Below are 60,619 nucleotides of genomic sequence, written 5' to 3' on the forward strand. Positions count from 1 at the left end.
AGGCCCCTCCTCCAAATACCATCATGTTGGGGGTTAGATTTAACATACGACTTTTGGAAGGACACAAACATTCAGTCTGTAACATTCTGATACTAAAACCAGACAAAAACATGATAATAAAAGAAAACTAGAGACCAGTATCCCTTATGAACATAAATGCAAAGTCCTTAATATAATCTTATCAAATTTAAACCAAGAATATATAAAAATGATAATGCATCTTGATAAAGCGAGGTTTATCCCAGGAATGCAAGATTGATTTAACATTAAAAAAAATCAACGAATGTAACTCACTGTAGTAATAGACTTAAAAAAAGAAAAACTCTATGATCATCTCAGTAGATGTAGAAAAAGCATTTGACAAACTTCGGCATCTACAATGTCCATCATAAAATGTCTCAGCAAATTAAGAACAAGAGGGAACTCCTTCAAATTGAAAAGGCTCCGTTTGGTCAAGGGCACGAGGTGAGTGTAGGAAGTCCCAGGCCAGGAACTGGGGAAATGGGTTCTGTGCAGATGGTGTGAGCTGCCTGAGTCTGCCCCAGGACTGGTACCAGTTGGGGGGTGTGTGCAGCTCGGGCAGGCCAGGGGCTGGCTCTGTTTGAGGCAGATATAGGTACTAGGTGATCTAAGCACAGCGATGAGAGACCCACAGGAGTCTGAATGTATCAGAATTGCTGGCAGGTTTTTGAGGCAGGGGTAAGGCAAATTACAGGTTGCAAGACCCCCAGGTCTGCAGAAGCAGAGCTAGACCACATGGTGTCCTACCTCCCAATCTCCCTGCTCCATCCTAGGTGCCCCTTGTTAGCTACGAGGGCAGTGCTGTCTGAGAAATAGCAGCAGGGGTGGGGCTGGTGGCCCTTGGACATCTACTGGGTCCTACGATGGCCAAGAAATTCTTGTGGGAGCATGGGGAATGTCAGCACCATGGGGGAACACCCAGGCTCCAGATGTCTCAGGCATGGGTGGGTTATGATATTAGGTCTGCCCAGTATGTCCTGCGAGTCTTGCTGTCTGAGCTGCCATGAGCTGTCCCAGGGCTTTGTGGCCTTTTCGTGGGGAGCTCCAGGCCACTATCCTTTCCAGATTGCCCTGACTCAGCTCAAGCCCTAGGGTCCCACTTGAAAGACAGTGTGCATAGCTTGGGAGGAATGGACTTTCCCTAAGGGATGAGGGGCTGCAGGGAAAAGAGTAAAGGGCTGTGGACCAGCAGCGCCCCTCCCTCCTGCTGCCTGTGGATGCTAATAGGGCTGTTTTTTGCATGCTCCCAGGTGTTCCTGAAGTGAGCACCTTTGCTGACACAGGTGACTGGGTATCCCTGTCTTTTCCTGACTGTGACCCCTAAGCTGCCTTCTACCTCTCCTTTCACATGGTTCCTACCACGATCACTTCTCTTCTGCCTCTTAGACCTCTCGCTCTCTTTTCAGTCCAGGAGGGAGGAGAAGAAGCTGGGACCTGGGGGTGGAAGAGGCCAAAGTCTCAGTGCCTCAAAGTCCAGGGCAGTGGGACGAGTCAGGCACACACAGTGGCCAGATTGTCTGCATTCTAATCCCGACTCCACAATTTACTAGCTTTGTGAACTTGGGCAAGTTACTTAACCACTCTGTGCCTTGATTTCCTTATCTGTAAGATAGGGGATAATAATAGCACCTATCTCTAGAACATTACTGGGAAGAGTAAATGAGTTAATAATATATGCAAAGAGCTTAGGACAGTGTCTGGCACCAAATTAGCACTCAGTGCTGGCTCTATCTGGCTGAATTCTAACCCCAGCCCCTTCCCGCCCCACACCACCCCTTTCTGTCCCCTCTCCCCTCCACCAGCCCAAGGCCCACAGGAGACAGAGCAGCAAAGAAAGGCCAGAAAGTGCGGCCAGAAGGGTTAGGGTAGCGATCAGGCTGAATCTCCAGCAGCAGAACTGGAAGTGACAAACTGGTTTTGAGTCTGGAGTCTTCTGGAATCTAAAGAAGCAGGGGTCAGCATCCTGACGTCACAGCTGTGGTCATCCTTTTTCACCCCCTTTGCTACTAGAGGTTCCCATTTGCACTCACAGAGGAGGAGGAGCCTAAAACAAAGCCTCTGATTGGTTGCTTTCATTTTAGTCTCTTTAATTTTCAATCTGACAGGGAAGGGGAGGGAATAAGTATTTAAAATTCACAGAAATATTTGAATATGTTAGAGAATAAGGGAGGAAAGAGGGAACAGGGGAGGGTGTCAAGGTCTGGGATGGTTTGGAAAGTCCTGGGGGTTGAGGGTAGGGACTGAGCTGTATTACCTTTTGGGCCCGAAACTGGCTGATATGTAGTGGCTGTTACCTTTAAGACAAGACAAAGGGAGATGCCGCACGCAGACAAACCTTTTAATGATGTGGTCTTGGTGAAATCTATTCAGAGAGGGGGGCCCTGGGGAGGTACTTCCCTGGACCATAGCCCCTCATGCTTGGGCTGCCATCCCCCTTCTCCTTCCTGGTGTGGGTGGCTGAGGACCTGTAGCACCCTCATTCCCTTTAGGGCTCTGTAAGGCCGCTGCTCAGGGTCCGTTCTTCTCTTGTGCTGAGGCCTGGAGTGGGACCATCTGCTTCTGCCGCTCTTGCTGCTGTCGCTTCGGTTTCCCTCTCCTCCTGGGGAGCAGGAGATTGGTGACCTAGGTAAGCAGCCTCCAGGCCAGGGCTGAGAACTGGGGGCTCCCAGGGCCTCTCCACTTAGCTGTGCCCAGCTGCCAACTCTCTGCCACAAACATCTACCCCTCCCTGAAGCTGGGAGCCCAGGAAGGATGCTAGGAGACTCAGCCACCTGGGGAAACAGGGACAAAGAGCCCTGGCCTGGAAAAGGTGGCGTGGGTTTGAGTCTCAGTGCCACCCCAATCTGGATGTGTGACCTGGGGTAAGTCCTTGCTTCTCTCTGGGTGGGGGCCCACCTGTTTTCTATGTCCTGCACTGTGTCCGGCAGTGGTTGGCCCATGGTCTCCGGCAGGAGGAAAACGACAGCGCTGGCAGCCACAGGGACGGTGCCGTAGATAAAGAGAGGCATGGTGGGGTAGAGCTCGGAGGTCATGCTCACCAGTGGGCTCACAATGCTGCCCACTCGGGCCATCGTGCTGCCTACTCCCAGGCCTGTCTGCCTGCGGGGGCCATAGAGGGTAGATATTGTAAGTGTTCTGGCATGAATGCTGAAGTACTCAGGTGCCCTTTGGTGCCTCCTCTGTTCCCCATTTGATTAGTGAGCCAATTTAGCATTTGTTTGAGAGATTAAAAGAAAAAAACAAAAACAGGTTGGGAAGGTCCCGGCCATTGAATCAGGAGATTGATTTTGCTGCTGCCCTTAACTTGCTGTGCAATCTTGGGCAAGTCCCTTTTCTGTTCTGGGCCTAAGTTCCCTTAGCAGTCAGATCAGACAGTTGAGGGAGGCCAACTGTTCTCAGATCACCTGGGGGATTTTGGAGTTACAGTTGCCCCAGCCCCACACAGACCTATTAGATTAGAATCCCCAGGGGAACGGACCTGGAAACTGCAAGTTAAGTAAGAATAGGTTCAGAACATTCTCTATGAGAGCAGAGGTTAAAAACATTGATTCGGGAGACAAACTGCTTGGATTCAAATCCAAGATTTTTCACTTACAAGCTGTGTGACCTTGGGCATGTCACTTAACTTCTCTGAGGTTCAGTTTCTTCATGCGTAAAGTGAAAATAATCGTAATACCTACCTGATAGTCTTGTTATGTGGATTGAATGAGTTGATAATTGTAAAAAGTTTAAGACAGCGCCTGGCACATAATGAGTACCTTATACATTTGTTCTTTCCCCTGAAATCCCATGAGAGCTGCCACAGTAACCATGAACCCTCAGGGTTCTCACTCCAAATAGCTTAGGGAAGCCTGACATTTCATTGACATCTTGGGTGGATTTTGCATCCCATTCTTAAAATAGACATGAGTTTCTTGTTTCAAAATTCAAAAATACTCCCTCCACCCCATCTTGGCCCTTGGACAAACTGTGCTATGTTTATCCATACCTGGCATACCATCAAGTATGGCTTCTTTCATAGGAAAGTACTTCCACATTTGGGGTCTTTGGTTTCAGATATACCTCTTGGTTTATAGATGGAACTTAAGTTTGGTGTCAGATTCTAACTTGTACTTTGAAGATCAAGGTGGGGGTCTTCAATTCATTGCCTCTGAGATATGTCTTCTTCTACCCTGTCCCAGTTGGTGGCTCCTTCTGAGCTCTTCTTCTAGGGTCAGGTAAGGTCTTAGTGGGCAGTCACACCTACGTTAGCCAGGCCACCAGCTATGTATCGAGGGGCTGCTATGTGCCTTGCACTGATGGGTACTGGGAGGGGGCGTTGGGCTGGTCATGCTGGACCATGCTCTGGGGTCTGACCTGAGTGCAGAGGAATGCTTTGCCCCAACATCCCCCATTAGGCTGCCACTCACCGGATCATCGTGGGGTACAGCTCCCCAGTATACAGGAAGATACAATTGAAGGAGGAAGCCAGGCAGCCCTTCCCCAGCACAGCAAGGGAGGTTCGGACAATGGACTGGTCTAGAGAGAAAGGAGGGGTGTCAGCAGGATCTTGGGAGTGGGGGCTGGGAGGAATTGGCCCCCCTCCTTCTGAGAAGGTGGGTCATGTCTGGGGATGAGGCCATGGATGAAGGACCAACGGACTTGTGAGTGCTCACCCCGGGGCATCACAGCATTGACCAGGATACAGATGCCTGCAAAGAGGAGTGAGGCCATCTGGGCAGGCCGGCGCCCCAGGAAGTTGATGACTAGGAAGCTGACGAGCTTGGCAGGCAGGTCCACAGCTCCGAAGATCACCTGGATGAGGTAGATGCTGACCCCAAAGCCCTGCAGGTCCATGACCAGCCCGTAGTAGGCAAAGCTAGTGGCAAACCTAGTGGGGAGGGATGAGGGGTGTGGGGTTTGTTAGGAAGGCTTACATGTGGCTGCTCATTCAAAATAGAGTGAGCTGCACTGAGCACCCTGCTTAAGGAACTGGAATCTGCCTCAGCTAATCCTTCGTCTAACATTTAGTATCCAGTTTAAATGGTGAGGAAGTCTTGCCGCATCCCAAATTTTCAGTCTTCTGATAACAAGTGTCCTAGTGTTTTAGGAACTTTTCACTTGGTTGCTATGTAGGATTCACATAGTTTTGGTCTTAATCATATCTACTGAAACTGGACTGAGGGAGGACAGACAGGTGGATAGCCAAGCCATATCTTTAGGGCCAAGGCTTTGGGAGTGGCAATAGCCTCCCAGGACCTGTCCATGGTGCTGGGATAGGTATTGTGCTTCTGAAAGTGTCAAAGCCCACAAAATGAAGCTCAGGTTACTGGATAGAACCTACAGCCTCGAGTAAATCCCAAGTTGGGAGCAAATAATTCATTGGTGGGGTTGTTCCTTTTGACCACGCCTTTCTTAACTGTCATGGGATTGCTATGGGATGGGATCAGGAGGGTAGCACATGAGAAGGATAATGGAGAATGTTGCCACGGGAAAGGAAGATTATTGACTGAAATCAGCCTTAGCCAATATGTGCGTTCAGAGATGAGCTTTCGGCATGTTAGTGCCTGCCCCTGCGCTGTTGGCAGGTTCCACAAGGCCAGTAAAGTCTCCGAATGGTTTCAAGCCAGACTGGTATCTGCCTTCATGATGGAATTCTATTGACTCTGGGGGCCACCAATCCTGAGGAAGTGTTTCTGTATTGGAATAGAGTTGATAAAAGGTGAAGAAAATGGAGGGGAGTTCGATGCCCAGTTTGAGGACAAGAACTGAACGGAGGCTGGAGGTCGGCTGCTTCTTCAAGACTCCCCCTGCTGGAGGATTTTTGCCCCTCATGGTAGGCCAGCTGACTTTCCCTCCCTCTCAGGCTTTCCCCACCCATTGCATCCCCTCTCTCCAGCCAGCTGTTTGTCTCTTGGTCTGTCTGACTGGGCCTACCACAGCATGGAGAGGCAGAGGAAGAGGCGGCGAAGGGTGGGGCAGCGGAGCAGCTCCATGGCTGAGGCCTGGACTTTGCCCATGGTCAGCTCCTTCTGCAGACTGGCCCGGAGCACCTGCCAGGATGGGCAGGGTTCAGGGCCTGGACTCCCCCAGGAGCTCTTCTCAGCCTAGCCCTTTACTTAGGGAAGCCCACTGGGTCCTGGGACCTGAGTTCAGGGTTTCGGGCTGGAGCCCTGGGGGGTGTCATGAGAGATGTTGGGGGGGTCTCACCTCCATATTTAGCTTGGCCCCCTCTTCCTGCTTCCCATTGATCCGGGCCACTTTCTGGAGGGCCCTCAGAGTGAGGTCTAGCCTCCCGGAGGAGGCATACCAGCGGGCCGATTCGATGAAGAACCTGGGAGCGGGGGTGGGGGTGAGTGTGGGTATGGCTTCAGTACCAGTCAGCTGGGCTGGGGGCAGGGGGTGGGCTTGCCAGGGGCCTGTAGTGGGATTTTATTTAAGCCCCCTGCACAGGGACTTTGTCAACTCCCTTTCTCTAGGACCGCAAAGCAGTGCCCAACTTGGTGACGACTCATTCTCCCAGGAACTCAGCTCTTGGGTACTACTGGGTAAAGGGAGCGGTACAGGCAGGCTGGAGACCTGGGGGAAGCCAGAGAATTGGACTCCCTGGAGCAAATCCTTCCCCTCACAGCCTCAGTTTCCCCATCTATCAGACTCAGGCACTGGTCTGGGTTTGACATTTGGGCTTTGACCTTCTCTGATTCTGTGGGGTGGGAGTTTCATGAGATCTGAAGGATGTCTTGTCCCTCGCAGCCCTCTGGGCTCCTGTGGCACCCTCGCCCACACCCCACGTACCAGGAGTAAATGAAGAAGGCGAAAAAAGGCACAGAGACCAGCAACTGCAGTTGGCGCCAGTGGGGCACAGCGTAGGCCACGCCAGCCAGGAGGAACTGGCCCAGACTGTAGGCATAGCCAATCAGGGTGCCCACATGGGCCCGCGTGTGGATGGGCATCCACTCCACATCTGGAAAGAGGGTTAGAACAGAGAGGTGCAACTTCCTGGGCTGCCAGGTCTCCATCCAAACCTTGGTGTGTCCCAAGGCTCAGTGGAAGATACAGCAAATGAGGTTGGGTACCACGACAGGGGAAGCGGAAGCCTCAGGGGTGGGGAGGTGGGTTCAGAATCCCCAGGATTATCCCTCTACTCCCCGGCTGTGTTTTGCTCTTCTGAACTACAGTCCTGGCTAGGGTGCCCTTTGCCTTCAGAGTGTCTCTGATCACTCAGTCCATCCTCAACAGCAGCCATTCCTCGGGCCTTCCTCAGCCTGGGCCCATTCCAGCCTCAGTGGCCAGAGCAGCCTGGAGGAGGCCGCGGCTTTCCTCCATCCTGGAGAGTCAAGGTGGGAGGGAGAGCACCTCTCTGCTGCGGTCTGAAGAGGCCCAGCTCCGTCCCTGGTGGGCTCCTGGGGCAGCGGCCTGGAAATAGATTGGGCTTGGGGCTGGATTCTCTAGGTGTCTTGCCAGGGCCCTCGCCTAGTCCTGGTTAATTCCTTTAGTTCAGAGAATCTTAAATCCTTGATTCCCTTCAGGGCTTGAAGGATGACCTTGGGTATGTCCTTTCCCTTCTCCCCAGCCTCAGGTTTCTCATCTGAGAAACACGGGGAGGGGGCGACCTATCAGGACGGAGCACAGTGACGGCTCCCGGACAGGCCATGTGCAGTCCATAAATGGGTTTGCTCTACAACATGCTGGCTTGCCCTATGTTCAGAACATCAGAATTCATTGCCGCCATTACAAACTTGGGCTATTTCACAATAATAAAAAAGAGAGGGGAGGATGTGCCAGCCCTGAGACCCCCAGGCTGGACCAGCTGAGTGGCTGGGGCCCCTCTGGATGGGTGTGACACTGCTGCAGACACAGTCCTCCCCACTCCCTAATGCATCTTGTACCCAGTATGCTCTAGTCATTTATAGGAACCACCTGTACCTCACTGTGGAGTTTGCAAGCCCAGATCTAAATGAGGGCCCAAGATGGTGTGAGTCTAAGAAAAAAGCTGTATGTTGGCAGGCAGGGCAGACGGCGCTCAGGACGGGGGCGGGGAGAGGAGTGAGTGGAGGCCCTGCCCTGCCCTCCAGCAGCCCTCACTCAGCGTCATGCAGTTGAGGATGATGCCGGCTATCGACATGCCCGAGAGAAGACGGAAGGCACAGTAGATGGGAAAGCTGGGAGCGAAGGCCGCACAGACCCCTGTCACAGCTATCTGCAGGTAGTTCAAGATCAGCACCTTCCTGCGGCCCAGCCTGTGGGGGAGAGAAGATGTGCAGGAGGGGTCCTGAGGACTACGGGCTGGGCAGGCAGAGGACTGCTTGCCCTGGCTGAGGTCCTGGGATGGAGGTCTTTTGAGGACCTGTGAAGTAGGTCCTCAAAGCAGCCTCAGTTAGGAAAGCCCACCTCCCACCTACACCCTTGGAGCCCAGCCAAGGAGCCCCCAATCCCAGCACTGACCTGTCTGCCAGGTGCCCGAACACTATGGCTCCGAGAAGCACCCCCACCATGTACAAGGACTGAGCCAGTTGGCGTAAGACCCTGCGAGAGCACACGAGGTCCCACTGTGCGGAGAGGGGGCAAGGGTCAGGCAGAGGTGAGCCTGAGCTGCAGGGCAGCCCTTCCCCTCCCTCAGGCGGGCCCTCTGAGGGCTGTCATGCTCTTCCCCTGAGACTTCTTTTTGCTCTTTGTCTCTCTGAGACCAGGAGCTGAGAGACTGTTCTTGGCCCTGCAACTCCCACATTCACATTTCCTACAAAGGACCCCGTCTTGAACACTTTCTCTGTCTTCTTATATGGCCTCTGGAGAATTTGAGACTGTGTGTGTGTGTGTGTGTGTGTGTGTTTCAGAGGGGAAGGCACAATCTGGATGGCACAGGGAGGGGGCCCCAGGTATCCTCACCTCAGTCACGATGGTGGAAGGGAAGGTGCTGTTGTCGTAGATCCAGCCATTGGTACAGGGCTCTGTGGCCCCCACGCCATCGGTCTCTGTGCCATTGGGAAAGGGCGGTCCCTGTTGGGGGGAGGTGAACTGGAGGCAGGACTCGGGCTGACCTTGTCTGTCCCGAGGCAGCCAGGCCTCTCCCTCCGTGCTGAGGTTGGCGTCGGCAGGTGGGCGGCAGTGGTGGGTGGGGATGGCGGCCGTGAAGTTCTGCAGGGTGTTGTGGGAGGCCATCAGGAGCATGGGGAGGAGCAGCAGAGTGACCTGGATCTGCTGGAAGCGGCCGATGCCCCCCAGCTGCTGCAGGAGGTCATTGAAGGCCATGGGGCCAGGCCCGGCTGAGTGGCTGGGAGCTGAGGACTTCTAGTCTGAAGGCCTTCGTCTGTGTGTGTGTGTCTGTTTGCCGTCCTTTGCTGGAGGAGAGGGGCTGCTGTTGCTTCCTCAGCTGAGTTGCTCCTAGAGCTGAATCTGAGCTGGCCCTCTAGGGGGGACAGCAGCCTGGCCAGGTTGCCCCTCCTTCCTTCTCTCTCTCCTTGTTCTATCCCTCTCTTTCCTTTGCAGCCTCTTCTCACTTGGTGGGGTCTCAGCTTTCAGGGCCTGCTGTAGTCCTGACCCCTATGTGGGCACGGTTTAATCCTTGGTCTGGAGGGAATGAGTTAAAGTGTGACTTGGTATCAGAATGATTAACCCTCCAAGCATACGTGTGCCAGTAGAATTTCTCCAAATGGGTATAAAGGGCAGGAGAGGATGACTGAGGTGGGGGTAGTGGGAGAGGATGGACCGGGGGGACCCATCTGGGCATCTGTGGGGAGGAGAGGACAGCGTGGGACCTTGTCTTCCTTTTAATGAGAAGACTGTGTTGTGGGAAGTGTGTTGGCCTCTTGAGGGGCTTCTGTCCTTTTTAGCAGACAGGATCCTAACAGTCTGTCTTTGGGAAGCTTGCCAGAGAAAACATAGGACACCCAGTTAATTTATCAGACTAACAAATAAAAAAAATTTTTTTTAGTGTAAGTATGTCCTTAAAATTACATGGGATACACTTATACTAAAAAATTATTTATTGATCTGAAATTAAAATTTAACTGGGCATTCTGTATTCTTATTTGCTAAAATTGGCAACCTTCCTCGGTCTTCTGAGGACAGCTCACATCTTGTAAGACCATAGTTTGTTTAACTGGAAGAAACAATAGAGGTCAGAGGCTGCTTTTCAAGGAGTGGGAACTAAGACCAACATCGTACATGATGTAGATGGATTCTGTCAGTGTCTCAGCTTCCACCATCTAACTTATCCTGATTCAAATCTGCCGCCCTCCCCTTTTTGCAATGAACATGAACTTATTTTACTTCTCGCCACAACTGTAAATCACTTGACATTGCTTATGATCAGGGCAGTGCTGAGCTGTGATTGGGTGAGTATCTATGGGCTCTGATTGGTTGGATCATGGGTTGGGTGTATGCCAAGAGAGCAGGTCACAGCCTCTGCTTTTCACTTGCATATTATATAAAACATGGACTCTGGAGTCAGCTTACTTGGATTTAAATCTTCATTCCACATTTACTGGCTGTGTGCCAGGGGCAGGTTGCTAAACTCCTCTGTATCTCAGTGTTTTGTTTGCAGTATTGGGGGGGAATAGTCGTGTTGGACTCATTGAGTTGTTGGAGGGTTAAATGAGCGAATATAGGTAAAGATCTTAAAGCAGCCCCTGTGCCATAGCTCAGTGATTACAAGCCGTTTCTATCATTGGTTTTGGTAAAAAGATAAGAATATCATATTGACTTTAGAGAGAAAATATGCCCAGGCACATCTTATCCTAAGAAGAGTGATTCTCCACTGGGGGTGACTTTGCCTTGCAGGGAACATTTGGCAGTGTCTGGAGACACTTTTGGTTGTTACCACTGCGGGTGGTGGTGCTACTGGCTTCTGGTGGGTACAGTCCAGGGGTGCTGCTGACATCCTACAGTGCACAGGACAGCCCCCCCCAACCAAGAATTTTCTGGATCCAAAATGTCAATAGTGCCAAGGTTGAGAAACCTCACTCTAAAAGATATCTCAGACTTATTTCGTACAGTGACCAATCTTGCTCGGCAAAGGATATTCCAGTCATGCAGGCAACTCTTAACGAAAATATTTCTAAAATTCTCGTTCAAGTGGGCACACTCTTTGCAAGGTGAGGAAGAGAACTCCTCTTCCACGTTCTGCTTGAGTACACAGAATAGCCTGGGCTCCAAAGTGCTGCCACTCTTTCCTTGCCCAGGCCTACCCCTGAAGGGCCCAATCAGGACCCAGTCTTCTTGTGTCTAGTCTAACGTTCTTTACCATGTTTCTAACTCGATGGCTGGGCCACCACTTGCCCTTTGTGATATGTTTTCACTTGGGGTCTCTGACTGTCTCTCTCTGCAGTCTGGTTCCTACTGACTGACTCTCCATCCCTCTTCATCGGATGTATTGGCGTATGTCTGAACATGGTGGCTAGTTTTACAGGAGATACCCCAGGCCCTGTACAAATTAGCTGATACAAAGGGCCATGAGGGCAAGGAGAAATTCTCAATTCTTCTGATGGGCACAATTTTCATCTTGTGGAGGCGAAGCAGTTTGATTTCTGACTTCTCTTGGAAGGAGTCAAGATGCCCGGTTGTCGAGCAGTTTACACAAATTACACTTTTGTGTATTAAGTTGGGAGGGTGTTTATTGCCTATCGAGGCCCTGGGATGCATGAGGTCCTAGACTGGCTCAGACCTATTCTGTCTAATTTCAAAGCCAACCTCTCACGGTTGCTCTAGAGGTGTGGACTGCCCAGTTAAAGAAGTCTTAGAGACCATCCGGTCTCATATGTCCAGAAGAGAAGAAGGGAGGCCCAGACAAGGATGTGGCTCAGCCTGGTCTCCCTTCTCCCACCCATTGTTGGTTCTGGGCTGGGACGCAGTGGGCGGCCAGATGCCTGAAAACATGCTCCACGCCAAAGTATATAAGAGCTTTGTGGCCTGGGGTTGTGAGGACAGCTGGACAAACACCTTGGGGCTCTGAGGCCAGTCTCCTGCCAGGACTTGGTACCCTCATGGGGGAGTGGGCGGAGTGCTGAGGGCAGCGGTGGAGGTGGTGGGTCCCTCCTTCTCTGAGCTTGTGCCCAACCCTGCCTTGGAGAAGAGTGCCCTCCCTAGTGCCTGACCAGATTCTGGCCAGGTTGAGTCTGGACAAGGGTCAATTGGAGACTCCAGGGACTGAGTTGTGGTTGGTTCCTGGCATCATCTGGTTAGCACGGGAATTCCTCAGCAGCCTCCCAGCTCTTGGAGAGTTTCTGGATGGAAATGGTCGTATGGCAAATGATTTGCAGAGCCAGGAACTATCCTCTAGGGACAAACGGGTCAAATCTAGGGACTTCTGATTGGCCAAGAGACACAGAACCACAGGCAATCAGAGATTAATGCCATCATACAGGTAAAAATGTCTCATTATGAAGGTAAGGAGACTGAGGCTCAGAGTAGGCAAGGGATTTGTCCATGGTCACATAGCAAGCAATTCTAGAACATAGCCCTTTTGATTCCATCTCTCTTTCTACCATGCTAGCAGCTATCACATAGCCCAGATTTTCTGAGACACCTGGGTTTTGCATAATTTTATTCTGTTAAATAAATGGTGTTTAAGGATTGTGACTACACGTGATTTTTATTTTTATTATTTTGACACTTTTCAAATAACTAAGTAACAGACCAGAGATAACAGTCTTGCTCAGATCACGTTCCCTAAATATGAATTTGAAAAGATTGACCTGGAGAGAAGTCTGACAGACTCTGAGTGGCTGTCAGGCCCATAGCAAGATTCTGAGCAAGGAGCCAAACTATGAGCCTGGCTACCCCAGCCAATGGATGGTGCAGAAATTAGAAGTTCATCCAAAGACTGCCACTTAAAGGCTAGACATAAGGCCAGTAACCAATGAGGTGGCTCAGCGTGAGGCCTAATTGGCAAGTCACCGAGCCATTCGGAGGCCCTGCCCAGGCACAGAGAGATGGGAGTGGGAGAAGCAGGAAGAGCTGGAGTGGGAGAGGAATAAGGTGAGCTGGAGAGAGGATGGGGTCCAGAACGGGGTTTGGGAATGACCAGAAGAATGAGCCGTGTGAAGGGTCAGTACATCCTGACTGGCCTCCCAGTTCACCAGAAGCCCTTATCACGTGACTGGGAAGTGCTTTTCTGGGCACCTTCCCTTCCCTTCCCTTCCTTTGTGTCTTTGCAATAAATACTCTGGAACAGCACATCCTGGGAGCTACCTGAATAGTGGACAGCAGAAAGGTGAGGTAGAGTACGGTGGCTAGTGTTCTTCACGGAGCCCAATTCTTCTCCCTCCAGGTTGAAATCCCGTCAGGCCAAGGGAGCCCTTGGGGCCCATGGACAGCTGACTCTAAGCCAAGTGCAGTGGGAATGGGATGGGGACAAGTCAAATGCTGGGCATGGAAGGAGGGCAGGGGTCAGAGAAGGTCGGTGCAGTCTAAGAACTGAAAGAAGTGGGATGAGGCTGGATTTCAGGGTACAAGGTAGAGGGTGCTGAAAACTGAAGCCGTTGAAGCAGGCTGGGGCCTGAGCACGACAGGCCTTGTAACAGTTTCAACTTCATCCCAATGGGAAGTCACTGACAGGTTGAAGCGGGGGTACAATATGATCTCTTTCATGTTTATTAAGCTTTCTCTTAATTATCTAAATATAGGTTTGAGAGTAGTTAGCGCTGTGGCTGATAATCGAAGCCCTGGGGTGTGTCTGAGTTGCCAAGGACGGTAGCCACCAGCCACTACTGAACACTGTTCACCTGAAATGAGACACGCCGTTAGGATAAAATACACACCATATTTTGAAAACTTAGTATGAACTAAAGGCTATAAAATTTCTCATTGATACCTTTTATATTGATTACATGTGGACATGGTAATATATGGATACACAGGGTTCAATAAAATTTATTATTATATATGATATTAAAATAATTTTACCTTTAAAAAATAGCTACTAGGCATTTTTAAACTGCATAGGTGGCTTGCATCATATTTCCATTGGACAGTGCTGGAAAGGTTATTAGGGGAAGAGGTCCTAGGAGCGAGTTCTGAGGAAGGTCAGCGTTTAAGAGATGATAGAAGAAGAGGAGCTGATTTTGGAATTATTTGGTTACAAGGAATGGAAATCTTCAAGTTTAGCTTAAACAAAAAGGGGAATTTATTTGGAGAATTCAGGGCTCTTTACTAGACCTCAGGTCAGAAAGTGCATCCAGGGCTGATAAGAATCTGGGACTTGAAATCCACGAAGAATCAGTGCAAATAGTCTCACCAGTTCTACTTATCTGGGCCCCTGTTGTCACTTGTTCTTTCCTTTGTGCACCTGCTTCGTTCTTCCTCTGCTTGCTGGCTTTCTCTTCTCTACTTGCATCGGGGCGAGCCCACCCTCCTGCTAACTTGCCTTGCCAGGACAAGGACTGAGAGATGGACTAGAACCTCCATGGCTCAAATCCCCGCCGAGGACAGAACACGTGATTAATGAGATTTGGATCAGCAGTGCCCTCTGGTCCAGAGGTGTGGGGTCATGTAAGTGTTCAGTTAGTAGGTTCTGGGGATGTAGACCCTTGAGGAAATGCCAAAGGAGACTGAGAAGGAACAGCCTGAGTGTGGGAACGAGCTGCAAGCATGTGGCATCTCAGAAACCAAGGAAGGAGGGTGTGGCCAATTGAACGAAATCTGCATAGAGGCCAAGTAAGAGGAGGGACAAAAAGTGACCTATGGATTCAGCAGAGGGGTGATGAGTGTCCTTGGTGAGAGCAGTTTCAGGGAAAGGGTAGGAGCCAGTATGGAGAGGTATGAGGTTAGAATGTGGAGGCAGGGGAGGCAGACGCCTCCTCTGTGAAGTTTGGCTGTGAATGGGAGGAAGAGACAGTGCGATCTCTGGAGGGAGATCCGAGGAGGGTTTGTTTGCTTGTTTGGTTTTTGTTAAGATAAGAGAGGCTTGAGCTTCTTTAACTGGTGACAGAAGGAACCAGGAGAAAGGGAATGGGGAGAGACCCAAGGGGGAAAGCGGATAGTGGCTGGTGGGAGAGGCTGGATGCAGGCCCCCAATGGAGGAGTGGCTTTTCTGCTGCGATTAGACTGACCGTGGGAAACATGGCAGCAGACATCAAAAGTGGTCAGCTTTGGCTGCAGTTTTCTCAGTTAAATAGGAGACAAAACTGTCTGATGGGTCTGGAGCTGGACATGGAGCAGAGACTTGGGGCAAGCAAGGCAGGACGATCAGGACTGGAGGAGCCCCGGCTTCTGTCTGCTGCCTCTCTGGGTTTGTGCACTCATCTGCTCACATGCTTTCTGGGACATGTAGACACACCCAAGCACAGGACTTGCTATGGACTGCATTGTGTCCCTGCCCAATTCATATGTTGAAGCCCTAACCCCCAGTGAGATGGTAATTGGAGGTGGGGCCTCTGGGAGATAATTAGGGTTAAATGATGTCATGAGGGTGCGGCCCTCATGATGGGATTGGTGCCCTTATGGAAGAGACACCAGAAAACTTGCTTCCCGTCTCTCCTCCATATGAGGATACAGTTGGAAGGTGGCCAGCTGCAAGCCAGGAAGAGAGCCCTCACCAGGAACTGAGTTTGCCAGCACCTTGATCCTGGACTTCGAGGCCTCTAGAACTGTGAGAAAGAAATGTTTGTGGTTTAAGTGACCTAGTCCGTGGCATGTTGTTGTAGCAGCTGGAGCAGACTGAGACGTAAGGTGTATGTAACACTCAGGGCACTCCACATGCACGTACATGTTCACATCAGGCCAGCTTGTGTGAACCTATATGCCCACACTTGCTTGTACACGGGTACAGATGGGTACATGTGCAGCTCACATGGGTACACAGAGGCCTGCCCCCTTCCCCTTCCCTCTTCCTGAGCAGCATGCGTTCTTCATTGCCATTTATTGAAACCTCCCATTGAAGAAAGGGGTGGAGGGCAAGAAGGGAAGGCTGTCTTTGTTAGGATCGAGGCAGGGAATCTGGAGCGGGAACAATGGGAGAGGTGAAAGTGGGGAAGGACTGGGCAGAAGAATGGCAGGGCCTGGGCTGCAGGGAGGATGAGGACAGAGGGGTAAGGGAAGGCTGTGAACCTTCACAAACTCTCGGAAACTTTGTCCTAAGAGCATGGACCCGCCCAGGGCACCTCCAAATGCCTGCGGAGCCCAGAGGCAGGCAGGACCTGGCTGGGATTAGTCTCTGGAGGCAGGGAAAGGGGGTTCTGCTGCCCTCAGCTGGGGCGCAGGTCCAGTCCACAGGGCTGCAGAGGGATCCTCTGGGTAGCTTTTTCTGCGTCTGACTCCAGCTTTGGCTCCTTTGCCCGTGGGGACCTAGGGAAAGAAAGCTCAGGAAAAGTCTTGGGCCTAGACCTGCTCCCCCAAGGAGGAACATTGATCGGGCCAGAAGCTGGGGACTGACCAGTTTTCCATGTCTTGGATGGTCTCTGGCAAGGGTCGATTGAGGGTCTCAGGCAGGAAGAAGGCAGCACTGCCTCCCAGGAGGGCGGTGGTCCCAAAAATGACATTGGGGATGAAGGGATGCATCTCTCCCGTGATTCTCACCAGTGGGGCTGTCATGCTTCCCACGCGGGTCAGCAGGTTAGTTATGCCCATGCCTGTTTGCCTGGGAGAGTTCAGAGCAGGGATTGGCAGCCTGTGTGTGAGGCTCTTAGAGGACAACGCTAGGACTCCTGGGAAGGGGTCAGGAGGATGCCACCATCCCACCTGACCCTGTATCCTTTGGCCGGGCCAGCCCTAGGCCCAGAACCTACCGGATGACTGTGGGGTAGAGCTCGCTGGTGTAGAGGAAGAGGCAGGCGAAGGAGCTTGACAGGCATCCCTTCCCAAACACAGCCAGTACCGTCCTCAGGGTCTGCAAGTCTGCAGAGGGAAGGACATGTGGGGCCTTAGGGCTCAGGAGCGCCGGAGTGTTCTTCCTCCTCAGCAGATGTTGTCTCCCTTTTTTGCTTTGGCTGCTGTGAAGCTCAGATCCACACTAAAAGCTGAGTGATAGCCACTCTGCCATTCCTAGGGCTTTGCAGGTTTGTGTCCTGCTGCATTTGTGATTTTTTTCCTGGCTCGGATTTCCTATTCCCATTTATATTTTGTTGTAGGTGTTCTTGTCCTAAAGTATCCCAAGTTCCTTTGGAAGGATTTAGGTGTGTCAACATGCAAACATCTCTACAAAAGGGAAGTGGTGCAATAGGCTGCAGGGTGTTCCGTGAGCACTGGGCTCTGCTGAGTCCCCGTCCCAGCTCGTTTTCTGCAGTGATGCCACACAGGCCGTACCCAACCTTGAGCACTTCTGTGCACCACCCAGACATCAGCATACTTTGCCCAGTGCAAGTCCGATCTGGAAAGGAGCCGTGATAGCATCTAGCTCAATTGAATTATTTTCTAGATGAGAGACCTGACCCCAGACAGCACAGGGACCTGCTTAAGGTAACAGTGAATTAGGGACAGCAGAACCGGAATCCCTGCTACCCCAACTTCCCAGCCTGTGGCAGCCCGTGATACCCACAGACACACTGGCCTGCATGGGTCAGCCTCTTTCAGAAGGTTCTGGGGTAGTTCCAGCTTCTCACCTGAGGGCACAAAGATGAGAGCCAGGATGGAACTTCCTGCCAGGAGTAGGGTAGTGGCCTCGGTGATGTGCCGGCCCAGATAGCTTATGGAAAGGATGGTGATGAACTTGGCTGGGATGTCGACCCCACCAAAGACGAGCTGGAGGAGGTAGAGGTTGAATCCGAATTCTTCCACACCCATAGCCAAACTGTAGTAGGCAAAACCGGTGGCAAACCTGAGGGGCAGGCAGAGATTGATTAGCACCTTCTGCCAGGCTGAGGCCTTTCCCTGTTCTGGTCAATGGGTCACCAGGATGATGAATAGTTTCATTTTTTTTGTGCCGCCTGCAACTGATTAGTAGGGACTGCTTGAGTACCATTTTGAGGTCTCTGAGATTGTGTCTGGCTGGACTCAGTGAGAAAGTGCTGGGATTGATTGGTTATGTCTGATATGGGCATGGTCAAGAGTGTGGTGGCAAAGATGCCACATAATTAACTCCAGAGAATATCAGGGCTGGAGGGACTCTGAGACCAAAGGAGGCAGTAAATGATCTCTCTTGGCTAGGTAATAGTTTAACATCTAGAATGGAGGTGGTGGAAGCTGAGCAGTGCACATGGGTCCAGCGCCTGGCCTTCTCTTCTCAGAAGTGTGGGATCACTTTTGAAGAAGAGTTCCTGGATAAATTGGCTCCTATTTGGAGGTGGCCAGGCTGGAGAAGGGCCTTAGAACCAGGTCACAGAAAGGGCTCTGAAGGAGCTGTAGAATGTCAGACAGAACAGAAGTCTCAGGAGGAACACAGTTTCTATCTCAAGCCCTGAGGACCAGTCCTGCTCTGTGAGGTCTCAGAGGGCAGAGCTGGTCCAGTGGGGAGCAGTGGCAGAGAGGCACAGCATGGGGATGTGAGCTGGTAAAGGGGTTTGGAACATTTTTCCTGTGGGTGGGGTGAGTGTCACCCCAGAGGAAAGCGAACCCTAATGTGTGGGGCAAGGACACAGCAGATTTCTGAGGTCAGGGCTGGGCTGGGGCAGCCCAGGGTAGGGGATCTCTTGACTCCTCTTGGAAGTGCCCTAGGCTTTGCTCACCTGAGAGGTGAGCCTGCTGGAAGCCTTGTTCATCACCCTGGCCTTGGCAGAGGTGCTAGAGTGTGGACAGGGAGGGGTGGGGGGTTACCAGGCCAGGGAAAGACAGAAGGTCACACGGCGCAGAATGGGTATCCGGAACAGGTCCGCTACGCTGTATTTGGCCTTGGCCAAGGACATCTCCTTCTGCAGGTTGAGTCTGAGGTCCTTGGGGCAGAGGAAGGGGAGGGATGCCATTAGTGAGCAGCTGGTGGGCAGGAGGAAGAAGAAAGGGGGTACAGGCCTGCTGCCTTGAGAGGAGCTTGCTTAGAGCATCAAATGTGAGGCTGGTTTGTGAGCAGAGGAACAGAGGCAAGAGGAGGGTACAACCCAAGGTCAGAACCCAGTTTCCTGCCCCAGATTACAATTCTTCTTGGCCCCTACCTCTAGGCTGAGTTTCTCTCCTTCTTCCTTCTTGCCATTGAAGATAGCCACCCACTGGAGAATCTTCAGGGCCTTCGAAGACTTTCCAGACAGGACCATCCAGCGTATGGACTCCGGTACCCACCTGGGGGCCAGAATCATCATAGTCGCTCACCCCATGCCAGAAGCCCTTTTGAGAAGTTGGAAGAACATCAATAGCCAGCACCAAGGGGTTGGAGGCCCAGAAACCCAAGCGACCTTACTGCAGATTTCATGGAATTTCAACTTGGCCAAGCTTTGCACCTGGGGGGCCTGCAGCCAGCACAAATTCCAGTGTAGTCTTCTCCTTCTACAAGAGCCTTTCCTCTGCTCCCTACCTGGGCTGCTTGTTATCGTGGGGCATCTTCCTAAGCTAGGAGCCTTGCGCCCTAGGCCAAGGCAGCTGGGGCCTGGGGAAGGGACAGCACGTTGGAGGCTGGACAGCTGGAGGGTCCTGCATATCCACCTCCCCAGCCTTCCTTGGGCTGTATTCCAGGTCCTGGGTGAAGAAGGGGCAGGGCTACAGTCCCAGGGCAGCTGGGGAAGGGGACTGAGGTTAGGCCTGTGGCCTAGGGAATGGGTTAGAGGACCCTTGGATTCTCCCTGCAAAGGACCGACTATGCTGGGTTCTTGGGTTTGGCAAGTGAGATGCCAACCTCCTTCTTTCTCACCTCTAGGCTGTACTTTCGGGGTCGGTTTGCCCTGAGCAGTCCCTGAGAGTCACTAGGTGAAGAGGAACGGGGAGGCGGAAGTGTGGGGAGAAAGGAGTGATGTTTGGAGAAAGCTGGTCTGAGGTGAAATCAGTCCCCACAGGCACTCAGGACCTGGCTCCAGCAAGGTCCTTGGGGGAGTGGACATTGGTCACGTGGCCTCAAACCACTGGGCCCAGCTGATAGTGGTGGCTTCCAGGGCCGACTCCCACCCACTCTCCTGGCCTTTTGATTTCCATTTCTGCCCTGACAGTTTTCTCAGCCTGCTCTCACCCAAGATTATCAGTGACTTCCGCCCAGTCACCACAATCAGGACCTGGATTTTGTCCTCCTCGTCCTGAGAAAAATGACAAGTGGCTTCCAATGAGTCAGGCTTCCTGAGGGCTAGGCGCATGTAACTCTGGGTGACAGGCATTATTATCTTCATTTTACTCAGAGACAGCTTGAGGCTCAGAGTGAGTGAGGCTTGTTACACAACGAAGGGGCCCTGACCTCTTGTACTGTGTTGACATCTGCCCTTATTTTGTCTCCTGACTCTCTGCTCCTTCTCTGCTCGCACCTCAAGGCTGTGTACATTTCCTGGTTGCACCCTGGACCCTCTGACCATCTCTCACCCCAAGATTGCCCATCCCTTCTAGAAGCTTCTGTTTCTCATTTCCAAATGGAGGTCCCATCCCAGTTCTGCATCTTTTTGTGTAACCTTGGGGGATTGATTGCTTCACTTCTCTGAGCCTCAGTTTCCTCATCAGTGAAATGGGAAGGATAATGCCCCCTCCAGCTGTGAGGGTTGGAGACAATATAGGTTAATGCCTGGAACAGGGTTTTGTACATAGTCAGTACTCAGTAAAGGGTTGCTCCACAACGTCGTTTCTTTTTCTGAGTTCGTTCATTATTTCCTGTTCTTTGGCTCCAACTACCTGCTGGAGATTCGTTTCCTGTCTTCAATGTGTCCTCAGGTTTGATGTGTTGAATGAGCTCTTGACCTACCAGGGTGGGGGGGTGGTCTCTGACCCAGGTGCCTAGATTGTCCCAGGTTCTCAGGCTTTGAGCTTTCCTTTCCTTTATATCTCAAATCCAAAGGTCCCCAAACTGTGGTTTTTCCTTCAACATGCCTCTCAGACTTGTCTCCTTGCTCCTCCTGCTCATACAGTCACCTCCTTCTGTCTCTCATCCCCACCTGCTTGAGCCTGTCCTTCTGTGCTGTTATTTCACAAACAAGCTCGGTCAGAAGTTTCAGCACCACAGACACCGTCAGAGGTGGTCTCTGTCTCATCCTGGCTTTCTGTGCTCTCCACAGCCTGGCCCCATCCCATCCATCTCAACTTACCCCTTCTTCTGCCGTAGGCAGTCCCTGAATGCTCCCAGACACCTGCTCCCTCGTGCAGCGTGCCTTTGTGTTGGTAACTCCTCCTCCCTGGAAAGCCCTGACTCTGGGATGGTGGTCCCCAGGACAGACGTAGTTGGCCAGCCTGGTCAAGCATGGGCTTCCCCTGTTTGGCTCTCGTGGACCTAAGACAGGATGTGAAGGGGAGAGGGCCACATACCAGGAGAGCAGGAAGAAGGCAAAGTAGGGAATGGACACGGTTAACTGTAGCCAGCGCCACTGGGGGATGCCATAGGCCAGGCCGGGCAGAATGAACTGGCCAAAGGTGTAGAAGTAGCCGATTGTAGCTGACGTGATGGCTCGCATCCGGGTAGACACCCACTCGACATCTGCAGGAGAGGCCCAAGGACCAGATCAGCGTCCTGCTGGGCCCTGGGCACGTCCCTGTGAGGAAACACATGCTCCTGCCCACCCCCCCACCCCACTGGCTACTTGATCTGACTCTGATCCTAAGGCTTCATCGCCCCCATTTTACAGATGCTATGGCTGAGGCTCAAGAAGGTAGGACTCAAACTTAGGACTCTGTCTGGCTGCCAAGCCCACTCTCTTGACTGCCTTTCCAGTGCCTAGTGACTTCCCTTGTTTTGCCTCAATTTCCTCATCTGTATAATGGGGATAATAGTATTACCTACTAGTGTGTGTAGACAGGATGAGATCGTGTGCCTAGCAGAGTGACAGGTCCAGGGTAAATCCTCAGTATTGACAGCTGCTGCTATTATGTTTGCTGTTGTTATGTGTATAGGGGGTCTCTGAGGTCCTGAGAGGGGTGACACCTTGCTTTACCAAGGTCATAGGGGGCCCATGGTTGAGCCAGGCCCAGTCTACTCTCTCTCTCCGCTTCAGGCTGTTGCTCCCTAAACTCCCGGTCCCCTCCCCCATCTCCTGCGGCTCACTCAAGATCACGGTGCTCAGGCTAACACCTGAGATGCTGAAGCCGCACAGGAAGCGCAAGGCCATGTAGGTGGGGAGGGTGGGGCTGAAGGCTGCGCCTGAGCCACTGGCCGCCAGCATCAGGTAGCTGCAGGACAGGATGGGCTTTCGGCCAAACCTGCAGCTCAAAGGAGAGGAGGGGCTGGGTTAGCCACTGTGAGCCAGCCCGGGTTAGTGACTGCAGGCTCGCAGTAAAGGGCTGCACCTTCTACCTCCAACCTCCCAGGCAGAGCGTGTAACTTCCGCCCCAGACAGTGCTTTGCTTGTAATTGCTATTTTTTTAGACAAGTTTGCAATTAGAAGTTTGAGTTAATGAGTCATCTCTACACATAGCTTAGCTGCTTCAGCAGGGGTCAAAGAACCACCCATCTCTAAGCAGTCCATTCACCCCACTTCCACTGCCACACAGCCACTGCACGGTGTCCTAAAACCTTGAGGCTTTCCCCGCTGGGTCTGGGGAGGGTTGCAAGGGCTTTGGGGCAGAGAGAAGGCTGTGGCTGGGAAAGGGACTGGGACGTGTCCGAGGCTACACAGCAAGGACCACCCTTCTCGCCTCCCCCAGCTCTTTGCCTCTTTGGGGGTTTATGGGTGGGGCAGAGAGGGCCAGGGTCATCTCCACGGGTTGTGGCCCCCTTGGGAGGCCCCAGTGTCTTACCTGTCAGAGAGGTCTCCCAGCACGATCCCCCCAATCAGTATGCCCGCCATGAACACAGACTGGGCCATCTCCTTCAGTTTGTTGGAGTCGCAGACCAAGTCCCACTGGCAAGAGAAAGGTAGCGCCAGCCTGGCTCAGTGCAGACCAGCCCTCTCAGTCAGGCACAGCCTGTACCCCCACACTCTCCCAGCACCCTCATCTGACTTCCCTGAGCCTGGCCCCCTGCTTCCCAGGCACGATGGCCTCTTTCAGCCTGGCCCTGGGTTCCTTAGGTCTGCCTGTGGCTCTTTGGGTCCCTGACCCGTGGTTGTGTAATGACAACATCCCTGTAGCATGTGTGGCCTCTCACATGACTTAGAAAGTCTGCTCAGCTGTCACATCTACCTAGGTCTGTCCTCAACCTCCTCCCTCAGCCCCTGGGAACTTGCCTGCATCCCCACGGCTCCCCCCTTCACGCATCCAAGGTCAGTCCCTCTGCTGCACCTGCAATCCCCCCCCCCCCTCCGCCTTCTCCATGGGGACATCCCTCAGCTGTGGTCACCTCATTCCATCACACATCCTCACTCGCTCTCACTCTCTCCTGACCCCTCCTATCAGCATCTGCATGGGCTCAAATCTCTCCTTAGAACCTCTTTCCCCTCCATGTCTGCTCCATGTCTGCCTTCCCTTCAAAGCCAAATCTCTCGCAGGAGGCACTACACTTGCTATTACCCCATCATCATCTCCCCACTGATGTCTCAATTCCACCTCTGCCACTCCACTGAAACTGCACTCAGCAAAGCCACCGACGATGTCTTCTTCACCAAATCCATGCAACCTTGTGTGTCCTGACCTGACTCGGCCTCGGGCAGCCCGTGACACTGCTGACCTCTCCCTCCACCTGGATGTCCTCCTTTTCCTCCCAGGGCTCCTTTCGCTCTGTCCCTTAAGTTTCCCGTGGCTCTCCTCTCCTTTGCTATCCATTCTCCCCAGGAAATGCCATTGGCTTCTAAGCTTCGATGACTATTTTAGGAGGAAGACCCCAAAACCGTATCTTCAGCCCAAGTTTTCTTCTGGCCTTGACACCAGTACATTCAGCTGCCAACTTGAAGTCTCCACCTGGATGATGTCCCACGGGCATTTCAGAGTTACCTTATCATCCCACGCCCTGGAAGGTCTCACTCTCAGTGACTAATAACCCTTTTTTAACTTCTTTCTCTTTCACTTCATAATCATGCAATCCTTCAGTTTGTAACTTTTTAATATTTCCGGAATCTGGATTCTTCTAGTTCCACTGCCACTATCTCAGTGCAGGCCTCATCACCTTGCACTTGGATTAAGAACAATGGCCGATATTTACTGAGGGTTTGCTATGCACCCAGCACATTCCACGCCTCCCCTTCCTCAATCCTCACAACAACCTTATGATGCAGCACTATCATCCCCATTTTGCAGATGAAGAGACTGAGACCAGAGACGATTACTGTGACATTCTCCTGGCAGGTCCCCAGCCTACGATTTCAGACCCTCCTGTCCATTCTTACCCTGATAACTGGAATGACTTTCTAAAACACCTCTCAAATCAGGGTCCTGTCTTGCCTAGAGCACTCACTGGCTTCCTCTTGCCCTTTGGGTAAAGAGAAAGCTCTATTAACAGGGATTTGTAAAGCCCTCAGCTTGCTGGCCCTGCCTACCTGTCTGGCCTAATCTCTTGCTAATCCCCAACACGCACCCTTTGTCCAGCAAACCTGAATTACTTGTGTAATGAAGTGGAGAATTTTATTCACTAGAAAGGCCTCACAAGAATGTTTTGGAAGTAAAGCAGTGTAGGGGAAGAACGACACATTCCAGGGAGCTCTTTCCACTTTCCTCTGCTGGAAGTGAGGAAGGATGGGGGTGGGTAAAACTCCAAGTTCTCTAGCTGTCGCCGAGGGGCCCAGCGTGGCCAGCAAACCCAGTGGGCTCTTCTGGCTGGAAAGGGAGCCTGCATGGTTGTGTGTGGGGGCGGGGGAGGGAAAAGGGTAAAGGAGGAAGTGAGGGTGTGTGACAGGAGTACCCCGCTGGGTGACTAGAGAGACTTCTGGTACTCTGCGGCATGCTGTGTAAAGATATATGGGGTCCTCTGGCTGGGTGGGACCATGTAGTTCTTGACAATGGAATGTGAGTAGAAGAAATGTGTGCTACCACCTCATTGGACTAAGAGGGACTCCCTGGCCTGGACTTGCATGTTTTCTCCCTTCCTGTTGGTGGGAACAGTGACAACTAGAGCAACTCTGGAATCTATGTGGTGAAGATGTCAGAGCTGCTGTCAGTCTGGGGCCCTGTGGAGCAGAGTCACCCATTGGCCTGAAATGCTCACCTTAGAACTATCGCATGAGAAAGGGAAACACTTCTATATCCTTTAAGCCATCGAATTATTATTGACTCCTTTGTTATGGCAACATGGCCTATCCTGATACATCCACAGGAAGTTGCAAATGGAAATTTGATCCCCCCCCCCCCCCATTCCTCTATGTTATTTAGTGCCTTAAGCAATCAATCTGTTTGGATCTTGAGAAGGTCAGTGTCAGACATGCTTGGATTAGTTGTTTAAGTCTGTTGCCCTGCTCTACTGTCTGAGACCAGATCTGCTGGGTCTTCATTTCTACCATGGTACTGGTGATGATGTAGGCTTTAGAATAGCTGTCGCAAGCCAGTTTCTTCCAGAAAATGGAGCAATTTGCGGAAAATGCCATTGGATGGACTTTGGGTCACATTTAAAATATGCCGCAGTCCTTCCACATCCCGGCAGAATCTGCCCCCATCTTTACCTTCATCACTTCCCTGCTCTCACTTCCTACTTCTGTCTCCCCACATACTCTCCTCCAGCTGCATTGGTTTCCTTGCTGTTCCTTAAACATGTCACACACCCCAGAGTCTTGGTGTGTGGTAGTCTCTTGGCCTGCAATGCTCTCCCCCCAGATAGCCACTTGGCTTGCTCCTTCACCGCCTTCAGCTCTTTTCTCAAATGTTATCTTCTCAAGGAAGACATTCTTCACCACCATATTTAAAATTGTAAGCCCCAGCAGTCTATATCTCGCTACCATACTTTATTTTCTCTTTAGCGCTTATACCATCAGGCATATTACATATTTTCTTCCTCCCTCCCTCCCTCCCTCCCTCCCTCCCTCCCTCCCCTCCTCCTCCTCCTCCTCCTCCTTCTTCTCTCTCTCTCTCTCTCTCTCTCTCTCTCTCTCTCTCTCTCTCTTTCTTTCTGTTTCTCCCCCAAGTATATCATCTTGATGAGGGCAAGTCTTTTAGTCTGTTTTGTTCATGACTATACTTCCATTGCCTAGAACAGTGCCTGACACCCGGAAATCACTCAGTAAATACTTGTGAAATTGAATGAGTGAACATTCTACGGGCAAAACAGAGAGCTGGAGAGCCTTAGAGGTTAGAGGTACGCTGATGTCTCTGAGAGGTCACAGGGTCCACACCCCAAATGCTATGTGGAGGACTGCCTCACTTCACCAGACTGAGTGTAGGTCAGGTCAGGATGGAGAGTGTCTGGGCCATATATATATATATCTATATCTCAAATCCATAACCACATGTTAGTGAGAAGAACTGGAACACTTCTATGGAAAATTGTCTACGGGGTGGGGGGTGTTGGGGGGATGATAAAATGAAGCTCAGAAGGAGGAGGACTTCGTGGTTACATATTGAACATGTCTTAGGCCTCAATTCACTCTAAGTTTCTCCTAGAGATTTCATGGTTAATGAAGCCCATCAGAGCTGAAGGTAAAAACGTGGCCATGGTTACTCTGAAGATCAGCACAAATCCATGGGGACTCAGATCGAGAGGTGCAACTATCATGGGTGGAATTGTGTCCCCCCAAAAGAGAGGTTGAAGTCCTAACCTCCAGTACCTCAGAATGTAACCTTATTTGAAAACAGGGTTATTGAAGATATATTTAGTTAAGATGAGGTCCTACCGGGGTAGCGATGGGCTCTCAATCCAATATGACTGGTGTCCTTCTAAGAAGAGAAGAGATATACACACACAGGTGGACACCATGGGACACTGGAGGCAGAAGCTGGAGTGATGTATCTACAAGCCAAGCAGTGCCAGGGATCGCGGGCAACCACCAGAAACTGGAAGAGGCAAGAAAGGATTCTTCCCTAGATCCTTGAGAAAGCATGCCTACATCTTGGTTTTGGACTTCTGGCAGACAGAACTGTGAGACAATATATTTCTGTTTTTCTAAGCCACCCACTTTGTGGTGCTTTGCTATGGAAGCCCTAGAAAATGAATATACTGTGTGATTCCTGTATGTTTGCTTGAAGTACCTGCTGGCTTGGTGGGTGGTGAGGGGACGGGATTGGGAATAGAGAGCATAGCAATGAGGGAATCCAATACAGAGAGAATTTTAAAGATATCCTGGAATTTGAGGGGGAAGGAAAGATATTTAGAGAGATTTTTGGTGACATTCTGTGTGGCTAGCTGTGTAAAACCCTTGAGAAGGCCCTGGTAAGGAAACCTCTAGCTGAAGGCTCAGTTATTCTTCAAGGTGTTAATAGGGTGGTTTATGTTTCCTTTGACTCCACCATAGGCCGGGCCATGTAGGGTCTGTGGTTTTAATCTGGTTACACTAGTGATTCTATAGAAGCTTCATGCTACTACGTTTCTCTTTGCTTTTGCACTTGTCATCATTTCCTTATTCTAATAATATTGCCAGTCCTTTTAAACTCATGTCAAGATTATCTTTTCCAAGTGCCAGGAACATCTTTTCTGGGTGTTTGGCACAAGCAGGTGGTCAGTAAATATTTGTGAAAATGGATAAGTGGCTGAGAAGCATGTCCAGACGCCCACTGTTATTGTTCATTCCTCCTTCCACACTCAGCATCTTCGTACCTCCAAGAGGACACATATTATATAGCATTCTAGCTGCTTATTTACTTGTCTCTCCCGTATCCTGTAACCTTGCTGAGGGCAGAGCATCTCCTTTGACTTTTTGTCCCTAACAGAATAGTTGGTACGTGGTCAATGTTAATGTTTGTTCAATGAATTATTAATGAGTGAACAGGGTTGGGGTTACTATCCATATTTTACTAACGGGGCCCAGGAAAAATAACTTGCTGGTTGGGTGGAGCTTCCTGGTGCTTCCATCCAGCCCTTGGTATGACCTCTTCCTCATCAACTTTTGGCAACTCCACATAGAGTTCTTGGTCACAATATCCTAGTCCAAAGTTCCTAGCCTCCTTTTGCTCTCTTGGAGTGTTTCCTGAGCCCCTAGGGAGCTGGGTTCTGGAAGGGAAGGAGAGAAAGCCCACTGCCATGTCTTCCTTAGTGAGTTCATACACCAGGAATGTGGTAGGGGAGGAAAAGGGGGTCTGCAGTGTTCAGGAGCAAGCTTTGCAAATGATGCTGTAATAACCTTATGAAGTAAGTACTATTATTATCTCCATTTTGCAGACAAAGAAACTGAGGCACAGAGGGTCGGTCAATAACTTGCCTAAGCAAAGCTCGGTTCGTTTCAAGGCAGAGACTCAAACTCAGGTCTGCTGGAGCCCCAACTGATATTCTTGACCATGGCTTGCTGATGCTTCACTTGTGCTTAACTCTGAGCTCTGGGCTGCAGGAGGGAAGGCTCAGTATGTGGGAGCAGTTGCTGTGAGCCCCTATAAGACATGTGGGCCAGGATGGGCTGGAATTGTGGTTGAGGAGGCAGCCAGGGCCAGAGCCAGGTGGGCTGGTCTGATATCAGCTCCAGAGGGGGAGGGTCAGGCTTAGGAGCTGGAGCTGCAGCAAGATCAGAGGCCAGGCGGCCCTTCGGAGGGAAAGCAGAAGGCAGGCCATCAAAGGTCAGGGTGAGCCATTTGTGATCAGCAGAATGGTGCCCTGTTATGTGGTGTGTTGTGGGGGGAAGGGGGTTCACTCTGCCAGGGGACCCCACACCTGGGCCATACCTCCCAGAGCAAGGACAAAGGAAACAACCTTCTCTAACTTTGGGGTCTTTCAGAATCAGGTGAGACTTTGGGGAGAATTGCTGCAGCCCCTGCCGGCTCTTGGACCCTCAGTGGAAACTGTGCTGGGGCTCAAGGGCCGGAGAGGATGAACCAGGTACCTGGGGATGAGTCTCCAGCTCTGCCACTTAGTAGCTGTGTGTTCCTAGGCCAGTTACTTAACCTCTCTGTGACTCAGTCTCCTCTTCTGTACTATGGGGGTAATGCTAGTATCTGCTTCTCAGGATTGTAAGTAATATAAGGAATGAAAAGCATCCAGCACTGTTCCTTCGCAAACAATCTGCACTCAACACACGATAGCTGTTTTATTGTCATATGCATTGTAAGGCCTGTGCTTACAGGGACATGTGATGCAGTAGAAAACGCATGGATTCTGGGGTTAGGTCCCCCGTTTCTCCTCCTGTAAAAGCTTGACCTCATCGCCATGGCTGAGAGGATCAGCCACGGTGATGAGCCCAGTGTACTCCTCTGTAAAACAGGGACAATATTCACAGGCTCAGGAAAGAAGTGCAAAGCACTAGCCCTGGGCCATGCACACAGTAGGTGCTGACCCTGGAAATTCCTGACCTTGGAAGGCCCAGAGGATGGCCCCAGGCCACTCCTGCATACATGATTAGGGCCTTCTAAGTGAGGGCTGTCACTGGGGGTCAGGCTGGGCCAGCAACATGGCTGGGGTGGGGTTCCTTGGTCCTTACCAGGAGTCAGACTGGAGACTAGGTAAGGGGAGATTATAGGAGTACCCAGTGCAGGGTGGACAGTGAGCAAGTGGGAATGTGCAGCAGGGTAGAGCTGGAGACAACAGGTGGGCAGATTGTCTGGGATGTGGGAAGCCTGGGGACATGGCGGTTGGGATGGAGGAAGGCCAGACCCTCACCAGGGGAACCTCCCCAGTGTGGAGACCTGCTTCCCGGAGGATCCACTGGGAAGCCTCTGCTTCTCCAGCAGCTGACCTGGAGCCTCCAGGGACCCACGCAAGGGGACAGGATTCTTGTGGCCTTGGAGACAGGACAGGAAGTCTCCAGCCCCAGAGAGGAATCGCAGGGAACTTAGAGGGAAAGGCCTGTTCATGCAAGGTCAGGCCCAGGCCTCTGAGGGCCTTGGGTGGGGTTTCAGGGTGCCTGGACCCAGCTGGGCACCCACCCACAGGGCTGAGGTTCAGTGGGGGGAGGGGGGGAGCTGTGGCTATGGCTTCTGTCCAGGGAATCCAGAGCCCAGGGAAGCCAGCTAAGACTGGGAACTTGGCTGGCAAGGATGTGAACTGATGCAAGACCAGGTAAAGACCTGCAACCTCTGCTCTTGGCGAAGTTCCCTGTGCCCTTCCTCTGAGCAGTCAGCAATGGCCACGTGTGTCCTGCCTGGCTCTGAGGGGGCATGGCCTTCATTCACAATCCACGCTCCCCACTCTCTTCAGACGTACACGGAAGACCTTTGTTTCCTCTTAATGTCTTAGTAAAGGTCCTTCTGAAAAATTCCAACCTTGTTTCTGCTGAACCCAGAGAAAGGAACTCGTGGTCACCTCTGCCAGGAAAGCTTAGGGAATAGAGGTGGAGGAACCCCCTCCCATCCTCACCCCTTCTCTCCTGGGGGAGTTCCTTTATTATCCTATTCTACAAATGAGGGGACTGAAGTGGAGGGGGCGGTGACTCACCAGGTCACTGGCAGCTATGGCGTTGGAGCTGGGGCCTGTACTCAGGCCTGTGCTGTGCCCAAGAGAGGAGGGCTAAGTGGGGGCCGCAGACGGAGGCAAAGCCCAGGGGCCCGGGCAGGCAGGAAGAGTTATGACAGCTGAATTGCCATCGATGGTGGGTCGGGGTTATGCAGGGGTGAGGGGTGGGGCGGCTCTGGAGCCTGACTGCCTGGGTTTGACTCCCGTTCATGAAATGTGGTGCCTTGAGCCAGGGGCCTGTCCCTTGGTTTCCTCACCTGTGAAACTAGGACAATACAGGTGCTAACCTCAGAGGGTTGTTGTGAGGATGAAATGAGTTAACGTGCAGAGTTCTTAGGACTATTTGGCATGGGGTGAGCACGCAGGAAGTGGTGGCAATGATAATTATTTAATTTTCAAGCAATCAAACAATTCCTTGAAGTTTTTGCTCCTTTGGCTAGGTTCTGTGTTTTTGGAGGCTATGGAGGGTAGCGTTTCCTCCTCCCGTCTTCCCAGGGACCAGGTGTACAGCAAGTTGCCCAAGCGTTTGGACACTTATTTACAGGCAGTGAGGCCTCTTCGACTCCCTGGTCCTTCAACCCCCGAAATCCATTCAATTCTCAAGCCCCAGCGATTCTAACTCCCCAGCCTGTCCCGTACCTACTACCCTTTCCATCAGTCATCTTCGTCCTGGAGCCCTGTGGCAACCTGCTAACGAGTCCCCCATCTGCGGGAACCCAAACCCTCCACAAGCCACTCTCCTCCCTGCGGACAGTGAGCATCCTCAGGAGGTGATCTGAGACTACTCTCCTGCTTAACACCGCGCGATGGTCCCTGTTGCCTCGGGCGGAGGCCACACCTTCCATTTAGCACCCAGTCATCTTGCTGTCCTCTCCAGCCCCTTGTCCGGAAGCCTCCATACCCCACTGCCCGCCCCTCCAGCCTTCATTGGTCACTTGCAGCCCTGTTTTGCTTTCTTCATGCTTCTGTGACTGGGCACTGGACTCCACACAGCTCCTTTTGCCCACCTCAGCCTGCTGGCTACCTCTCACTTCCTTCATACTCAGTGCAGGTGTTGCTGCCTCCAGGGGGCCCTCCTGGCTGCCCTCTCCAGGCTGGTTAGCTGCCCATCCTCTGGGCTCCAAGAGCACTTTGAGTTTATAAAGCTCCTATCGATTCACTCGACCGGTGTTTATTTCACAGAGCACCTCCTCTGTGCCAGGCACTGCTCTAGCTGCTGGAGACATAGCAAAGCAGCTGGAAATCCCTGCCTCAGGAAGCTTGGAAGACCCACCTCACTGGTGGTAATCCTTGAGGGCGGGGCCTGTCTCCTCCTTAGAGGTGAGCTCCTGGAGGGCAGGCAGGGCTCAGGTGTTCTGTGACTCTCCGTCCTCAGTATCATGCATGTAGCCGTCAATAAATATTTGTTGGCGACTAGATGCATTTCAGGCATTATGCTTGGTGCTGGGAGAAAAAATGCATATGACAAGGAGGAAATATAACCTAGGGGCTACGAGAGTCAGCAACTATCTGACTAGGAGCTTGGCTTTAGGAGCTTGGCTCTGGGCCCAGGTGCCGGCGTTTGGATCCTGAACCTGCCACTTACTAGGGGTACGGCTTTGCACAAGCTTCTTAATTTCTCTGTGCTTCAGTCCCCCTGCCTCCCTGAAAAATGGGCTTATAATACTAACTACCTTATAGTGTTGTCAGGAAGGTTGAAAGTGTTACTATTTATAAAACACTTAGAACAGTGCCTGGCACACAGTAAGTGCTTTATATGTCAATTGCTATGCATTAAACAAATGAAAAACAATCATATAGACTCTGAACATAGGGAATGCTGGATTCAGGTCCTACCTCTGCCAGGTACTAACTGTGTATAATCCTGGGAAAGTCATGAAACCAGGCTGAGCCTGAGTTTCCTCGTCTGTGATACTAATAGTCCTTCCCTCGCTGAGGTGCCAGCTCCTGAGATTCTAGGAGCCCACATACACACAACGTGCCCAGCTCAGGACTGGCACTGGATAAACACTTTGAAACACAGCTCTTCTAGAGAGGCAAAAGCACAATCCCACCTTTGAGGAGCTTATGGTCCCCTAGGGGAGAATGAAAACATTGGCCTCTGCTCACAGCTCAGATGCCACCTCTTCCAGGAAGCCTTCCTAGCATCCTATGGCTCCTCCCACTTTGAAGTGCCATAAACACTTGTCCCCCTGTGGCTCTTGTGGACTTCAGCTTTAAATTCCAGTTCTGAAACTGACCAGCTGTGTGGCACTGGACCTTCACTTCCCTTCTCTGAGTCTTAGGTTTTTTTTGCTCTGTAAAAAGAGATAAAATCACCTTCAACAGACTATCACTGTGGGAATCAAATTGGGAGACAATGTCTGGAAAGCACCAAAATGTACCTGGCAGTTTGTAGACGCTCAATAAATGCCAGTTTCCATTTCCCCCTCCTAATCCTACTGCGGTCTCCTGACTGGCCTGTCAGCTTATTCGAGAGTCTGATTTAACTCTGTAACTCCCGGAGATGGCAGGTGAACAAATCAGGGAATGATGAAGGCATGAATCAATGGGGGTGAACCCAGAAATGACTGGATATTTTCTGGGTCTGCTAAGGCATGTTTCAACCCTCTACTCTGTCCACTCCCTCCTCCACTCACTTCCCACCCTGGGCACAAACAAGATGGAATTTTCCTCCTTTTCCTCCTAGCCTGGTTAACTCTTGCCAGTCACCAGACATTCTCATACCGGCTCCAGGGTCACTTCTTTACGGATGCTTCCTCCAATGCCCTCCCACTCCCCCCAACCCCCTCCCCCAGCCCAGGGGTAGGCCATCTCTAAGGTGACAAAGTACTTTGAAGTTGGCATTTTACACGTCTTTGTGCAGTACTTTCATTAGTCGATGTGTCCCCCTCTCGGCTGTGGATCGGGGCGTGGGTTTTGTATCCTCAGAGCTATGCCTGTCATAGAACGGGCTGCTTGTCCTCTGAGTGTGAAGAAACCAAACCTTTTGGCTGGTGTGTGTCTGCACCAGGTCCTTGCTCTCTGCCTGCCCAGTGCCCTGTCCCCCGATCTTAGGCGACTGGGCCCTAGCCTGCTCTCCCATTCCTAAGTGCTGCAGGGTGTGGGGGGTCTCCTGGAAGTGGAGGGCGTGGGGTTGCCTGTGGCCATACCTCAGTCACAATGGAGTTCCCGGTGCTGATGTTGTAGACCCAGCCATCCAGGCAGGGCTCGGTGGTCCCCTGGGTGTCGTTGGGCAGGCTGGCGTTGGGTGGGTATGCGAAGCGGAGGCATGGCTCGGGCTTCCCATTCGGGCCCGTGGGGAGCAGCCAGGGCCCTGCGGAGGCGTTGGGGGGTGGGCGGCAGTGGTGGGCGGGGGTCGCAGCGGTGAAGATCTGCAGCAGGTTGTGGTTGGCCATGCCCAGGATTGGGATGCCCAGCAGGACCGTGACGAGGAACTGGAAGGGGCCCTTGCTGTTCACGTTGTCCATGAGCTTGGAGAAGGTCATTGCGTCGGGCGAGATGGTCCAGAGCTGTGGGCAAGGCACCAGGCCGGGGAGCGGTGTGTGTGTGTGTGCGCGTGTGTGACGGACGTGGGGGCATATGGATGGGTGTGTGCAAACACAAGTGGGAGGGTGTGCCCAGGTGTGTGTGGGAGCACAAGTGTGTGGCACAGTGTATGTATAAATGCACAAGGATATGGGGCTCAGCTGCGTGTATGCACAGATTTGCGTGTGGCTGCATGAGGAGGCGCCCAATGGCATGTATTGATGTGGGGTCACAGATGTGTCCCACAGGGGGTCTACAGGGATGTGTATAGTTAGATTGGAGCATAAGGGCATGGCTGTGTGAGCCTGGGTGTGTGTATGTGTGTGTGGACTTGTGGGAGTGAGTACGTGTGCTCCAGCCACGCCGGTCACACGTGCTGCATGCATGGGGCAGTGAAGGTCACAGAGCTGGGACCAAGGGGCCCAGTCTTAGACACTGGATGGTGGGGGTAGGTTAGGGAGGTCCCTGGTTGTCCTGAGCAGACATACAGGGTTGGCTCAGGCTGCCTGCTGGGAAAGGCCTCCCTAAGCCCAGAGTCTCCTGGCTTTTGGCTGTCCCCTTGGGGTTAGGCCCACTAAACGGGTAGCAGAAAGGGCCCAGGCAGGTCCCAGAGGGCATTAAGGACTTGGAGAGTTGCAGTGAGGAAGCAGGGCCTGGCTTTGGGGGTTTCCCAGGAGTTCCTGGGGGTCGTGGCCTGGGGGGTCCTCCATCCCTCCTCACCTGATGGTGGCTGGGCCTGGGTCCCTCCGGTGGGGCTGGTGGTCGAGGTGGCTGAAGCCCTTGCTCTGTCCAGGGTCCAGCAGCTGCTAGAGTTGGGCAGCTCAGCTCCAACAAGCTGTGTTTGTGCCTTCCCCAGGGGGCCTTACATAAGGCACAAGCTGTTTCCCCTGCTAATGTTTGACTTTCTTCTGAGGATTAGCGGCCGGCCGCAGGGAGTGTGCTGTGGACCCATCAAGCCTAGCTTTCCTCAAAGGGCTGCCTCAGCAAAGGTTGGGTCAGTGATGGGGCTGAGCCTGGCATGGCTGCTGGCTGGACAGAGGGATGGATGATTCTGGCAGGCTCACCGAAGGCGGAGTCTGGGAGGGGGTCTGACGGAGTTCTGAGGGCCCAGAGTCATCTCTGAGCTGACGTTCTGAGGACTCGGAGCTGAGAACAGCTAGAGAGAGGTTCTGCTGCCCGTGAACAGAGGACATTTTCCAGGGCACCAACTTCTCCTGCCTCATGCCTCCTGAGAAGGGGCCTGGAGACTTGCCTCCCAGGAAATGATAGGGCACACCCAGGCAGAAAATGTCACCTGCACGTGTCCCCAAGGGCTCAGGACTGGTACCCCTGGGGCCGCTGGGGCAGCCAGGGCTTCCCTGTCTGAGTTTTGGACCCAAGGGCACACCCCGCTTCCAGCCCACTCTCAGCGGTCAGGCTCTTCTTCTGACTGGCTGCTTCCGCGTGGAGACAAGTCGTAGTCCCTATTGTTTTATTTTTTTCTCCCTCAATATTATTTTAACTACATAATAATGTATTTCATGCATAAAATATAGGGAATAAAACAAGCCAAAGAAAAGCAACATCCAGTCTCACTGGAGAGCCAACTCTGGGAGTGTGCTGATATATGTTCTTCCAGCCCTTTTCTCACCAAAGGCCATGGTCTAAGACCCCATCTTCTAGCAACAAACATGAGGCTCACTTTACCCTCACAGCAATCCTGTTACTATTCTAGCATTATAAATTAAGAAATGAGGCACAGAGAGGTTAAGTAACTTGCCCACTGTCCCCCAGCCAGGAAGTGGCAGGGCAGGGGCAGCGTGGCCCTAAGCTCACTTCTGTCCCTTGAAACCCACATTTTCTACATGGTCTAGGGACATTGTACAGCCTCTCCCTCAGCAAAGTCACCAGCTTGGCTTCCCACAGCACTCCTGTCTGCCGCGAGCTCACCTTCTGCTGCTACTTCACAGCTGCCCCATCCCACCTGCCTGCTCTGGGGCAAGGGAGGGGTCCACCTAGGGCTCCCATTCCTGGTTGGGAGGGGGTTCCCCATTTTCCTCCCCCAGCCCAGGCAGCATCCAGCTCCCCCTAAAGTCTCCTCCAGCAATCCCCACCCCCCCACCCCAGGACAGGGTCAGCTGGTAACCAGGTCTAGCCCCTCTCTGCTCCCCACCTGGGCCCCGCAGTAGTTGATGTTCTCTGAGTAGCCCCAGGCAGGGCCAGATGAGTCATCAAAGGAAGATTAAATTATGCTCCTAGGCAGCCAAGGGGTTGTGGCAGCCAAGGGGTTGTTTTAGGAAGGTTTTCCACTGTGAGGCTTGTGGAGAGCTGGGCCACTGCCCCGAGTCCCCCTGTTCTGGGCATTTGCCCTCTGCGAGATTTTCTGGTTCCTAATTGGGCCTGAGTTATCCGTCTGTTCCTGTCCTAGTGGAATGTTGTTTAAAGGAGCCTGGTGATTTCCCACTGAGGCTGCTGGAGGTGAGCCAGATGATAGATGTGTAAGCTGCCCAGTCAGGGGCAGCCCTCTCCCAGCCCCCAGCGCATGTGCTTGGATTCATTACATCTGAACTGAGGCCTTCCATTAGCCAGGCCCATGCAGATGGTGTCCATGCACTTGCCGTATGAGCTTGGACAAATCACCTCCCTCTGGGTCTCTTGTTTCTCTTTATTAGTTAAGTGGCTTTGAAGAAAACACCAGAAATCTTTTATTCAAACAATATATTGGATTCATAAGATCAATATATAAAACAAATACTAGAGGAGGTGGACTGGCTAAAGTGGGGGAGGGGTAGAGCAAAAGTGGCCCCCTCCACAACCCACAAACCCCCCTCCCTCACCAGCTCATCCTTCCTCCCCCAGCCATCCCTGCCTGCACGTCGCGGGAGACCCTGCTCGCTGCCATTTGTCGTGTGGGGTGGCCTGTGGGGTCTCAGCTCCCGCTCCCCACATAAGAACGCAGGACATGGTGAGGCCAAAAAGGAACACCCACGGAGCCATAGGTAGGGGAGTCATACCACTATAGTCTCACTGGAGGCTGGAGTCACACGACGTGCGACCTGCTGTCCGCTTCTCTGCCTGCCAACCGACCTGCTCGACTTTCTCGACTCGACTCACCAGCGTAGCCACAGCAGTTATACTAGTGGCCAATGGCTCACTGGTTACAGCTGACGGCCAACTAGCCACAGCTGATGGCCATGCAATCACAGTTGATGGCCATTTACTACCTGAGCCAGCGCCTTTCCATGTGAGGCCGAGAGCCTGGAAACTGCACTCCTGGCTCTGTCCCCACACTGTGGCATCTCCACTGTATTAGAGGACCCATCACTTCTTACACGCTGTGGGGACAGAGCCAGGAGTGCAGTTTCCAGGCTCTCGGCCTCACATGGAAAGGTGCTGGCTCAGGTAGTAAACGGCCATTAACTGTGATTGGATGGCCATTAGCTGTGGCTAGTTGTCTGTCAGCTGTAACCAGTGAGCCATTGGCCACTAATATAACTGCCGTGGCTACGCTAGCAGAAAATGGGGGCTAGCAAGAAGATGGTGGCTGAGCTAGCAAGAGCGGATTGTAGTTAGCACGGCAGATTGCAGCTAGCAAGTGAGGTTGGTTAGCAGAAAAGCGAATGGCAGGTTGCAGATAGCGTGGCTCCTGTTTCCTGTGTCTCCAACCCAGCTGCCAGCGAGAATATGGTCGTATGACTCCTCTACCTATGGCTCCGTGAGTGTTCCTTTTTGGCCTCACCGTATCCTGCGTTCTTATGTGGGGAGCGGGACCAGAGACCCCGCCTGACACCCTGCCTGACACACGCTGTGATACTAAATTTAGTATGTTGAAAATAACTTTTTTTAAAAAAAGAAATGATGCATTTGGGACATCTTAAATGCATTTTTTAAAAATAAATTTTATTGGGGAATATTGGGGGGACAGTGTGTTTCTCTAGGGCCCATCAGCTCCAAGTCGTTGTCCTACAATCTAGTTGTAGAGGGCACAGCTCAGCTCCAGGTCCAGTTGCCATTTTCAATCTTTAGTTTTTGGGGGGAGGGCACAGCCCACCATCCCATGCGGGAATTGAACTGGCAACCTTGTTGTTAAGAGCTGGGGCTCTAACCAACAACTGAGCCATCCGGCCACCCCACATTTTTAATTTTGGACATGGAAATCAATTTTCTTTCTCCCTCCCTTCCTCCCTCCCTCCCCTCCTTCCGGCCCTGTGGGCAGAGTCCCAGAGAGCAGTTTCCAGGCTCTCAGCCTCACGTGGAAAGGTGCTGGCTCGGTTATTAGATGGCCATCAACTGTAATCAGATGGCCATCTGCTGTGGCTGGGTGGCCATCCGCTGTTACCGGTTAGCCATTAGTCACTAATATAACTGCCGTGGCTATACTAGTGGGTTGGTTGGTTAGTTGGTTAGTTGGCAGAAAAGCAGACTGTGGATTGCAGCAAGCAAGTGGGGTTAGCAAGCATGGATGTCAGATTGTGGATCGTGTGGATTCTACTTCCTGTGGCTACCCGGTGGCCAGCGAGACTGGAGTGCAGAAAGACCCCCTGTTGGGGTACTGGCGGATGTTTGCTTTATTGTCTGGACCAGCTGCCAGTGAGACTATAGTGGTATGACTCCCCTATCCATGGCTCCGTTGGTGTTCCTTTTTGGCCTCACCACATCCTGTGTTCTTGTGTGGGGAGCGGGAGCTGAGTCCCTACATGACAGTCCCCCTCCTTTCCTTCTTTCTGTTTTCTTCCTTTCATCTTTTGTCTAAACTCTTCCAGAGTTCCCTTTAAGCTGAACTGGGTTCAGTCAGTTATTTTCTGTTCTCTGCTGGGTCCCAGCACAGACATGTATTTTGAGCTGGAAGGGCCCAAGGAATCACCTAGTCCAATATCCTCATGTTATATACGGGAGATTGGGGTCCAAGGAGGGAAGGAGCACAGATCTGACTCCCAGCTTCTGCACCTCCACACAGTGCAGTCTTTCTAAATCTCAAATTCATTGAGACAGGGGCAGGCCTATGACAAGTGAAACAGGGAAACCTTATTCCCTTGGAGCAGTGGGAGAGTCTGGGTGTTTTGGCCAATTACAGGGACCACACTGAACTGTGGGTCATCCATCCTCCGACCCACTCATATGTTCATCTGTTTATCTCCCCATCCATCCTCCCTCTCTCCCTCCCCCCTCCCTCTCCTTCTTCCGTTTTTCTATCCATCCTTCCATCCATCTAAGGAGTCTCATGCCTTGTATGTGTGAGGACCCATGCTCAGAGTTGTGGGTCCCTACCTTTGGTCTGCTTGTCAGAGAAGACAGCAGCCCAGAAACAATTGTAGCCCAAAGGAGATGGACCTCAATGCTGCAGGAGAGGTCCTCACAGCTCCAGCAGTGTCAGGAGAGAAGAGAATGACCAGGTGTGAGAGATCAGATCCGGGTGGGCTGCCCAGAGAAGGTGGCGTTTACACTGGGCATTGATGACTGGGTGGGGGGATCAACAGGGGGAATTGGGGGAGAGACCTGCAGACCCAGGGGTCTGAGTGAAGGGCATGTTGGGAAGATGGGAGGTAAATTGGATGATATAGCATAGGTGGAACCTGTTTTCCCACCACAGTGGTGATCTTGGTTTCAGGCTGGGACATTGCTGTGATAGTCTCAGAGGAGCTGATGATCCCCTGGGCTTCTCTGTCCCCCTGTAGTTGGGAGTAGGGAAGCACCTAAACTCACTTTGTGCAGAGTCTGGGTCTCTTGCCCCTCATAAAGGTCCTATCCAGCTGAGTGGGTCATTTGAACCTTCCAGGTGTCTCTGCTGCCTGATTACCTGCTCTCTAGCACCTTGTGGGTTCAAGGCAGAAGCTGTAGCATGTGTGGGGACCTGTCCTGCTGCACAGACTATGGCCTCAGGTGGAGATGGCAAGGCAGTCAGTAAATTCCCAAGGGTCGGGAGCTATTCCTCCCTGGTGGCCATGCTGAAGCCCTCGGCCTTCATCACTGATTTAGGAGCCCCCGATTCAGCCCCTGTCCTTCGGCAGCTCCAAAAGAATAGGTGGTTTGTGTGGGGTAGTTTAAGGCTGGACCTGAGCAAAGGATTGTCGTCTGCCCTCAAAACCTAACCAACCCCTTCTCCCACTCCATGGGCTGATCCTAAAATTCCCTTCCCAGGACCAAGGCAGTCCAGGGAAGAGGGTTTCTGCAGGCCTGGATTTGAATCTTGACTCCAGCACTTGCTACTTGTGTGGCTTTGGGCAGGTGATGTCACCTGTTTAAGCCTCAGTTACCCCTTGTAAAATGAGGATTAATACCTATCTGATAGGATTGTTGGGATTTTAAATAAAGTATATACAGGTCTGAGCACAGCGCTTAATTTGTAAGGTCATTACAAGAATATGGTACTTAATTTGAGGGTCAACCCTGAGGGAGCAGACCTCAGGAAGGCTGAGTTGTCTCAGAAGAGAAGGAAGAGAAGGTTGCTGGGAGAAGGGAGGGCACGAGGGGTGCTCTTTGGCTCCTTGGTCTCAGGCTAGAAGGGCTTTGAGGTGGGTGCGTGCGCTCTTGAGACTGTCCTTAGGCACCTGGAGTATGTTGGGGCCCAGCCAGTCACTGCCGAACCCATCCTGTTGCCAGGCAGGCTGGGCCTCAGGTGTCCCCAAGTGGGAAAGGGACACAAGGACCCTACCGGGACCCAGGACGACCGAGGCACTGTGCTCTAGCAAATGGAGCCCGGCAGCCCCGGGAATGGCGCTCTGAAGGACCTGCGGTAGAGTCGCCCCCTGCCTGTGCTCAGCAGGAACTGTATCTCTTGGCGGAGGTTTGGAGCCCTCCCGCTCCCTGAGCCCCAGCACAGCCAACGGACTTATGTGGATCAGGGAACCTCGCACACTATCCTGTGTGCTATAAGAAGTTGAGAGACAGGACCTTAACCTCACTGTCCTAGCTGCAGGCTGATGGGACAAGATGCCACGGTACCCCTGTCCCCGGCACGGCTTTCTGCTCATCAAATGTCTTAGACTTGGGTTGTCTGACCAAATGCCCACAGGGCTTGGTGATGTGAACGAGCCGGGTGGGGGTTAGGTGTGGGCAACAATGAGTGGCTGGGTCCGTGGAGAAGCGCAGAGCGCATGTCCAGTCTGAAGGGGGCAGTGGCCGCTCGGCACCAGCTGGTGTTGCCATGGGGATATGCGGGCTCCGCGTTGCCAGATCTTCAGATATTTTAAAAATAGCTTGAAATCTGGACTCTGTGTGAAATTTTCCAATTGTGTAGGCGACCTCTCCTCCCACCTTCTGGGATCCCTTTGTCTTTTCTGCTTCTACCACCTATAGGAGCCACAAACGCCATTAAAGTGATTCCCTGGAGAATAAAGTAGGACTTCCTCGGATTTGGCCTTGTGCTGCGTCCTTGCTGGACCTCAGGATTTGGTGAGCAGAGCCTTCCGCGGTTTGTTCATCTGGCAAACCTTTATCCAGCACCTGCTTGGGACTGGGCCTTGTGCAGCAAAGTGTTGAGGATGGGAGAAAATGAAGAAGACACAGAGCGTTGCTTTGGGGGGTTCACAGACCGTTGGAGGGCACAGGCAGCGAGGGCGCCAGTTCCAGGTGTCAGGCATTCACATGCTTCCCCACTGACTCCTCATATCAGAGCCATGTGGTTTCCTGTAGTCATCCTGGTGGGGTGGATGGAGTTGGACCATGCTATGCTCCTTCTGTTTTAGCATCTTTACACTCGCTATTCCCAAGGCCAGCTTCTTCTCAGGTCCTCAAATGTCACCTCCTCAGAGAGGCCTTCCAGGAATAGGCTAGCTAGATCAGCCCCATTCCCTTCAACTCTAGGAATGCCTTCTCTGCTTTGTGCTCTTCATACCATTTGTCACTTCTTGAAGCTAGGGACTTACTTATTATCTACCTCCCCTGCCCTGACTGTGAGGCCGTGAGAGCAGGCCTGTCCCATTATATTTGCTGCGGACTGGGCTTACGGCCCAAGCTCACTCAATTCACGTTCAGCAGATGCCCTTTGTTCACAAGCCTCCGATCTCTTTTCAGGAAGCAGTCTTAGCAGAAGTGCTGCTCAGCCATGGACCCCACTTGCTAAGCCTTGGTTTCCTCACTTGCAAAATGGGTACAACCTTGTAAATTGTGAGGAGGGTGGGTTCATGTGGTCATGTGAGGTGGTAAGCCCACACGCTGTCATGGATGGTGTCCCTGGGTCCTGGGGGGACCTTGGAGCTCATCTCCTCCCCCCCCCCACCAACCCCCCTTGAGCAGTGCATTTATTCTGCTTGCCTTGTTTCCTGCCCACAGCCCTCACACAGGCCTGCTGTGCAGTTGGTCTCCCTCAGCTTGGCAGAAGAGCTGAGTGAAAAAGATGCGTTGAGAGCCTCTGAGAGCTGACGGTACAGAAGAGAAGAAGCCACAGAAGCGGGGGAAGAGGAGGGGTGCTCAGAGACTGAGAAATCCCAACTCAGTTGCCCTCTCCTGATCCTTAGGCTTTGTCTCCTTCCTGGGGAGGGAGGGACATTGGCAGATGAAGCTTTACCATAATGCAGACAAGTGTGCCTGCATGCATGCAGACAGCTTGGCTGTGGGGACCAGTTTGATGGCAAAGGTGCCGGCAACCAGATACACAGCTGCTTGGACAGCGGAGTGAGCCTGGGGCTGGGGGTAGGGGTGGAAGAAAGGTCAGGTGCATTTCTATCAGCTGAACCCACAGGGCGCAGTACCATAGATGGCTGTCCATCTGGGGTAGGGGACAGTTGTGGCCACTGCAGGGCTCTGACCTCATCTTAGTTTCATCTGTGCTGTTGATGAAAGTTGATCAGGTTTGCAGAGAACCCAGAGCTGGGATACAGGGTGTCTATGTAGGGCAGACTCAGAATCCAGAGTGACCGGAGGCTTGAATGCTGAGCCTGCCACTTGCTAGGTATGCCACTTCAGACAAGTCACATAAATGTTTTGACCCTTGGTTTCCCCATCTGCGAATGCAGGGCAATGCCATGAGTGTTATTGAGACAACCTACAGGGCAGCACCCAGCGCAGTGCCTGGCACATAGCAGGCCCTCACTAACTGGTGGTCGCTGCCACCAGTTAATGACAGGGTGGGCTCCTGAAGGGCAGGGGACTTGCCTTTTTGTGCTGTATCCCTAGTGCCTTGTACGGCGTGGGCACCGAACAAATGTTTGCCAGATGAATGAACAAGATGAAATTTGACAGGGATAAATGTCAGTTCTTGGACTTGGATCCAAAGACCCAGATGCACATGGATGCGGTGGGGGGAGAGATGGCTTCCAACAAACAGCACAGGCGAGAAAAACCAAGGGTTTTAAGCTGATGGAAATTTTGGTCTACAGGAGGTGACTGCCCAATCCAGCCAGGACAAACTCGGGTGGCATCATGAGAGGCCCCGTGCTCAGAAGGAGGGAGGCCATGATGGTCAGACCAGCCTCAGGAGCCATACACCATTCTGCATTGCCAGCCAGCCAACAAGATGAAGTGGGGAGTGAGGCCTAAAGACCACACATCCTGAAGTACGGTTGAAGAAACCCAGGCACTGAACCTGGAAAGAAAAGTTTACGAGGACCACTTGGTGGATTTCACCCTTGCCTCTCCACTTGCTCTGGACAATCAGTAAATGGTTTCAAGCCTCAGTTTCCTCATTTATAAAATGGCCACAGCCTGAGGTCATTCTGCTGTTGGAGAAAAAGGCAGGAATGGGAGCCCGGGCCTCGCTGGACTCAGTCCCCCGGCCTACTCCACTGAGCTCCTCAGCACCAGGGTTGTTCAAGCTGGGGACAGCTGGAGGGGAAGCTGGGGGTGGCAGGCTTCTGTCTCCTTTGTGGGGGTTGGACCAGGATTACATGGGCGGCCCCTCCCACCCTGACCTCCCCCTTTTCTTCCATTTGAGGCTGACCCTATAGTCAGGTCGCTTTCCTCACAGCCAGCTTCCCTCTCATCTGCATATTTTGAGTGTACAATTGCATGTGCAAAAAGCTGGGCTCCAGGTTCCTCTTCCTCCCACAAACCATCCTGTGCCTGCAGCCTGCGGGCCTGGGGTTCCTGTGTGCCCTCTGGTGGCCACAGCGGGCACTGCACTGGGTTCCGTGGAAGGTCTTGGAGGAGAGTCCACCAGGGTAGGGTTGGAATTAGACAATTTGGTAAAAATCCTGGACCTCCATTGATAGATGAGTGACTGGATAAAGAGTGTGATATACACACACACAATGGAATATGATTGAGCCTTAAAAAGGAATGAAATTCTGATACATGCTGCAACATGGATGAGCCTTGAAAACATTATGCTAAGTGAAATGAATCAGACACAAAACAGCAAATATATATATATTTTTAAATTGAAGTTTATTGCGGTGATAATTGTTAGTAAAGTTACACAGATTTCAGGTGTACAATTCTGTAATACATCATCTATATCTCACATTGTAAAAAAACTCCAAAGCCTGTATTAGTTTGGTGCAAAAGTAATTGCGGTTTAAAAGGTTAAAAATAATTTAAAAACCTGCAAGTACTTTTGCACCAACCTAATATGATTGCACTTATAGGCGGTATCTAGAATAGGAAAATTCATACATACAAAAAGTAGAATTAGAGGCTACAGGGGACTGGGTGGGGAGCTACTGTTTAATGGGTACAGAGTTTTCGTGTGAGATGATGAAAATGCTCTGGAAATAGTGGTGACGGTCACACATCATTGTGAATGTATTTAATACATACCACTGAATGACACACTTATAATGGTTAAAATGGTAAATTTTATATTAATGTATATTTTACCACAATAAAAACTATACCTTCTTCCCGCCCCCCCCCACCCCAAATCCTGGACCTGCAACTTAAAGGCTGCATGACCTTGGTCAGGTCACTTAACTTCTCTGAGCCTCAGTTTCCTCATCTGTAAAATGGGGGAAGCAATAATACATAACTCATTGCCACCACCCTCATCCTCCCTTGCCTGGGGACTGCACACAGCCTCCTCCTTGGTTTCTGGGCTTCACTGTCACCCCTCCTGCCCAAGTATTTTTCAACTAAGCAGCCACAGACTCTAAAACTGTAAGTCAGATCACATTACTCTCTGGCTTAAAATTCTCCCCAAACTCTTCCCTTTGACTGACAAGATCTGACCCATGACCACTTCTCCTCACTCGTACTTTCTGTTCCCTCTTGTCCCCAAGCTGTAGCTGTCATGCTGTGCTCCTTTCTGCGTCCAGGCCTTTTATCTTGCTGGCTACCCTTCCTTGAACACTGTATTCTCGCTTGTCTTGCATTGCTGACTTCTCCTTTTCGTTCAGGTCTTAACACACATGTCCCCTTTTCTCCTCGAGGACTTCACTCCTTACCACCTACTCCAGTGTGGCCTCGCCTCCTACTCTGACTTGGATCACCTTTATCCTGTTTTATTTTCTTTCTTCATAGCAGCCATCATTCTCTGAAGTGGTCTTTATCTTCTTTATGTAACTGGTTTGTTCAACTGGCTGGACTTTGTAGGATGCAGGCAGGAAATAGAGGAAATAGTTTTATTTTTCTCCCACCACCATCCTAGCACTTGCTCTGTCGCTTCCCTCTTCCCCATCTTGAAAATGTCAGTTAAGTATAGCTTCACCGATTTCTTTCAGGGCATGAGATCAATTTCTACTTCAGACATTAAGAAGTCTGATTCTTTAATGATATGTACACTGAGGTTTAGGTGTGAAGTGTCGTGATGTCTGAGGCTGCTTTCAAATGGTTCAGCCTACCAACCATGTACACACACACACACACACCCCACAATGTCGACAAATATTGAATCTACATGGTGAGTATATGAATGTTTATTGCGTTATTCTTTCAACTTGTCTGTGTGTTTGAAAATTCTTATAAAATGATGGGCAAAGAAGAAACTGTTTTTGCCAAGTTGAAAAATAAGCCTGGTCCTATCTAAATAAAAACATTTATCTCCCATCCAATATAAGCTTCTCCTATTCAAGCTGACCTGGTTTTCTGCAGTGGGGGGCGGGGGCGGTGGGTGTGTGGTCCTGGTGGGTGTCCCCACTCTCTGATTCACCTCCTCTCCCACTGCTAGCAGCTGCTCTCTGGCTTCTTCAGGGTGCAGAGGGGAGGAGGGATGAGAGGAAATGGTGAGGGCTGGTGAGGGCTCCTGGACTATGCTGCTGTCATGCATGTGGGGTGTACTGGTGGGTGTGCTCTGCCTGTAACATTCCTGACACACTCAGGTCCCCTGAGTGTCAGCGGCTCAGCCAACACGCAGGGCAGGGCAGTCAGGGTGGGGATGAGGTGCCTGGGACCCTTCTGGCAACTCCCTGCCTTCTAAGTGGTGCTCCTAAGTCCCCCTCACCTGGCTTGAGGAGTGTTTTTTGGTGGGCTGTGTGTATAAACACCACTCTCTTCTTCCTGGGCTTACAACTGTCTTGGAAGAAATTCTCACTTGGAACAGTCTCTCTTGAATTTCTCAGCCCCTTGTACCTAGGTTGGGGGTGGTGATGGGCTAAGGGGAAAGGGTTTGTTTTTGTCACCTGGCAGTTAAGTCCAGCAGAGGCCACTGTGCCTCTGGCCCTGGGGCCTCAGCAGAGTCGGGAGGGCAGGGAAGGACCTACCCCAGGGCTAGTCTTCTCTGTTTGCTGCACTTGTCACAGTGTCTGCAGACGGCCAGCCAGTACAGATCAGAGGACTCTTACCTTTACGGTCTATTGGTTGAGGGTGAAGCCAGACAGTGGCCGGAGCTCCAGCAGGGCAGGGCCTGGACACATGAATCAAGAGCTCATGACAGAGATGCCAGGTGCGTCCAGATCCCTGGTCCTGCCCCAGGTTCAGCCTCACCCCTGCTCCTCCCACACCTGCAGAACCAGCCAGACACAGTCCTAACATTTACTGAGTCGAGTCAGCTCAACCGGGAAGGTTAACCTGGAAAGGAACAGGGTCCCAAAAGCAGAGGCTAAGCAGAGAGTGGATATGAGTATTTGTTATCCAATTGAGGTGACCTTATGGAAGTATATCAGTTATCTTACTGCTGTGTAACAAACTATTCCAAAATGTCATGGTTTAAAACAACAATCATTTATTTGGCTCATGAATTTGTGAGTCCTTCTGTCTGATCTCTGCTAGGCTTGCTCATGTGTATATGGTCAGCTGGTGGGATCAGCTGGCAGGAGGTGCTTTAGCTGGTTGGCTCATTTTTGTATCTTGTTTTCATGGGAAGCAAGCGATGGGCTTCAGCAAGAGAGGGAAGCTCCAGGAACAAGCAATTTTCAAGCTTCTGCCTGCATCATGATTGGTAATGTCTCCTTGACCAAAGCAATTTACACAGACAAGGGATGGAGCAAGAGACTCCACGTATTCATGGGAAGATCATGTCACATTACAAGGGTATACATGTAAGGGGTGGGCATGGACTTGTGGCCATTTTCACAGCCTACCACAGTGTCTCAGTCAGCTTGGACTGCTGCAGCAACATACCAAGGACTGGGTGGTTTAAATAATAGATATTTATTTCTCACAGTTCTGGAGGCTGGGAGTCCAAGATCAAAGTGCTGGCAGATTGGGTGTCTGGTAAAACCCTCTTTCCTGGTTTGTAGGCTGCTGTCGTCTTGCTGTGAACTCACGTGGCCTTTCCTCTGTGTGTGCATGTAGATGGAGATCTCTCTGTCTTCCTCTTCTTATAAGGGCATTAATGCCATCATGAGGGGCCCACCCTCAGGACCTCATTTAAACCTAAACACTTCCCAAAGGCCCCGCCTCCAAATGCCATCACAGTGGGGATCGAGGCTTCAACATATGAATTTTGAGAGCACACAAACGTTTAGCCCGTAGCATATAGGAACCAAAGAGGATGTCTCTGCATGGAAATAGAGTGGTGTATTAGTTTCGTGAGGCTGCCATAACAGGAGTCAAGGTGTCAGCAGGGCTGCGCTGCCTCTGAGGGTTGTAGGGGAGTATCTGCTCTTTGTCCCTTCCAGCTTCTTGTGGCTCCTGGCATTCCTTGACTTGCGGCCACATCACTGCGATCTCTGCATCCACGGTCACATTGCCCCTCCTCTTCTGTCAGTAGAATTTCCCTTTGTGTCACTCTTATAAGGACACTTGTCATTGAATTTAGGGCCTGCCTGGATAATCCTTCTCAAAATCCTTAATTTAATCACACCTTTTGTCACATAAGGTAGTATTCACTCTTTTACCATATCAGGTAATATTCACAGGTTTCAAGAATTAGGATGCAGAAGTATCTTTTTTGGGAGCCACCATTCAGTCCAGTAAGTGTATTTTGGAAAACTGGATTTGTCCAGCTCAATCTTGTAGAGGTGGAAAGGGAGAGTGGGTGAGTGAGCAGGCTCTGGGAGGTCACGCGGGAGCAGGTTTGTCATGAAGCCATTGGATGACTATTATGTGGTTATTGTCAGGCCTCAGTCCCTCACTGTGTGACTGTGTGGGCCCCCCCACATGGCAACCTCACAATATGGCTGCTGGCTTTTTCTAGAGTGAGTGATGAGAGAGAGAGAGAGAGAGAGAGAGAGAGAGAGAGAGAGAGAGAGAGAGAGAGAGACTCAAGATGGAAGCCATAGTCCTTTTATAACTGAATCTCGGAAGTGACAGCTTGTCAATTTTGCATTTTCTATTTGTTAGAAGCAAGTCAATAAGTGCCTCCCACACTTAAGGGGGAGGGATTGCACAAAAGTTCAAGTACCAGGAGGTGGGAACCATTGGAAGCATCGTAGAGGACGCCTACTGTACTGTCCCAAATCTAAAAGACATAAGACACAGAATGAATCTAATTACCTTTACAGTTAATAGTGGATTTGTTTCCTCATTTATGATAATAAACCCAAACATCTTAAAATTGATGTTCATGTTCCTGAATCATCAATTAAACCAACTCAAATGCCTCAGCAGGATTTGAGTTCGATTGTATTATCCCCTCCTCCCTTTGTTTTTCTAGATGAAGAAAGGCATAGAGAAGTTAAAAATGTCTGAATAAGCCGTCAGTACGCCAGCATCCCAACCCAGGTCTATGCAGTTCACATCCTAGATGTGCCCTTTCCATTGGGCCACGATGCTTCTGGAGGCGAGAGCAGATTTTACATGAGGGGCCCTCAACTGCTTGTTAGCCATCAACTTCTTCACTCAGTTGACTTGGCATTAGTTTCCTAGGGCTGCGGGAACAAGAACCAAAAACTGTGTGGCTTAAAACAACAGACATTGTCTCACAGTTCTGGAGGCTGGAAATCCAAAATGGAGGTGTCAACAGGGTTGGTTCTTTCTGAAGGTTCTTGGGGAGAATCTGTTCCACGCCTCTCTCCTAGCTTCTGGTAGCTCCAGGCGTCTCTTGGCTTATAGGTGCATCACTCCAATCCTCCTCTTCACGTGGCATTCTCCCTCTGTGTGTCTTCTTGTAAGGACACCAGTCATATTGGGTTAGCGGCCCATCCTACTCCAGTGGGACCTCATCTTAACTTAATTAAATACATCTGCAATGACTCTCTTTCTGACTAAGGCCACGTTCTGAACTCCTGGGGATTTGACTTCAACATATCTGTCTTTTGAGGGGAGGGGAGGTGGGGGTGGGGTGGGGACACAACTCCACCCACAACAAATGCCCAGTGAACTGAAAAGAGTAGAATTTAGGACATTTGGGCTCAGGCCAAAAGGGAGTTAGAAAAACTACTTTAGTTTTACCTAATAAAGGAGTTATTTGAAGTTGCTCATTCAGCGTGATGTCCTAAGAAACTTTTGCCTCTAGGGTTTGCCTGACAGGTTAAAGGCAGTCCTAAGTTTAGCCACAGGAAATATTTCATTGGGTTGCCGCATGTGGCATTGTTCCACCTGGACCGTTCTTTGTCTTCAGATGTGGGACAAGGGACTCAAGGCTGGAGGGGTATTTCCTTTAGTAAGTGTTCCTGTCATGAAATATTGAGCTGTGATGGGTGGGAGGAGGGGACATCCTTAGGATTCCTGGGAGGGCTTATGCCAAGGCATCTCTAAGTCCTCTTAGATAGTGGCCTTTGGGATGAAGGATTGACAGCCTGTACTTACCTGGAGGTCGCTGGCTCATCTCACTCTGCTCCAGGCCAGGGACCATCCAGTCTCAGTGGGCAGCTTCACAGCAAAAATAAGCCGGTCCTAGAAGAAGGCTTCTTCCCTGGTTTTGCCCACTTTTGGATCAAGAATCATTTCAGTGTTCTGCAGGGCACGTCAAGTTGTCACCTAGAAAGTGCCTGAAATTGGAATTTTATTAAGAAAACAAGAAGATATATTGAGAAAGATGGAACCACTGGTCTGAAATGAGAACTATATGTAAATCGGGATTTCCTGCCTTTTTCCTCAACTCTTCCTCCCCCATCTAATCCATCAGCAAGTCGGGTTGACATCACCTGCCCAGTGTAGCCCAGTCTTCTTCTCGTGTTCTTTGCTGCTCTTTCCCCTCGCATCTGGACCTCTGCAGTAACCTTCCAAACGGGCCTGCTTTCTTCCTTGTCCCATACAATCCATTTTCCACCTAGAAGCCAGAGTAGTGTTTTAGAAACCTGAATCCAAGATTGTGGCTCCTGCATTAATGCTTCCACTCACTTCTCCTGGCATTCAAATCCCTGCACAATCTGGCACCACGTATACTAGTTTATTTCTTCCTCGTTGTCTTTTGCTTCCCCTGCCCCTGTTTCCATCTTCTTCTATTAGAATGTAATTCTGTGAGAGCAAGGACCTTGTTTGTTTTGATCAAGAGAGACAGAACCGTGCCTAGTACTCTGTGGGTGCTCAGGCAATATGTCTATGATGCAGAAGATAGACATATACAGAAATTGAGACAAGGAACCAGGGCTATTCTGTACACAGTTCTGACGTGGACTTTCAGTGCTTTTCACTGAAGTGGTGAGAGTCCTGAGCCAGGTGGTAGAGAGAATGATCGGGATTTCTCCCCTTCTAGGTTCTGCTGGTATCCTTTTGCATATCCCAGTATTGGTCTCGTTCCACACTGACCCCTGGTGGTCTGGTGGCCCTTTTCACGCACTGCCCTCAGCCTTGCTAATGCAATTACTCAATCACTATGTCAAGTACCAGCTCATTCATCCCACTAGAGGGCAGTAGAGCACGGTGTTAAGAGTTTGGTATCTGAGAGCCGCTCCAATGTTTGCATCTCTCTCTTCCCTTCAGGGTGAGTAGAATGGGGACAGGGAAATGAACCGTTTTGGATCATGATGATGAAAGCAAACCCTAGGGCTGGCGGAAGAGGAAGCTGGAGACATCACACGTATAACACGATGGTTAAGAACGTACTTTTGTCTTGTTTTGGAGGTAGGCTAAGTTCGAAGGAAAAGGTGCATCTCTTCTCTTTAAAACCACAACCTGGCGTTGGTACACGTTATTTCTGCTCACATCCCATCTTCCAGGAAACACTGCTGCTAAGGATTCATTGGCCACATTTTTCTAAAGAGAAGTTGTGAAACGCAGTCTTTCTTCTGAGTGGCCATAATTCTGTTACTATGGAAGAAGGGAAAACTAGATATTGGAGGTTGATTGGCAATTTCAACCACAAATCCTCAAAGCAGCTGAGGTTAAATAATGTGGGTTATACATGCACTGATTTTCAGTTGGAGCGGGAGACTTCCAAGCTGATTCAGATGCAAGCTACTGGTCATTAGGCTTAGCTTCCTTCTTTGTTTGTAGTTAAACTTGATTTGTTGCCTCAAGGAGATTTTACAAGCTGGAGCCTTCCCCAGGGACAGTCCTTTAGAATGGCCCTGGGCTGGTGTCCTGCCATTATGTTTACGCTGAACCGGTCTGTTAGCATTATTAAAAACGTCTGTTTGCTTTATTGGCATCTTATTATGTTTAATAGGGTCATATGGGAGTTTCATCTCCCAGGAGATGAGTGATGAAGTCTGAGTAGTCATCTCTCCTCTCTAACCATTGGCTAACTAATCACTTTGGAACACACTGTTGACTGCCACCCCTTGTATTTGGTCATTTCACGTGACCACCAGTGTTGGTGCACTGTTGGAACTCTGATCTGCCTGATTTACCATCAGTGCCGATCAGTCCTTCTTGTTCTTCATACACTTCCTACTCTTTCAAGGTTATTTGGCTTACTCCCTCCTCTATGTACAAGTAGAAAAAAATGCGTACTAATTATTTATGGATCGGCATATGCTTACTAGAAAAGCTCAAATATATACTCTTCTACTTGTTAGAAATCAACAAAAATAATCATTCACTTTTCTGTTTTGTATTTTCATTTCCCCAGTTTTGGGGGCACATTTTGCATTAACTTTTCTTTTTCAAATGTTATTACAAGTTCTTGAAAATTTACTCACTCAACTTTTTTCAATGAACCATCTTTTGCCCTTTATTCTTTCCATCTCCTCCCTCCTTTTCCTCTTTCACCTTATGCTTCTCCTTGAGGTTAAACTATCTCAACACTGCAAAAGAGAGCCCCTATGAACGGCTTATTGGTTCTTTAAGCTTTGCCCTGGTATTTTTGACAGTACCATTCCTTTCTGGTAATAATAGGCGTATCTTGGATTTTTCCTGTTTCCAAACTTAATGTAAGCTTCCTCCAATAAGTCTTTCAGTGGAGAACAGCATTGTGATTAAAGTCTGGGGTTAGGAAGTACACATGAATGTTCGTGGTGGGCATAAGTGCTGGTGTTTCTTTTAGTGATTAAGCTGGAAAGGATATTCCTTTTTTAAGGTTAGGAACTTACAAGTGTTTATCTTTTGTAATAGGCTCATAAAGAAGTCAATTGTTCAAAATATTTGATGGACATTTAGGTTGCTTCCATGTTTTGGCTATTGTTAATAATGCTGCAATGAACATGAGAGTCTAGCTATCTTTTTGAGATAGTGATTTGGTTTCCTTCGGATATATACCCAGAAGTGGGATTGCCGGCTTGTATGGTAGTTGAATTTTTAATTTTTTGAGAAACCTCCATATTGTTTTCCATAGTGGCTGTAACAAATTTAAATTTCTACCAACAGTGCACAAGGGTAACCTTTCTCTACATCTTCTCCAACACTTATCTCTTGCCTTTTTGGTGATCGCCATTCTAACAGATGTGAGGTGATATCTCATTGTGGTTTTTAATTGCATTTCCATGATAATTAGTGATGTTGAGTATGTTTTCAAGTATATGTTGGCCATTTGTATGTCTTCTTTGAAACGTCTATTTTTTTCTTAAGGTATTATTGACATACAACATTATATTAGTTTCAGGTGTACAACAATAATTTTATATTTGTATATATTGGGAAATGACCAACACAAAATCTAGTTAACATCCATTCCCATATATAGTTACTTTTTTTTTTTTCTTGTGGGGAGGACTTTTAAGATCTACTCTTTTAGCAACTTTCAAATATACAGTACTTGAATGTACCTGTTGATCATTTGTATGTCTTTTTTGGAAAAATGTCTGTTCAGGTCTTCTGCTTATTTTTTCCCCCTTTAAATTAGAGTTTATTGGAGGTGACAATTGTTAGTAAAGTTATATAGATTTCAGGTGTACAATTCTGTATTACACCATCTATATCTCACATTGTGTGTTCACCACTCAGAGTCAGTTCACTTTCCATCACCATATATTAGACCCCGTTTACCGTCTTCTAGAGCCCCGCTCCCCCCCTTACCCTCTGGTAACCACTAAACTATTGTCTGTGTCTATGAGTTTTTGTTCTTTCAGTTGTTTATCTTGTTCTTTTGTTGTTTTCGGTTTATATACCACATATCAGTGAAATCATATGGTTCTCTGCTTTTTCTGTCTGACTTATTTAGCTCACCATTATAATCTCAAGATCCATCCATGTTGTCACAAATGTTCCTATATCATCTTTTCTTACCACCAAATAGTATTCCATTGTGCATATATACCACAACTTCTTTATCCATTCATCTATCGAAGGACATTTTGGTTGTTTCCATGTCTTGGCCACTATAAATAAAGCTGCAATGAACATTGGAGCACACATGTCTTTATGGATACATGTTTTCTGATTTTTTGGGTAGATACCCAGGAGAGGGTTTGCTAGGTCATATGGTAATTGTATTCTTAATTTTTTGAGGTACCTCCACACTGCCTTCCATAGCAGCTGCACCAGTCTGCATTCCCACCAACAGTGTATGAGGGTTCCTTTTTCTCCACAGCCTCTCCAACACTTGTTACTATTTGTCTTGTTGATGATAGCCATTCTAACTGGAGTGAGGTGATATCTCATTGTGGTTTTTATTTGCATTTCTCTGATGATTAGTGATGTTGAGCATTTTTTCATATGTCTATTTGCCATTTGTATGTCCTCTTTGGAGAAATGTCTCTTCAGGTCCTCTGCCCATTTTTTAATTGGGTTGTTTGTTTTATTGTTGTTGAGTTTCATGAGTTCCTTGTATATTTTGGATATTAGCTCCTTATCGGAGGCACTGTTTGAAAAAATCTTCTCCCATTCAGTTGGTTGCCTCTTTATTTTGTTGATGGTTTCTTTTGCTGTGCAGAAGCTTTTAAGTTTCATATAGTCCCATTCATTTTTTTAGCTTTTACTTCCCTTGCCTTTGGAGTCAAATTCATAAAATGCTCTTTGAACCCAAGGTCCATAATTTTAGTACCTATGTTTTCTTCTATGCAGTTTATTGTTTCAGGTCTTATGCTTAAGTCTTTGATCCATTTTAAATTAATTTTGGTACGTGGTGACAGATAGCAGTCCAGTTTCATTCTTTTGCACATGGCTTTCCAATTCTGCCAGCACCATTTATTGAAGAGGCTGTCTTTCTCCATTGTATGTTTTTTGCTTCTTTGTCAAAAATTATCTGTTCATATTTATGTGGGTTTATGTCTGGGTTCTCAATTCTATTCCATTGGTCTATGTGTCTGTTTTTCAGCCAATACCATGCTGTTTTGATTATTGTTGCCTTGTAGTACAAGCTAAAGTCAGGGAGTATGATACCTCCAGCATTGGTCTTTTTTTCTTAGGATTGCTTTGGCTATTCGGGGTCTTTTGTGGTTCGATACAAATCTGATGGTTTTTTGTTCTATTTCTTTAAAAAATGCCATTGGGATTTTGATGGGGATTGCATTAAATCTGAATATTGCTTTGGGTAATATGGCCATTTTAACTATGTTGATTCTTCCAATCCATGAGCACAGAATGTCTTTCCATTTCTTTGTGTCTTCTTCAATTTCTTTAAAAATGTCTTATAGTTTTAGCACATAAGTCTTTCACATCCTTGGTTAAGTTTATTCCTAGGTATTTTATTCTTTTTGTTGCAATTGCAAAAGGAATTGATTTTTTTTTTTTTCTTTTTCTGAGATTTCATTGTAGTATCTAGGAATGCAATGGACTTTTGTATGTTGATTTTGTAGCCAGCCACTTTACTGGATTTGTATATTGCTCTAATAGCTCTTTGGTGGAGTCTTCAGGGTTTTCTATATATAGCATCATGTCATCTGCAAAGAGTGACAATGTAACTTCTTCATTCCCAATTTGGATGCCTTTTATTTCTTTCTCTTGCCTGATTGCTCTGGCGAGCACTTCCAACACTATGTTGCAAAGCAGAGGTGTCAGGAGACAACCCTGTCCTGTTCCTGAATGTAGAGCAAAGGTCTTCAGTTTTTCACCATTAATTATGATATTAGCTAAGGGTTTGTCATATATGGCCTTTATTATGTTAAGGTATTTTCCTCCTATACCTATTTTATTAAGTGTTTTAATCATAAATGGATGTTGTGTCTTGTCAAACGCTTTTTCTGCATCAATTGATATAGTCATATATTTTTTGTCCTTTATTTTGTTTATGTGATGGATGGATTTGCATATGTTGAACCATCCTTGTGCCCCTGGGATGAACCTTACTTGATCATGATGAATAATCTTTTTAATGTATTGTTGCATTCGATTTGCTAGAATTTTATTGAGGATTTTTGCATCTGTATTCATCAGAGATATTGGTCTGTAGTTTTCTTTTTTTGTTATCCTTACCAGGTTTTGGTATTAGGGTAATGTTGGCCTCATAAAATGAGTTAGGGAGTATTGTCTCTTCTTCAATTTTTTGGAAGAGTTTGAGTAGGACAGATATTAGATCCTCTTTGAAGGTTTGGTAGAATTCCAAAGCCATGTGGTCCTGGACTTTTGCTTTTGGGAAGGTTTTGGATGACTGATTCAATTTCGTTACTGGTGATCAGTCTGTTTAGATTTTCCATTTTTCATTGTTCAGCCTTGGAAGGCTACATGTTTTTAAGAACTTGTCCATTTCTTCTAGGTTATTGAATTTGGTGGCATATAGTCCTTCATAGTATTCTTGGATGATCCTTTGTATTTCTGCGGTATCCGTAATAACTTCCCCTCTTTCATTTCTGATTTTGCTTATTAGTGTCTTTTCTCTTTTTATCTTAGTGAGCCTAGCTAAGGGTTTGTCAATTTTATTAATCTTTTCAAAAAACTAGCTCTTTGTCACATTAATTTTTTCTATTGTCTTTTTGTTCTCTATTTCATTTAGTTCTGCTCTGATTTTTATTATTTCCTTTCTTCTGCTGACCTTGGGTTTCATTTGTTCTTCTTTTTCTAGTTCTTTAAGGTGTAACATGAGGTTATTTATTTTGCATTTTTCTTGTTTCTTGAGATAGGTCTGTAATGAGACAAATCTCCCTCTTAAAACTGCTTTCACTGCATCCCAAAAATTTTGGTAGGATGTATTTTCATTGTCATTTGTTTCTATGTATCTTTTGATCTCTCCTCTTATTTCTTCTTTGATCCAGTCGTTCTTTAAAAGTATGTTGTTTAATCTCCACGTATTTGTGGTTTTGCCTGCTTTCTTTTTGCCGTTGATACCCAATTTCAAAGCCTTGTGATCAGAGAATATGCTTGGTATGATTTCAGTCTTCTTAAATTTGATGGTTTTCTGTCCCAATATATGGTCTATCCTTGAGAATGTTCCATGTACACTAGAAAAAAGTGTAAGTGTGATGTTTAGGATGAAGTCCTCTATAAATGTCAATTATGTCCATTTCATCTAACATGTCATTTAGGGCTGCTATTTCGTTATTTATTTTCTGTTTCGATGATCTATCCATAGCTGTCAATGATGTATTTAGGTTCCCTAGTATAATTGTGTTTTGATCATTTCTCCCTTTAAGTTTGATAGTAGTTGCTTGGTATATTTCGGTGCTCCCTGATTGGGGGCATAAATATTGATGACTGTTACGTCTTCTTGTTGTATAGTCCCCTTTATCATTATGAAATGTCCATCTTTGTTTCTTCTTACCTTTCTTATCCTGAAGTTTGTTTCATCTGATATCAGTATAGTTACACCTGATTTTCTCTGGATACCATTTGCTTGGAGTGTCAATTTCCACCCTTTCACTTTGAGTCTATGTTTGTCCTTGTAGCTGAGATGTGTCTCTTGGAGGCAGCATATGGTTGGGTTTAGTTTTTTGATCCAATCTGTTACTCTGTGCCTTTTTATTGTTGAATTCAGTCCATTTACATTTAGGGTGATTATTGATATGTGAGGATTTCCTATCATTCTATCTTTAGTTTTCTGGTAAGACTGTGTCTCCATTGTTTCTTTGACTTTTTGTTGTTGTCTATTATTTCTGTGTGGTGGTATTCTATGATTTTTCCCTCTGTTTCTTTTATTATGTTATATATTTCAGTTCTGGATTTTTTTTGAGTGGTTACCATTAAGTTTATGTAAAAGAAAGTTTGATATTTAGAGTATTCCATTTTCTTCAGCATGCTTACTTTCTCCATTCCCATATTCTGGTTCTGGCCTTTACTCTCCCCCCTTCTATGTTTTGGTTTCCACAAATTATCCTTATTGATGCTGGTCAAATAGCATCCTTCAGTATTTCTTGTAGTGCAGGTCGCGTGTTAGAAAATTCCCTCAGCTTCTGTATGTCTGGAAAGGTCTTTATTCCTCCTTCATATCTAAAGGATATCTTTGCTGGGTATATTATTATTGGCTCATAATTTCTCTCTTTCAATAGTTTGAATATTTGGTTCCACTCCCTCCTGGCTTGTAGAGTTTCTGCTGAAAAAGCTGATGATATTCTAATGGGCTTTCCATTGTAGGTTATCTTCTTCTTTTCCCTGGCTGTCTTGAGGATTCTTTCTTTGTCATTGATTTTTGACAGCTTCAATACAATGTGCCTTGGAGAAGGCCTATTGGGATTGAGGTAATTAGGTGTTCTATTTGCTTCTTGGATTCAAGGATCCAGTTCTTTCTACAAGTTTGAGAAGTTCTCATCTACTCTTTGTTTGAACATATTCTCTGTTCCCTTCTCTCTTTCTTCTTCTTTCTTCTCTTTCTAATGCCATTATTCTTATATTGCTCTTTCTGATGGAGTCAGAAAGTTCTTGTAGCGTTCTTTCATTTCTTTTAAGTTTCAAGTCTCTTTCTTCTTCCATCTGTGTCATTTCCAGATTTCTATCTTCAATGTCACTGATTCTTTCCTTCATCTGGTCAACTCTGCTACCTAAGCTGGCTATTTCATTCTTCATTTCTGTTATTGAGTTCTTAATCTCCAGAAATTCTATTTGGTTCTTTTTTTAAAATTTCAATTTCTTTGGTAAAATGTTCATTTTATTTTTTGATTTTGTTTCTGAGTTCATTAAACTGCCTGTCTGTATTTTCTTGCATCTCGTTGCGTTTTTTAAGAACTGCAATGTTGAATTCTCTGTCATTTAAGTCACATATTTCCATATCTTTAAGTTTATTTTCTGGATACTTTTCGTTTTCTTTCTGAGCTGTCTTGTTGCCTTGGTTATTCATGGCAATTAATGGTTTATGATTTCTCTTCCTAGACACCTACAGGAGTGGGTTCTGCAACAGGTTGATAGAAAGAGGTCTTTCTTTTGTTTTCCAGTAGGTGTTGGTAGAATGTTTTATTTTCTCCGACTACAGACTTTTATTCTCTCTCACACTGTGGTGTTATGTTTTCTCTGCATTATTCTGGCTTCTCACACAATGGGTGGAGTCCCTGGAAGGTGGACTTCTCCTCTGTGAACAGTTGTCCTGTGGCACCTCTGTGTGGGGGATGTGGAGAGCATCTGAAGTTCCAAAACTCTTCCTGCACCAGATTCAGAGCCTGTGTGTTTCAGCAGCTCTGTTTACTCCTGCAGGGATCCACCCAGATAGGTGGGGACAGGGGTGTGGTGGGTTGTGAGAGGTGACCCAGGGCAATGGTGGCGACCACCACCACAACCAGTCCTGCTTCCACAGCTCCTTCCCCTTTTCTGGAACTAATTGGGCTGCGAGACCTGTCTGCAGGCCACAGTTCTCAAACTGCAAATAGTCTGGTGTTTTGATCTGACACTGCTACTGTTCCACTTCTAGCACTGGGCAGGTGGGGGCAGGGTGAGCTCTTGGAGGGTTGGGAGGCGGCGGCTAGGCTCAGTGCCTAAGGCTTCCATTCTCTGCTAGGAAGTGAGGGCTTAAACCACTGTTTTCAGCCTTCTTCCCTCAGTCTTTGCTCTGAGGTCTCTTCTGTGAGCGTTGGGTTCAGCTGTGTTATATGCTGTCCCCTCAGCCCTGTGGACCATAAGCAGAGCCCTAGCAGTATGAGTTCTTTCCTCTCCTACAGCTGCAATAGTTCTGGAATGAAGCGAGCTTGGAGCACTGAGCTAGGTCTGCGTCCTGAGCCCAGACTTCCCCATCTCCCCACTTCTCCCTTCCCTCCTCCCCTGCCCCCTCAATTTGCCCACCTTTAGGTGATTTCAGTAGTGCACCTCTTAGTCTTGCCTGTGTGCTGTGCAGGGAGTCCTTTGTGGAGTTACAGTTATTCAATTTGTTGTAAACTCCAGGGGAGATTTCAAGAGGCTCACCTCAGGCCATTATTTTTATGATGTCACTCTTCCTCTGATTATTTTTTAACTGGATTTAAAAAAATATCTCCTGACTATTTTTTTCCACTTTATTTATTTATTTTTGACATTCAATATTATTTTATATTAATTTCAGGTGTACAGCATAGTGGTTAGACATTTATATAATTTAAGAAGTGATCCCCCTGACTAGTCTAGTATCCACCTGGCACTATACATAGTTATTCCCATATTATTGACTATATTCTCTTTTCTTTACTTTACAGTCCCATGACTATTTTGTAACTACCAATTTATACTTCTTAATCCCTTCACCTTTTTCATCCTGTTCCCCAACCTCCCTCCCATCTATCACCCCAATAAATGTAGTACCCATCTGACACCAAACATAGTTATTACAATATTACTGACTGTATTCCTTATGCTATACCCTCCATCCCCATGACTACTTTGTAACAACCAATTTGTACTTCTTAATCCCTTCTCCTTTCTCACTCACCCTCGACCCTCCTCCCATCTGGCAACCATCAAGATGTTCTTTGTATTTATAAGTTTCTGTTCTATTTGTTTATTTTCTTTAGATTCCACATCTAAGCAAAATCACATTGAATCTGTCTTTCTCTGTCTGACATACTCCACTCAGCACAATACCCTCCAGTTCCATCCATCCATGCTGCTGCACAGATGGCAAGAACACATTCCCATCCATGGCCAAGCAATATTCCACTAAATATATGTACTACCTTCTCTTTATCCATTCTTCTATCGACAGACACCCAGGGTGTCTCCACATCTTGGCCATTGTAAACAATGCTGCAATGAACATATGGGTGCACACTTCCCCTCGAAGTATCATTTGGAGTTCTTTGGATAAATACCAGAAGTAGGATTACTGGGTCCGTCTTTGTCTCTTGTTATAAAATCTGTTTCGTCATGTGTAAGTATTGCTACCTCAGCGTTTTTGTTTGTTTGTTTTTG

General features: G+C 49.2%; 2 protein-coding genes across 4 annotated transcripts; both read right to left on the minus strand.

Moving 5' to 3' along the window:
* Positions 1–2,338: 2,338 nt before the first annotated feature.
* Positions 2,339–9,540, minus strand: SLC22A6 (solute carrier family 22 member 6). The gene is made up of 10 exons (XM_019713963.3): positions 8,887–9,540; positions 8,446–8,549; positions 8,086–8,240; positions 6,796–6,964; positions 6,211–6,334; positions 5,938–6,053; positions 4,677–4,891; positions 4,431–4,539; positions 2,917–3,120; positions 2,339–2,620 (listed from the first exon to the last, which is right to left on the minus strand). The coding sequence occupies exons 1-10, from the start codon at positions 9,247–9,249 to the stop codon at positions 2,530–2,532; spliced, it is 1,650 nt and encodes a 549-aa protein (XP_019569522.3). The 5' UTR covers positions 9,250–9,540; the 3' UTR covers positions 2,339–2,529.
* Positions 9,541–15,837: 6,297 nt separating this feature from the next.
* On the minus strand, positions 15,838–34,745 carry SLC22A8 (solute carrier family 22 member 8). Of its 3 annotated transcripts, none has more exons than XM_074336509.2 (11): positions 34,613–34,745; positions 33,517–33,876; positions 22,714–22,817; positions 22,022–22,176; positions 21,289–21,457; positions 19,017–19,140; positions 18,685–18,800; positions 17,535–17,749; positions 16,722–16,830; positions 16,370–16,573; positions 15,838–16,281 (listed from the first exon to the last, which is right to left on the minus strand). In XM_074336509.2, the coding sequence occupies exons 2-11, from the start codon at positions 33,850–33,852 to the stop codon at positions 16,182–16,184; spliced, it is 1,632 nt and encodes a 543-aa protein (XP_074192610.2). In that variant the 5' UTR covers positions 33,853–33,876; positions 34,613–34,745; the 3' UTR covers positions 15,838–16,181. The 3 variants fall into 3 exon arrangements, with proteins under 3 accessions (XP_074192610.2, XP_074192611.2, XP_074192612.2); XM_074336510.2 differs by having other exon boundaries at positions 16,009–16,281; positions 16,513–16,573; XM_074336511.2 differs by lacking the exon at positions 16,370–16,573 and having other exon boundaries at positions 16,045–16,281.
* Between the last annotated feature and the right edge of the window lie 25,874 nt (positions 34,746–60,619).

Source organism: Rhinolophus sinicus, chromosome 14, assembly GCF_057876585.1.
Source record: "Rhinolophus sinicus isolate RSI-liver-muscle chromosome 14, RSI-T2T, whole genome shotgun sequence".
In the NCBI taxonomy this organism is placed as follows: domain Eukaryota; kingdom Metazoa; phylum Chordata; class Mammalia; order Chiroptera; family Rhinolophidae; genus Rhinolophus; species Rhinolophus sinicus.

Coding starts and splice junctions, on each gene's coding strand:
- SLC22A6 (XM_019713963.3), bottom strand. CDS start 9,249: ATGGCCTTCAATGACCTCCTGCAGCAGCTGGGGGGCATCGGCCGCTTC. Junction 4,540..4,676: donor CAATGCTGTGATGCCCCGGG/GTGAGCACTCAC, acceptor CTTTCTCTCTAG/ACCAGTCCATTGTCCGAACC. Junction 2,621..2,916: donor GTGCAGGACATAGAAAACAG/GTGGGCCCCCAC, acceptor CCTGCTCCCCAG/GAGGAGAGGGAAACCGAAGC.
- SLC22A8 (XM_074336509.2), bottom strand. CDS start 33,852: ATGACCTTCTCCAAGCTCATGGACAACGTGAACAGCAAGGGCCCCTTC. Junction 21,458..22,021: donor CCTGAGCACCGTGATCTTGA/GTGAGCCGCAGG, acceptor CCTCTCCTGCAG/ATGTCGAGTGGGTGTCTACC. Junction 18,801..19,016: donor GAGAGAAACTCAGCCTAGAG/GTAGGGGCCAAG, acceptor CTCTGCCCCAAG/GACCTCAGACTCAACCTGCA.